Source organism: Lolium rigidum, chromosome 6, assembly GCF_022539505.1.
Source record: "Lolium rigidum isolate FL_2022 chromosome 6, APGP_CSIRO_Lrig_0.1, whole genome shotgun sequence".
NCBI lineage: Eukaryota > Viridiplantae > Streptophyta > Magnoliopsida > Poales > Poaceae > Lolium > Lolium rigidum.
In genome coordinates this window covers 297,446,497-297,497,562 of record NC_061513.1, presented here as the reverse complement: position 1 = coordinate 297,497,562, position 51,066 = coordinate 297,446,497, and the positions used below count along the sequence as shown (strand labels likewise).

At 47.4% G+C, this 51,066-nt stretch overlaps 2 protein-coding genes across 2 annotated transcripts; both read left to right on the top strand.

The window, feature by feature from the left end:
- Positions 1–6,008: 6,008 nt before the first annotated feature.
- Positions 6,009–8,226, top strand: LOC124661585 (the record flags this gene model as incomplete). The annotated part of the gene is given in 4 exon segments (XM_047199460.1): positions 6,009–6,442; positions 6,964–7,204; positions 7,441–7,558; positions 7,688–8,226. Coding segments are annotated over 4 exon segments (885 nt in total), but the record flags the coding sequence as incomplete, so codon positions are not given.
- Positions 8,227–27,681: 19,455 nt separating this feature from the next.
- Positions 27,682–31,269, top strand: LOC124666045 (sucrose:sucrose 1-fructosyltransferase-like). Its single transcript, XM_047203391.1, has 4 exons — positions 27,682–28,057; positions 28,214–28,222; positions 28,592–29,457; positions 30,095–31,269. Exons 1-4 carry the CDS (start codon positions 27,682–27,684, stop codon positions 30,779–30,781), a joined length of 1,938 nt encoding a protein of 645 aa, XP_047059347.1. The 3' UTR covers positions 30,782–31,269.
- The last annotated feature ends 19,797 nt before the right edge of the window (positions 31,270–51,066 follow it).

The window sequence follows — 51,066 nt, the reverse complement described above, 5'->3', positions numbered from 1 at the left end:
ACCAAAAGGGGGAGATTGAAAGAACATTTCCCGCCCTTTTGGATTTTGTGTGTTTGATGTCAACACTAGTATATTTTTATGTGTGTTGATGTAGACAGGTACAAGTGTTCGCGATATATTTTTGTTCAGCAAGATGGTCTGCCGACTCCGATGATCTCGCGGTTTTTCTCCCCGGCGGAAGTTCCGGCCCGACCGGCGGAACTTCCGCCCGGTATGTTCCTCGAAGCCCCGTCGATACAGTTTTTGTTTGCTGTTTTGTTCCCCGGCCGGAAGTTCCGCGCGAGTGGCCGGAAGTTCCGGTCGCGGAACTTCCGCCCAACTTCCGGCAAGTTCCGTAAATGCGGAATTGTGGCTCAGCATAGTCCAAGTAAGGTTTTCGGGCAATTCCGGAACTTGGCCGAACTTCCGGCCACCGGAAGTTCCGCCCTAGTTCCGCCCTATCTTTTGTTGACCAGGTCATCCGACGAAGATTCTTCCTCGGCGGAAGTTCCGGCTCGCCCGACCGGTACTTGCAGAGCGCTGAACTTCCGCCATCCTGGCCGGAACTTCCGGTGTTAGTGGATTTCGCCACAACGGTCAGATCTGAGAGCTCCAATCATATAAATAGCTCTCTTCTTCAACGGGACAAGTTGCTCAATCATTGCAAGAAAAATCTGCCAAGCTTCACCACCATTAGAGCCACCTCAAGAACACAACATTTGCAAGATCTCCTTCCTCCCCCAACCAAAGCTCTTGATCTTTGGAGATTCGAAGGAGAAGACACCGATCTACATCCTCACCGAAGCGTTCTTCATTTCCTCCTCATTTGTTTGAGGGATCTCATGCTAGTGTTCCTATTTGGTTTCCTAGTTGATTTGTTGTTGATGTGTTGTATTGTTACAGATTTGGGAGCCTCCAATTCAGTTGTGGATGTGTGCCCCAAGATCCTTGTAAAGGCCCGGTTTCCGCCTCGAGGAAAACCCTTAGTGGACGTGGGCTAGGCCTTTGTGGCGTTGCTCACCGGAGATCTGAGTGAAGCCTGCGTGGCTGTTGGTTTGGCTTTCGTAGCAACCACACTCCTCCAAACGTAGACGTACCTTCTTGCAAAGGAAGGGAACTACGGGAATCATCTCCGTGTCATCGCGTGCTCCACTCTCGGTTACCTCTATCCTATTCTATCTCTCATATTGCGTAGCTATATCTTGCTTAGTTGCTTGCCTTGTCATATAGGTAAATTCACTTAGTTGCATATCTAGAGAATTTACTTTTGTGTCAAGCCTAAATTGAAAAAGAACTAAAAATTGGTTAGCACCTATTCACCCCCCTCTAGGTGCGGCATACGATCCTTTCACCGACGTGCACCTGCACAAATGGATCATGGTAGATCACGCCTTCCACGCGCCGCTGAGTTCACCTTCCTGCACCTTCGCACATTCCGCTACGTCACCATCGATCTAACGGAAGTTCATGCAAGGTTCAAATTCCTCCATATATATAGAGTTAATCTATTTTTATTTTCAATCGTAAACATCTTAGTGCTGAATGTTATCTTCATCAATATATTTTAGATACTACTTCGTCAGCTTTTGCCGTGGCGTAATCGTGCTTGCCCACAAGAACCAGCCGCACAAGATACGGCTTCTGAACCCACTCACAAGGACATTGAACACTATGTTTGAGACGCAGATGCCATCTGTTTTTCTGGAGTCAATCACTGTAATGAAGTCCCCGACTATGGTCTTTGTTTCCACAGGTTACCCAGTGAAAATTGCTTGGGTTGATGAGAGCACTCCAACTAAGGGTATATATGAAGATTGGGGAGAAGGAAGATTTTCGACCATGCTCTATGTTGCATTACCCCGTTCAATGGTGAATTGTATGCAATAGTTGTGGACAATTTTGAGTTCGGAAAATTAGTGTGCACCAACAATGTCCAGTTGGAGCAGCGCGCGAGCACTGTCAACATGGAGACACTATTTTTATTTCCAGAACTTGGAAATGACAAGTTCTACCTTGTGAAGTCGGATGGTGATCTCGTCGCTTGTGTTGTTGGACAACATGCATTTGGAGGAAGGTCAACCAATGGTGTACCGTGTGGACACTGGGAGCCACTCTCTCCATGTTGTCAGTAACATTGGAAGTCATTGATAACGCGTGAAGCACACGTCCGTTGGGAACCCCAAGAGGAAGGTGTGATGCGTACAACAACAAGTTTTCTCTCAGTAAGAAACCAAGGTTATCGAACCAGTAGGAGATGAAGGCCACATGAAGGTTGTTGGTGGAGGAGTGTAGTGCGGCGCAACACCAGGGATTCCGGCGCCAACGTGGAACCTGCACAACACAACCAAAATACTTTGCCCCAACTTAACAGTGAGGTTGTCAATCTCACCGGCTTGCTGTAAACAAAGAATTAAACGTATGGTGTGGAGAATGATGTTTGTTTGTGAAGAACAACAGAGAACAGAGTTTGCAGTAGATTGTATTTCAGATGTAAAAGAATGGACCGGGGTCCACAGTTCACTAGTGGTGTCTCTCCAATAAGATAAATAGCATGTTGGGTGAACAAATTATAGTTGGGCAATTGACAAATAGAGAGGGCATAACAATGCACATACATATCATGATGACTACTATGAGATTTACTTAGAGCATTACGACAAATAACATAGACCGCTATCGAGCATGCATCTATGCCTAAAAAGTCCACCTTCGGGTTAGCATCCGCACCCCTTCTACTATTAAGTTGCAAACAACAGACAATTGCATTAAGTATGGTGCGTAATGTAATCAACACAAATATCCTTAGACAAAGCATTGATGTTTTATCCCTAGTGGCAACATCACATCCACAACCTTAGAACTTTCTATCACTGTCCCAGATTCAATGGAGGCATGAACCCACTATCGAGCATAAATACTCCCTCTTGGAGTCACAAGTATCAACTTGGCCGTAGCCTCTACTAGCAACGGAGAGCATGCAAGATCATAAACAACACATATATGATAGATCAATTAATCAACTTGACATAGTATTCCATATTCATCGGATCCCAACAAACACAACATGTAGCATTACAAATAGACGATCTTGATCATGATAGGCAGCTCACAAGATCTAAACATGATAGCACAAGAGGAGAAGACAACCATCTAGCTATCGCTATGGACCCATAGTCCAAGGATGAACTACTCACGCATCAATCCGGAGGCGGGCATGATGATGTAGAGTCCTCCGGTGATGATTCCCCTCTCCGGCAGGGTGCCGGAGGCGATCTCCTAAATCCCCCGAGATGGGATTGGCGGCGGCGGCGTCTTTGGAACTTGTCTCGTATCGTGGCTCTCGGTACTAGGGCTTTCGCGACGGAGAGAATAAATAGGCGAAGAGGCGTAGTCGGGAGGCGCTCAAGGGGCCCACCCCATAGGGTGGCGCGCCTAGAGGTGGGGCCACGCCGCCCTAGGGTGTGGCTGCCTCGTCGCCCCTCTTCGTATCCTCTTCGGACTTCTGGAAGGCTCTGTGGAAAATAAGACCGTGGGCTTTTGTTTCGTCTAATTCCGAGAATATTTCTCGTGTAGGATTTCGAAACCAAAAACAACGAAAACGAGGAACCGGCGCTTCGGCATCTTGTTAATAGGTTAGTGCCGAAAAATGCATCAAAATGATGTAAAGTGTATATAAAACATGTGAGTATTGTCATATAACTAGCATGGAACATAAGAAATTATAGATACGTTTGAGACGTATTAGTCATGCCTTCTTTGTCCATTATATCCGGTGTATCTCCGTCGACACCAGAGTGCACCCGATACTTCGACCTGGCTGCATCTACTACGCGTATTTGGGTTATATCAGAGAGTACTTTGATGATATAAAGGCCTAGGATGAGTGGCCACTACGTGTGGATAGATTAGGAAACTACGGTCCGAGAAATGAACAAAGCTCATACCGTTTGGAGGATGTATTGCCTGCACACTGCAGACGGAAGGAGTTCAATGAATATTTCCTTCAGATACATGAATGGAGCAACGAAGAAGTATATGTTGAATGAAGAACAGATTCATTCATCCTGGGGTATCCTAATCTTCATGTTGGCCATACATTGCGTCTTGTATTATTTTCAGCTTAGTTTGTCGTGAATATTAACATCGTTATCGGCTGCTTTTGGATGCTGTATGTAGTTTATGTATTATACTTAGTTTTCGTGATTTATTATACTGCTGTGAATTTATCCTATACTAGCTTCTAGATTTGCTACTAGATTTGTTACTAGATTTGTTACCATATTGGGCAAAAAACGAGGGCCAAAAGGCAACAATCATTGAAGAAAGACAGAAATAGAAACTTCTCTAGACTTGATACTAATTTGGTGAAAAGAGAGAGAACTGTTACAGAGAGAGAGAGAGAGGGAAAAAAGTGCTCTTAAAAAGGGATGCCAATTTGGGTCGAGAGAGACAGAACCTAGCTCCTGCTCACGTACAACCAAACGCGGTCTCGTCCTGTCCCACGCGGTCCCTTTCTACCAGCTCCACGCGACGCGGCCCACACGACGCGGCCCGACACGTCAGCACGGAATGGTCAACTAAACGGGAATCCTCCCGTCGGAGCTCCTTCTGCGGGTTTCAGACTAGGGCTTGGGGAAAATTGAGGAAAAACTAAGGAGCTGGAGAAAACTGAGTACAACTAAGGACCCGAGGGCACGAAAATAGAAATCCCTTTTATTAAACATATGTACGATGGAGATTTTAGTCGACTCTATGATTTAAGCAAAATCTCGGGGGCTACTGACATAGGTATGCCGGCTAGGCATGTCGAATAAGTACCCTGGGTCTACAGTGAAGCATGAAGTCTATGGACTCGAAGCTTGGGAGGCATAAGGTTGAAGGCTTTCGGGTTATGAAAGTAGAGATGTAATAGAAAACTTGTATCAATATAGGAAAAGCCCAATGCGGCCCGACAGTTTACAACTTGTATGACACGGAAAAGTCTCGGCTTCGCCTCCTATATAAAAGGGAAGCCGAGGAAGAAGAAGGGATCAAAATCATTGTAACCCTAGTTACCATAATTTTGAGTTGAGCACCTTTGTACGACTGAACCTTCGAGATCTACTTGCTCTCTACTTCTTACGAAACCTTAAATCTACAATGCATAGGCATTGATGAGTTAATCTCTCGTCACCAAGAAATGAGGATACCCTAGAGTTTCAGCCTACACAATGTTACGTATCATCGAATAATACTACAAAAGGTTCACACAACTAAGACCTTCATGTTATATGTTGGGATCGTTGTGGTTATCAACTGCTCGACAACGATCATTGACCGAAAGGTTGTTCCGGGCATGCCCACATATATCTGAACCCATATATGGAAGGCACCAAAAGGATGTAGATTTATTCCGGAACGTTTTGGAAAGATCTGAAGTATTTCGGAAGGTAGAATATGATTCGGGAAGGGGTAGGCCTGGAGGGGCACCATGGGCCTTGGCCGCATGGGCCCTAGCATGGCCGGCGAACAAGAGAGGGGAAGAGTCCTCCCGGGCAACTACAATCTGTAATTGGCATGTTTCCCATTTTATCCTTGACCTGGCGCAGACGCGCAGTCCAGCTAGCGGGAAGCAACGGTAAGTTTGCGCCGGCGCCACCTACCTACCCCCAACCCAACGGCTTTGTATTGTACTAGCCGCGTCGTCTCGAGCTCCACCACTCCACACCGCACAAAAAAAAAAGGAAAGCAGTTTTTATATGAAAGAAGAAAAGGTACAAGCGGCCAGCCAGCCAGCAGCCAGCCAGCGCGCGTGCGACCGAGACGAGGCAGGCGACCCAACCAAGTACCAACCCTAGCCTAGCCAACGCGGCGGCAAAGAAAGAACCATGGGCAAGCTCCTCTGCGACGCCTCCTCCACCGCCGTTGCCCCCGCCGCCGACCCGCTCCCTCCGCCCTCATCCCCCGCGCCACCATCTCCATCCCCCTCGACCCACCTCCTCACCTGGCCATCCCCATCCCCATCCCCATCCCCATCCCCATCCGCATCCACCTGGTCCGCCGTCTGGTCCCTCGACGACCAGCAGCGCCGCCGCCTGCTCCAAATCCACGACCGCGGCGTCGCCTGGAAACCCCCCACCTCCCTTTCACCCGAACCCGTCCTCATCCTCCGCCTCGACCACGGCGGCGAGGTCGACTCCGACGGCAACTGCCTCTTCACGGCCGCGCGGACGGCCGCCAGTGCCAAGGCCACGCCACGCGAGCTACGCCACCGCTCCGTGCGCAGATTCCAGAGCGTCTACGCGGAGGCCCAGGCCGCAGACAGGGACGCGGTGGACGCGGCCGTGCGGCACCTCTACGCGCCGGATCTGGGGACCGGGTGGGGCGTCCACGTGGTGCAGGAGGTCAAGCTGCTCGCCAGAAAGGACCAGCGACAGGGGATGGACGGAGCTATCAAGGAGCTCGTCGACATCGGGATCCAGAGGTAATAACCACCCTTGCCTGCAACAACGGATCTGCTTGCCCCCGTGCATTCATGCATGCCTGCCTGCCTACCACCGGATCCTTGAAAGATCCTTCCTTGCGCTTATTGAAATGATAATATGGGAACTGCCTGGAATGAAATCTCGATTCTTTAGACTCAACTTTCTTGACTGATTCCTTTCTGTTCCTCAATTTGAAATCCTGAAATCATATCAAAACTGCCTGAAATGATACGGTCTTGAATTCTTCCTGAAATGATATCAGTTACGGAAATCTCAATTTGATTTATAGTACCAATCAGTTAAGGCTGGAAGCACTTTGTACAGTTGAGGTTGTCAACTGATTCTCCAAGTTGTATGTGCTCATTATCTTTATGTTCTTCACTGCCTTACAAAGAAAAAGTTTAGGCTTTTGCTTCTCAATTTTTTTTCCTGTTTATAGGCGTAGATGCGCAGAAACACCAATGTTTTGTGTGTGTGTGTGTGTGTGTGTGTGCTCATCATCCTCTTCACTGCCCTGCAGGGAAACGGCTGCCGAGACCATCTACAAGGAGAGGTGCATCGCCGTGAATGATGGGGACAGCTGGGCCAAGTACATGTCCATCTCCGGTTCCGCGGAGGACGAGCATGACATCATCACCCTGCAGTACACGGAGGAGGGCCTGCTGACTGTCGACGAGAACCGGGATGGCCGCGCGGCTGCGTTTGGTGATGACATCGCCATCGAGTGCCTTGCCACCGACTTCAAGAGAGAAGTTTTTGTGGTAAAGTCTACTATAAACGTGCTTCTGTGATAATAATAATATATGTGTGCTGTCTTGCAGTCCAACTGGCCACTGTTTCATGCCTGAATTTTCTGTCATAGTTTAACTACCATTTTACATTGTGATCTGATCTATAGAATTGACAACTGTTTTGTGCCTGCACCTGTGGTAGTTTATATAGCATTTTACATTGTGATATGATCTGATTGCCGTTTCTGATTTTGTGGCATTGGCAGGTGCAAGCACATGGTGCGGATGCAATGGTTGATGAGGAAAACTGTGTATTCTTCCTCCCGCACCGTCCTCGAGGAGAAATCTGCGACACCCCAATTTTCCTTTTCATGAAGGGAACAGGTGTGTTGCCTGTTCACTGTCTCTCTGTGGTTTCTCTTCTGCAAGTCAATACGTAGTATAGCTGATATGCGTGCCGTGTCAGTAAACAATATTTCTTCCCTGAGACCCTAACACATCTTTTGCTTGCAGCGTGGTGTGGCGCTGGTGCGGACCACTACGAGCCCCTGGTCGCCACCGTCCTCGAGGGCATCACTGCAGACAAGGCGGCCGTCGTGCTTTGATCCTGTCCCGACATATCGCTGTTGTAGTAGTTTTAGTTGTCGGCGAGTGCAGTCGAGCCAATTTTGTCACAGGAGGGAGGAGCTAGAGTGCCGGATTGTGGAGCAACGTATATGGCCAGGAGAGAGTGAGATGGTCTGTCTAACTGCGTATTTGCTGGGTGAAGAACATCCTGAAGGCTGAAGCTGTGTGTACCTTTTTGTAATTTGCTGCTGTTGTTGACTTGTTGTATGTGTTTTTTTGGTAGGTTCTGACTGCTGCTAGAGATTGAGAGGTATTGAGAGGGTGGTAGAACACCGATGATAGATTGCTGCTGTTGTATTGCCATTGTTGGCTGTCATTTTTTCCCCTATTTCCTCCTCGCTTGAGGAGAGCCCTTCAATTTTTTTTGGGAGCTTGGAGGAGCATGATAATGGTTCAACAGTCTGAATGGATCTGGTTCAGTTGAATTTCTTCTTGGTGCTGGGGTGAAGTACATTTTTTTCTAGCCTGTTCCCTGTGTAGCCTCTGTTCTTGTACTACCTCTTTTGTAAGTTGCTGCTGTTGTTGTATGTGTTTTTTTTGGTATGTTCTGGCTGCTGCTAGAGATTGAGAGATGTACTGACAGGGTGGTAGAATACCGACGGTAGATTGCTGTTGTTGTATTTGCCATTGTTGGCCGGCATTTTCCCCCTATCGCCTCCTTCGTGAGGAGAGCTCTTCCATCTTTTGGGTGCTTGTAGGAGCATGATCATGGCTTTACAGTCCGAATGGAACAGATTCAGTTAAATTTCTTGGTGGTGGGGTTGTTGGAGTTTGCATCTCGCAGTTCCCTTCTTCTACTATACAAGATTTACATGTGCGCCTTGGTCCACGATCTTGTGGAGCTCATGCCAATATTTATTTTATATAATGACAATAAAATTTAGGGCGTGTTTGGATGTTTTCTCGCTTCCAAAAATCTGTTGATCCTGCTTCGTAGGGACGATTCCAGCTTCCGTGAGGAGTAGGGAACCTTCAGCACAGCTTCTCGTGTTGGTTGGGCTCAAAGCCCATGTCTAGTGGGCCAGCCTGCTGGGAGGCAGCGGTCTAGCCTGAAAGCCCACAATCGAGCCAGCTTTGGAACGCAGTTCTTTATCGCGATTTTGGCCGCCGATGCGGGTTGACTACCGGCTGCTGCTCAGGGAGGTCGAAACAACGGGGCAGAGGAGCGACCCGGCCGATTGGGACCTGGCAGCGCGCGAGGTCAAAATCTGCGTCGTCAGTTGGTGTCGCGAGATTAGTACCTAGTATAGCGTCAGCTCAATACGCGATGAAATTTCATATCCGCACCTCGCATACGCAGCTGTATACAAGGGCCGCCGCGTACGATACTGAGCGAGGAGTTAATGACATTTACTGCCATGGTGCAGGATAGTTACGCGTATGCTGTACCATGTCACTTAATTGCGAGTAATTATGATTTTAATTGGTCAAACTAAGACCAATTAGTGCTATCAAAAATATAGCAAGAGGAAATTAAGCGTTGACTACTAACAATTAGCATGACATGAAGTTGATTTTCGAGTTCCTCCCTAGAGAAATACCAAAGACTCGGATTTGCGCATTGAGATTAGAACCCTCTATTTACAAATCATATTTGTGCGTCTTTCACATTGTTGCAAAAACTCATCAACAATTTTTAAAACATCATGATAAAATGTTGACTGTAATAAGATGCCATTTTGTACTAATGGTTTTGTGTTATAAAAATATTTTTGAAACATTCTTTTTAAAATATGGAAATATGTATTAGCAGTTCTTCCAATTAATCAATGATGGAAAACATGACGTTTGTTAACGCAGGATCATTTGGATCCGAAGAAAATATACACATTCTTTTGTTACCGCATGACCATTTGGATTAGAAGAAAAAATGAGAAAATTACTAAATTGGAATGGATCAAAGGAAATCAGGATCATTTGGATCGGAAGAAAAGATAGACATTCTCTTGTAACCGCATGACCATTTGGATCAGAAGAAAAAATAAATAAAAAAATACTAAATTGGAATATGAGATCAAAGGAAATCTGTACAAATTCAACCCGGCCGAGAGAACACCAAAAAGAAACACAATAGTGCTTAGAGAAACGAGAGACGAGACGACTCCGCATACAGATTGACTGCAATAAAAGTCTATCGCATTTAAAATTATTAAGTTCAAAGTCAATTTCGTACATGTTGAGTAATTCTCTTTCTGATTTATCCATGTGATAAATATATTTAGTTCACCAATTATTCGACTGAGTTCTAGACAAATTCATGAACAAAAGTAACATTCTCTTAACACTGACCCATTCGGATCTGAAGAAAAAATATACAGGTTCTTTTTACCAAATAGGAATGAGATCAAGAAAAATCTGTACAAATCAAGGGTACAAGAAGACTGAGAGAAAACAAAACAAAAAAAAAAACTACAGTACGTCAAGAGAATCAGACGAAGACGACTAGGCGGCTTAGAGGGAGACGAAGGACGCGACGACCGTGATCGTGCCAGTCGCGAGCACGTCCACGAGGAAGCAGAGCGCGAAGAAGAGGAAGCAGAGCTCACGCACGAACCTGCGCAGCTTCACGACAGCTCCGCCGCGTGACCCGGCAGCGACCGTGACGACCTCGGCCACCCCTGGTGGACACGAAGAGCGTGCCTCCGAGCACGCTGGTTCCGGCGAAGGAGACGACGCTGGCGAAGACATTCGGTGCACCGTTGCCGAGTGAGAGGAGCGCGTGACGCCGGCCACGGCGGGCGGGAGGCGCAGCGCAGCGAAGAGTCCCTCGAGCGAGGCGCAGAAGTACTCGGACGCGGTGTCCCCGAGGAGGTAGAAGAGCACCACCATCCAGAGCAAGAACGCGACGTACCCTAAGTGGCGACCCTCGCGGTCCACGCCGTCGTCGTCTCCGTCGACTACCACCTCGCCCCGAAGCACCCCATCTCGGCGGCCTACGACGACGCCTTCGCAGCCCTCAAGGCGGCCGTCCTCGCATGCCGACCGGACAGCATCGAGCCCTTGGTCGCCGCGTCCTCATCACTTGTGAGCATGAGAAGGAGGCGCCGCCTCGACTCGCTGTCGGCCTGGACGAAGGTGGGCGCCGCCCCGACTCACCGTTGATGGCCACTGCGCCTCGCCAAGAAGCCCTCCTCAGCCGCCCGAGTTAGCTCGCAGCGCCGCACTGCCGCCGTGGTGAGGCATGATGGCCGGCCAGGAGGTGCGCTGGAGCTCGATGGCGCGCATGCCAGTGAGCATCTAGTACAACAGCCGTAGTGCGCTGGACTCCTCTATCGAATGAGAACCTACACATAAAAACTCGGATTTGAAGAACCAGGTATGGATCGACTGAATAATTAGGACTGAACCAAAACCAAAAAACTTACATTGCAGTTCATTGGAGCGGAATCCGTCCGGCCTGGTGCTTGCGGCGGCCGTCGTTCTTATTCAGGTACAGAGTTCGGATTCAACGATGAGGATGAAGAAATAGACATAGTGCCTGGTTTCGCTGAAGAAGAACTAGAGAGCATGGGGAGGTTGGACTGATGAACAGCTGCAGATCTTTGAATTGCTAAAGAGTTGGGGTTCTTGATGAGTTGGGGAAGAGGATGAGGCGTGTGCTTGGTTAAATATGGCAGGAGTCGTCGCCAACCGGCTTTGGTACAGGCCGCGGCCGGAGTTAAAGCCATGCCAACCCTACTGCCCATGATTTATTGGCGTAGGACATAACTCTGAACAAACTGATAATACTCCCTCCGTCCCAGTTCGCAAGGCAAAGTTTTCAAATATCTTGGTCCAAGGTGAATTCTCATTGGCTCTAAATTTGCACGTTAAAACATGCAAAAACTTTGCCTTTCACATGCATGGAGTACTAGTGCGCGATGGTTTCACATGCATGGAGTACTAGTGTGTGGTGGGAGATGAAAAGAGGAGTGTTTGCATGCAAAAATGAATTAGTTTACTCCCATATTAAATGCAAAATGTGCCTAGGAGGTGAGGGATTTTGGGACAAATATTTTTTGGGAATTTGCTTTGCGAACTGGGACGGAGGGAGTACATGCTTTGGCGTTAATACAGTGCTAATCTCTAACAACGGGACGGGCACGATATCATCCTCGCCCATTGCCAGGTTCCGTTGAGCATTTCCGGGCAGAGGACCTACTACTATTGGTGCGGTTCGAGGCACTGGGGCGGAGGCGGCCGGAAGAGACTCGATCAGGGTAGCCTGAGCTCGTGCGCCTTGGCGCATGATCCCGTAAAATTTACGCTGATATACTATTTGTTTAACAACAATGATAAAAGGTGAATAAATGATAAAGTGTAATTTAGATTTTACAAAACAATGTCAATAGTATGAAATTAGGATCACATCAAACAACAAACAGTTAGGAAAATATGGAAATATATTACGAAAACTAAACACCTTATGTGATACGGGGCGACTTTTGGTCTTCACCGCATCATGTGCTTCTTCGCCAAGACGGCACGCAAAGGTGCATCCTCTCCTTTATGCGTGCCTACAATCGCCTATGTGGAACGATATACTACTTCATATTCCGTTACATCTTGATGATAGGAACTTAACGACAAGTACGGAGGGAAGGAAGGATGGCACGGAGACCCGAGGACGCAAGGACGATGTCACGGAGGCATGAAAGAGAAGAAGGAAGCGGAAGGGATGGACGCTCCAGGCCGGTACTGCCGCTGCACCATGGCCGGCATTGCCGCCCCCGCCGGCACTGCCGCTGCACCAAGGCCGGCACTGCCACCCGACGCACCCTGGCACTGCCGGCCTCCCCACACCGGCACTGCCGCCGAGGCCGCGGCCACTTATAATATGAACCCTAGTTGCCACATGTATGGTTGTGTGCTTGTATCTTTGTTTCCCAAAATACCCCTCCTTAGTGGTTCCCTATAAATAGACACCCACCTCCACCTTCATTAAGTTTGACATAACTTGAGTGAGAACTTGGCTTATGCCTCCACCATCCCTTTGGGATTAGGGAAACCCCCTCCTCTCTTAGACACAAATCTATGAGTTGTATCAAGGCACTTCTTATATGATTTATCTTTCGCACTTGTGATTCTACCGCGGTCTCTCACACGTGTGACTCCATAGATCGTATATCGGTCTTTCTCTCGGGAATTCTACCTCGTGTCTCTCCTTGAGGGATTCTATCGTGATAGTGGTTCGGGCTATCGGGAGTAAACCAGAATTGTATCGGGTTGTGTTGCGTGCGTTCGTCGTGTTCTTCGTGTTCATCCCTCACCCCCTCTTGTTCTTTGTCAATTCGTGAGATCGGGCAACCCACGTGGCCTTAGGCCTCATCATATGGTATCAGAGCAAAAGTTGCCACGAATTTGACCCCCAATTCCACCGATTTTCGTCCAAAAAAATTTCCCAAAAAATTACCCCAAAAAATAGCTCGAAATTTGATCCACGGATCTGATGTTATTGGTGTTGATCTACTACTTCCCATATTTTCCCCCTTCGAATTCGTTCAATTTCATGCAAATCTGGTGAGTTTTGGTGCTCCCGTGTTCAAGTTCGTGAAGAACTGGGAAGAACAACACGAGCGTGCTGCCCTCCATCCCCTCCCTGTCCCACTGCGCCGCCGCCTGGCCTTCCCGCCGCTATCCCTGGCCCACCCCGCCATCTGCCGCTCGATCCGCCCTGCTCCCGCTCACCGGCGGCCGACGCACACACGCGCAACCCCATCCACCGCGTGGCCGCCCCATCCGCTCGCTCCAGGCCCCACTGATGACGCGTTAAGCACACGCCCGTTGGGAACCCCAAGTGGAAGGTGTGATGCGTACAGCAGCAAGTTTCCCTCAGTAAGAAAACAAGGTTTATCGAACCAGTAGGAGCCAAGAAACACGTTGAAGGTTGATGGCGGCGGGATGTAGTCACTACAAGAGAACCCCTCCTAAAGCAACAGATACTTAGCACCGAATTACATACGTGTTGCAAAAGAAAATCGTAGATACACATGTATGCGTTGCAGTCTACATTCGCGTCCAATACATATGAACCTATAAAAAATAATTATGGGCCTAGCCCACTAAGGATCACTCCCTTATATCTCAACCCCACCATCGCACACAACGCCCACGCCCCCACGAACACACGCTCCTCGTCTCCCTAGACCTAGCCGCCTCCCTCCTCTAGTCCTCTTCCCCAGGGTGCCGGTTGGTCGTGGCGAGATTGGCATCGCTCGCTGGTGAAGTGCCTCACGGTGATACGTCTTACTGTTTGGAAGAGGAACGACGACGTCTCGAGCTGCTGATGTGATCGGGATTTGATCATGGCTTGCAGTCGTGTCCCACAAGATCCCAGTGCAGCTAAGATGGATTTGGTACTACTTCGATCTGAAATTCCTTTGTATGTTTTTCCTCTCCAACCTCCTAACCCATGTTTTTTTTCCATTGGCTGACGTTGGCAGGAAGCACGGTGGTTTCTTCATGCAGGAACTTGGGTGAGGCACCGTGGAGTCATCAAAGCCACCAGCCACCTATGAGCCTCCGTTCTCCCTCCTATAGGTGATTCATTTTTTATTGTGCATCTTGTAGGATAACGTAGCATAGAAAACAAAAATTTTCCTACCGCGAACACGCAATCCAAGCCAAGATGCAATCTAGAAGACGGTAGCAACGAGGGGGTATCGAGTCTCACCCTTGAAGAGATTCCAAAGCCTACAAGATGAGGCTCTTGTTGCTGCGGTAGACGTTCACTTGCCGCTTGCAAAAGCGCGTAGAAGATCTTGATCACGATCGGTTCCGGCGCCACGAACGGGCAGCACCTCCGTACTCGGTCACACGTTCGGTTGTTGATGAAGACGACGTCCACCTCCCCGTTCCGGCGGGCAGCGGAAGTAGTAGCTCCTCTTGAATCCGACAGCACGACGGCGTGGTGTCGGTGGTGGTGGAGAAGTCCGGCGGAGCTTCGCTAAGCGTGCGGGAAGTGGAGGAGCGAGGCGGCTAGGGTTTGGGGAGAGGGGGCGCCGGCCACTATAGGGGTGCGGCCACCTTGGTGGTGTTTGAGGTGGCCGGCCCCCTCCCCTTGTCCCTCATTATATAGGTGGAACCCCAAGAGGTGGTGTCCAAGTCTTCGAATAAGACCCGAACCAAATCCTTCCATAGGAGGGGGTAATCCTAGCCCAACTAGGACTCCCACCCAAAGGTGGGATTCCCACCTCCCATGTGGGGGGTGGCCGGCCCCTAAGGGGAGTCCACTTGGGACTCCTCCCCACTAGGGTTGGCCGGCCATGGGGGGTGGAGTCCCTTGTGGACTCCACCTTCCTTGGTGGTTTCTTCCGGACTTTTCTAGAACCTTCTAGAACCTTCCATAGAACCTTCCGCGACATTTTATTCACATAAAATGACATCCTATATATGAATCTTATTCTCCGGACCATTCCGGGACTCCTCGTGATGTCCGGGATCACATCCGGGACTCCGAACAAATATTCCAACTTCATTCCATATTCAAGAACTACCATTTCAACATCCAACTTTAAGTGTGTCACCCTACGGTTCGAGAACTATGCGGACATGGTTGAGTACTCACTCCGACCAATAACCAATAGCGGGATCCGGAGATCCATAATGGCTCCCACATATTCAACGATGACTTTAGTGATCGAATGAACCATTCACATACATTACCAATTCCCTTTGTCTCGCGATATTTTACTTGTCCGAGGTTTGATCTTCGGTATCACTCTATACCTTGTTCAACCTCGTCTCTCGACAAGTACTCTTTTACTCGTACCGTGGTATGTGGTCTCTTATGAACTCATTCATATGCTTGCAAGACATTAGACGACATTCCACCGAGAGGGCCCAGAGTATATCTATCCGTCATCGGGATGGACAAATCCCACTATTGATCCATATGCCTCAACTCATACTTTCCGGATACTTAATCCCACCTTTATAGCCACCCATTTACGCAGTGGTGTTTGGTGTAATCAAAGTACCTTTCCGGTATAAGTGATTTACATGATCTCATGGTCATAAGGACTAGGTAACTATGTATCGAAAGCTTATAGCAAATAACTTAATGACGAGATCTTATGCTACGCTTAATTGGGTGTGTCCATTACATCATTCATATAATGATATAACCTTGTTATTAATAACATCCAATGTTCATGATTATGAAACTAATCATCCATTAATCAACAAGCTAGTTTAAGAGGCATACTAGGGACTTCTTGTTGTCTACATATCACACATGTACTAATGTTTCGGTTAATACAATTCTAGCATGATATATAAACATTTATCATAAACATAAAGATATAAATAATAACCACTTTATTATTGCCTCTAGGGCATATCTCCTTCGATCTCCCACTTGCACTAGAGTCAATAATCTAGATTACATAGTAATATACCTAACACCCATGGCATTCCGGTGTTGGTCATGCTTTGCCCTAGGGAGAGCTTTAGTCAACGGATCTGCTACATTCGGATCGGTGTGTACTTTGCAAATCTTTACTTCTCCATCTTCGATGTACTCGCGAATCGAGTGGTAACGCAGCTTGATATGCTTCGGCCTCTTGTGTGACCTTGGTTCTTGTGCATTGGCGATGGCACCCATGTTATCACGGTAAATGATTAATGGGTCCAATGCACTAGGAACCACACCGAGCTCTACAATGAACCTCTTCATCCATACCGCTTCGATGAAGCCTCCGAAGCCGCTATGTACTCGATTCTGTTGAAGACTTCGCCACCGTGCACCGCTTCGAGCTTGCCCGGCCTCACTGCAGCACCATTCAATATAAACACGTACCCGCATTGTGACTTAGAGTCATCGGGATCAGTGTTCCAACTTGCATCGGTGTAACCGTTTACAACGAGCTCTTGGTCACCTCCATAACAAAGAAACATATCCTTAGTTCTTTTCAAGTACTTCGGGATATTCTTGACCGCTGTCCGATGTTCCATTCCTGGATCACTTTGATATCTCGCTAGTCAAACTAACAGCATGTGCTATATCCGGTCTAGTACATAGCATGGCATACATGATAGATCCTACTCGCCGAGGCATAGGGGATATTATTCATCCTTTCTCTTTCTTCTGCAGTAGCCGGTCCTTGAGTCTTACTCAATACCTTGCCCGGTAACATAGGTAAGAACCCTTTCTTACTTTCGTCCATTCTAAATTTCTTTAGAATCTTGTCCGGATATGTACTCCGTGATAGCCCTATTAGGCGTCTTGATCTATCTCTATAAATCTTGATGCCTAATATATATGATGCTTCACCAAGGTCTTTCATTGAAAAACTATTATTCAAATAACCCTTAACACTGCTTAATAGTTCTATATCATTCCCGATCAATAATATGTCATCTACATATAATATCAGGAATGCTACGAGCTCCCACTCACTTTCTTGTAAATACAGGCCTCTCCATGACACTCGTATAAACCCGAAGTCTTTGATCACCTTATCAAAGCGTCGGTTCCAACTTCTTGATGCTTGCTTCGATCCATAGATTGAACGCTGAAGTTTGCATACTTTGTCAGCATTTTTAGGATCGACAAAACCTTTGGGTTGTACCATATACAACTCTTCCTCAATGTCTCCATTAAGGAACGCCGTTTTGACATCCATCCGCCAAATCTCATAATCGAAAAATGCAGCTATTGCTAACAAAATCCTCACAGATTTTAGCTTCGCTACCGGTGAGAAAGTCTCATCGTAGTCAACTCCTTGAATTTGTCGGAAACCCTTTGCGACAAGTCGAGCTTTATAGACAGTAATATTACCATCGGCATCCGTTTTTCTCTTGAAGATCCATTTATTCTCGACGACCTTTCGGCTCTCGGGTAAGTCTACCAAAGTCCATACTTTGTTATCATACATGGATCCCATTTCGGATTTCATGGCTTCTTGCCATTTGTTGGAATACGGGCTCATCATCGCTTCTTCATACGTCGCGGGGTCCTCATCATTGTTATCCACAATCATGACATTTAGACAAGGATCAAACCAATCAGGAGTGGTACGTTCCCTTGTCGATCTGCGAGGTTCGATAGTTTCCTCGTTCGAAGTTTCATGATCATTATCATTTGCTTCCTCTCGTTGCCGGTGTAGGCGGTACAGGTACAACTTCCGGTACTCGCGCTACTCGATCAACGAGTATAGATTCATCAATCTCATCGAGTTCTACTTTTCTTCCAGTCACTTCTTTAGTGAGAAATTCTTTCTCAAGAAAGGTTCCGTTCTTAGCAACAAAGATTTTGCCTTCGGATCTGTGATAGAAAGTGTACCCTATAGTTTCCTTAGGGTATCCTATGAAGACGCATTTCTCCGCTTTGGGTTCTAGCTTGTCCGGTTGTAACCTTTTTACATAGGCTTCGCAACCCCAAACTTTCAGGAACGACGACTTAGGTTTCTTATTAAACCATAATTCATACGGTGTCGTTTCTACGGATTTTGATGGTGCTCTATTTAAAGTGAATGCGGCTGTCTCTAATGCATAACTCCAAAAAGATAACGGCAAATCAGTAAGAGACATCATAGAACGAACCATATCTAAGAGAGTTCGATTACGACGTTCGGACACACCGTTTCGTTGTGGTGTTCCGGCGGTGTCAATTGTGAAAGTATTCCGCATTTCTTTAAATGCATGCCAAACTCATAACTCGGATATTCACCTCCACGATCGGATCGTAGAAATTTAATCTTCTTGTTACGTTGATTTTCTACTTCACTTTGGAATTCCTTAAACTTCTCGAAAGTTTCGGATTTATGTTTCATGAAATAGATATACCCATATCTACTCGGATCATCTGTGAAGGTTAGAACATAACGATAACCATCGCGCGATGCTACGCTCATTGGTCCGCACACATCGGTATGTATGATTTCCAATAAGTCGGTAGCTCGCTCCATCATACCGGAAAATGGAGTCTTAGTCATTTTTCCCATCGGACATGCTTCGCATCTATCAAGTGACTCAAAGTCAAGTGATTCTAGTAATCCATCGGTATGGAGTTTCTTCATGCGTTTCACTCCAATATGACCAAGACGACGAGTGCCACATATAAGTAGAATTATCATTCAATTTAATTCGCTTAGCATCAATGTTATGTATATGCGTATCACTACTATCGAGATCTAACGAAATAAGCCATTCTTTTGTGGTGCTCGACCATAAAAGATATTATTCATAAAAATAGAACAACCATTATTCTCGAGACTTGAATGAATAACCGTCTTGCATTAAACAAGATCCGAGATATAATGTTCATGCTCAACGCAGGTACATAATAACAATTATTTAGGCTTAAAACTAATCCCGAAGGTAGATGTAGAGGAAGTGTGCCGACTGCGATCACATTGACCTTGGATCCGTTTCCAACGCGCATCGTCACTTCATCCTTCAGCGAGTTGTCGTTTATTCTTTAGTTCCTGTTTCGAGTTACAAATATGAGCAACCGAACCGAGTATCAAATACCCAGGTACTAGAACGAGAACCGATGAAATGAACATCTATAACATGTATATCATATATACCTTCTTTCTTCTTCTTGACAAGGCCGCTCTTCGGATCAGCCGGATACTTGGAGCAATTACGCTTCCGGTGTCCCTTCTCCTTGCGGTAATAGCACTCAGCATCGGGCTTAGGGCCGTTCTTAGGTTTCACGGGAGGCGTGGCAGCTTTCTTGCCACCCTTCTTGAATTTTCCCTTAGACTTGCCCTGTTTCTTGAAGCTGGTGGTCTTGTTGACCATCAACACTTGGTGCTCTTTCTTGATCTCAATCTCGGCAGCTTTTAGCATGCCAAAGAGTTCGAGTAACTCCTTGTTCATGTTACGCATATTGTAGTTCATCACAAAGTTCTTGTAACTTGGTGGCGATGATTGAAGGACACGATTAATCCCCGGTCCGTTAGGAATCACTATTCCCAAGTCACCGAGTTTCTTCGCATGCCCGGTCATGGCGAGCATGTGCTCACTAACGGAGCTGCCTTCTTCCATCATACAGCTTGAAAAATTGTTTCGATGCTTCATAGCATTCCACGGCCGCATGAGTCTCAAAAATAGTCTTCAACTCTTTCATCAACTCATGAGGATCGTGGTGCTCAAAACGTTTTTGAAGATCGGATTCCGGATCGCATAAGATGGCACACTCGAACTTGAGAGTACCGAGTTTTCCGAGTCGCGTAAACAGCTTTTACTTCATCGGTTTCGGTTTACTGGGAGGGTCACCTAGCGGTGCATCAAGCACATATTGCAGATTTCCGCCGAGAGGAAGATCCTCACATGACGGAACCGGTCGGTGAAGTTGCTACCGTTGCTCTTAAGCTTTTCTTTCTCTAGGAACTGGTTAAAATTGATTGGGGACGCCATCTCTACAACATATATTTGCAATAGTTTAGACTAAGTTTATGACAAATTGAGTTCAAATTTTAATTCTACATAATTAAAAATCTAGATGAACTCCCACTCAAAACAATATCCCTCGCATTGTCTTAGTGATCACACGAACCAAATCCACCGCACCAAAACCCGATCATCACGAGAAAAGGTGTGATTTCTTTGGCGAACACTCAAAGTGTTCATCATATCAACCATATGATTCATGCTCTACCTTTCGGTATCATGTGTTCCGAGACCATGTCTGTACATGCTAGGCTCGTCAAGGCCACCTTAGTATCTGCATGTGCAAAACTGTCTTGCACCCGTTTGTATGTACTTATTGAATCTATCACACCCGATCATCACGAGATGCTTCGAAACGACAAGACTTGATAACGGTGCTACTAAGGATGAACACTTTATTATCTTGAGATTTTAGTGAGGGATCATCTTATAATGCTACCGTCGCGATCTAAGCAAAATAAGATGCATAAAAGGATTAACATCACATGCGGTTCATATGTGATATGATATGGCCCTTTTGTCTTTGCGCCTTTGATCTTCATCTCCAAAGCACGGACATGATCTCCATCATCTTCGGGCATGATCTCCATCATCGTCGGCGAAGCACCAAGGTCAATGGCGCCGTCTTCATGATTGTCCTCCATGTAGCAACTATTACAACTACTTTGAAATACTACTCAACATGAAATTTAAAGACAACCATAAGGCTCCTGCCTGGTTGCCACAATACAATAATGATCATCTCATACATATTCATCATCACATTATGGCCATATCACATCACCAAACCACTGCAAAAACAAGTTAGACGCTCTCTAATTTGGTTTGCATATTTTACGTGGTTTAGGGTTTTTCGATATAGATCTAATCTACCTACGAACATGAACCACAACGTTGATACTAATGTTGTCTATAGAAGAGTAAATTGAATCTTTACTATAGTAGGAGAGACGAGACACCCGCAAAGCCTCTTATGCAATACAAGTTGCATGTCGAACGAGGAACAAGTCTCATGAACGCGGTCATGTAAAGTTAGTCCGAGCCGCTTCATCCCACTATGCCATAAAGATGCAAAGTACTCAACTAAAGATAACAAGAGCATCAACGCCCACAAACCATTGTGTTCTACTCGTGCAACCATCTATGCATAGACACGGCTCGATACCACTTGTAGGATAACGTAGCATAGAAAACAAAAATTTTCCTACCGCGAACACGCAATCCAAGCCAAGATGCAATCTAGAAGACGGTAGCAACGAGGAGGTATCGAGTCTCACCCTTGAAGAGATTCCAAAGCCTACAAGATGAGGCTCTTGTTGCTGCGGTAGACGTTCACTTGCCGCTTGCAAAAGCGCGTAGAAGATCTTGATCACGATCGGTTCCGGCGCCACGAACGGGCAGCACTTCCGTACTCGGTCACACGTTCGGTTGTTGATGAAGACGACGTCCACCTCCCCGTTCCGGCGGGCAGCGGAAGTAGTAGCTCCTCTTGAATCCGACGGCACGACGGCGTGGTGTCGGTGGTGGTGGAGAAGTCCGGCGGAGCTTCGCTAAGCGTGCGGGAAGTGGAGGAGCGAGGCGGCTAGGGTTTGGGGAGAGGGGGCGCCGGCCACTATAGGGGTGCGGCCACCTTGGTGGTGTTTGAGGTGGCCGGCCCCCTCCCCTTGTCCCTCATTATATAGGTGGAACCCCAAGAGGTGGTGTCCAAGTCTTCGAATAAGACCCGAACCAAATCCTTCCATAGGAGGGGGTAATCCTAGCCCAACTAGGACTCCCACCCAAAGGTGGGATTCCCACCTCCCATGTGGGGGGGTGGCCGGCCCCTAAGGGGGAGTCCACTTGGGACTCCTCCCCACTAGGGTTGGCCGGCCATGGGGGGTGGAGTCCCTTGTGGACTCCACCTTCCTTGGTGGTTTCTTCCGGACTTTTCTAGAACCTTCTAGAACCTTCCATAGAACCTTCCGCGACATTTTATTCACATAAAATGACATCCTATATATGAATCTTATTCTCCAGACCATTCCGGAACTCCTCGTGATGTCCGGGATCACATCCGGGACTCCGAACAAATATTCCAACTTCATTCCATATTCAAGAACTACCATTTCAACATCCAACTTTAAGTGTGTCACCCTACGGTTCGAGAACTATGCGGACATGGTTGAGTACTCACTCCGACCAATAACCAATAGCGGGATCCGGAGATCCATAATGGCTCCCACATATTCAACGATGACTTTAGTGATCGAATGAACCATTCACATACATTACCAATTCCCTTTGTCTCGCGATATTTTACTTGTCCGAGGTTTGATCTTCGGTATCACTCTATACCTTGTTCAACCTCGTCTCTGACAAGTACTCTTTTACTACGTACCGTGGTATGTGGTCTCTTATGAACTCATTCATATGCTTGCAAGACATTAGACGACATTCCACCGAGAGGGCCCAGAGTATATCTATCCGTCATCGGGATGGACAAATCCCACTATTGATCCATATGCCTCAACTCATACTTTCCGGATACTTAATCCCACCTTTATAGCCACCCATTTACGCAGTGGTGTTTGGTGTAATCAAAGTACCTTTCCGGTATAAGTGATTTACATGATCTCATGGTCATAAGGACTAGGTAACTATGTATCGAAAGCTTATAGCAAATAACTTAATGACGAGATCTTATGCTACGCTTAATTGGGTGTGTCCATTACATCATTCATATAATGATATAACCTTGTTATTAATAACATCCAATGTTCATGATTATGAAACTAATCATCCATTAATCAACAAGCTAGTTTAAGAGGCATACTAGGGACTTCTTGTTGTCTACATATCACACATGTACTAATGTTTCGGTTAATACAATTCTAGCATGATATATAAACATTTATCATAAACATAAAGATATAAATAATAACCACTTTATTATTGCCTCTAGGGCATATCTCCTTCACATCTTTCGTAGTATCTGATGATTATCCCCAATTAGCCTGCTATAATTAAATTTTCTTACTACATCTGCGAGTGTGTCACTGTAATCTGCTTAGGTCTTTCATTCGTTTTCCCCCATTCATGTTTGTACTGGTTGTTTGTTTACTCTCGTCCGTTCCTCCATGATAGCGATGGTTTATTGGAAGCGACACACGGGTGCGAGTTGGGTAGACAGGGGTGTTCTGAGCAAGGCCTGTTACAGGTTCGGATTATGCAATTTCACCTTTTCCTCTGTTAGGCCTCCTTTGATCTACAAGATTTTACAGAAAAAAGCACGATTGTTAATCATTTAGTATTTTGTTCTGTAGCATCGTTTCATTCACAACCAAGGGAGACCCTGGTGTGCAGGAGGATGGTGAGGTCAAGAATGACGGAAGAGGCGACATGAATAATTAGCACGGAGACTGTTCTGATGAGCAACATGTCATTAGCAGGTAGCACACAAGGCTATTTTTAGTCATTAGCATGTACTCCCTCCGTTCTCTTTTAATTGACTCAGATTTAGTACAACTTTGTACTAAATTTGAGTCAATTAAAAAAGAACGGAGGGAGTACACTCTATTGTTATTGTTGCCGTACAAATCTTGGCATTTGTATAGATAGCAATGACTTGTACTCCCTCCGTTGCTATTTAATCAACACATGGAGACAAGACCAATGAACAAATTTTTTTTTTGATAGAAATCAATTAAATCCGAACAGAGGTAGTAGGTCTGATGAGCAATAGACTAGGCGAGTTTATTCTGATTTCTTCTCTAGCGGACTAGGCGAGTTTATTAGCTATGCTTATAAAGTTGCTTAAGATAGCATGTTTAACTCAACCAGTTTTATTTCCCTATATTTCAAGCGACCACTAAAGAAAGTCTACTCATGACTATTAGATAAAATGTTCAGCTGTGTGATGCCATAATTGCTCATTTTATCTATCTGTTTGTTAATTAAGAATTTTGATATTATGTTAGATGTACACAACCTAGTTAATCAAAGGAGTTTTGATATTCTATTTGTTGGATTTATTTATTCAGGTATCGTGCTTGTTTCTTATCAAGATTTCCGTTAGCATATCAATCAGTTTGGTAGCACAATGACTTGTAAGTCTGATGAGCTATATTTCAAATGCACAAGCAAAAATTTCTTGGCTACAGACTTAGCTTGGGCATGACACTACTGTGATCAAAACCCCGTTTACATATTGTTAAGCAGGTACGTAATACAATTTAGTATACGCTTCATCCTACCTTTTGCCACTATGATATTGAAAGCGATTTTTTTGCAGGCTCAATAGATCATCAAGACTTGCTATACACAGATGTCTAAACATGCTAGGCAAAAAAGTAGAAGGAATATATACAAGAGTTGGCAGAATATTATATTTTGATGCAACATTGTAAAGTGTCTACTTTTCAGACAATTTTTATGTATGAATTGATCGTTCCAGTAATAATATTGAATTCCTTGTCAAGCAATACATTACTCTTCTACAAGTTTCATCTGTTTTGAATGTCATAAAAACGTTCCCTCAATCTGAGAAAAAGAATACACCATCTTCCACAATGATCAAACCATCCAAGCCACAAAATAAAAAAAATTCGAAATAAAAATTTCAATAGCGGTGAGATGTGGAGACAAAATAAAAATATTTCGAAATAAAAATTTCAATAGCTGCCAGATCTCTCTTCCAAGTTCCAACGCATACAGCCGTTGCTTGACCTCCGTAGCTATTTTGCAACGCCTATCCCCTTGGTTACCAACGCACGTATATGCGTTGCATTGTGCCTTAGCAACACCCAAAAACACAACGCACTTTTATCCGTTGGTATGGGTCCTAGCAACGCCTAAATGGCCATTTAGATACGCATGAATGCGTTGCTGTAGAGGGGGTCTTCTTGTAGTGAGTGCGGCGCAACACCAGGGATTCCGGCGCCAACGTGGAACCTGCACAACACAACCAAACTACTTTGCCCCAACGAAACAGTGAGGTTGTCAATCTCACCGGCTTGCTGTAACAAAGGATTAACCGTATTGTGTGGAAGATAATTGTTTGCAGAGAAAATAGTAAAAACAAGTATTGCAGCAGATTTGTATTTCAGTATTAAAGAATGGACCGGGGTCCACAGTTCACTAGAGGTGTCTCTCCCATAAGATAAAAGCATGTTGGGTGAACAAATTACAGTCGGGCAATTGACAAATAGAGAGGGCATAACAATGCACATACATGTCATGATAAGTACGGTGAGATTTAATTGGGCATTACGACAAAGTACATAGACCGCCATCCAACTGCATCTATGCCTAAAAAGTCCACCTTCGAGGTTATCATCCGAACCCCTTCCGGTATTAAGTTGCAAAGCAACGAGACAATTGCATTAAGTATGGTGCGTAATGTAATCAACAACTACATCCTCGGACATAGCGCCAACGTTTTATCCCTAGTGGCAACAACACAACACAACCTTAGAACTTTACATCACTTTGTCCCGGTGTCAATGCGGGCATGAACCCACTATCGAGCATAAATACTCCCTCTTGGAGTTAAAAGCAAAAACTTGGCCAGAGCCTCTACTAGTAACGGAGAGCATACAAGATCATAAACAACACATATGTAATAACTTGATAATTAACATAACATGGTATTCTCTATCCATCGGATCCCGACAAACACAACATAGAGTATTACGGATAGATGATCTTGATCATGTTAGGCAGCTCACAAGATCCAACAATGAAGCACAATGAGGAGAAGACAACCATCTAGCTACTGCTATGGACCCATAGTCCAGGGGTGAACTACTCACTCATCACTCCGGAGGCGACCATGGCGGTGTAGAGTCCTCCGGGAGATGAATCCCCTCTCCGGCAGGGTGCCGGAGGAGATCTCCAGAATCCCTCGAGATGGGATCGGCGGCGGCGGCGTCTCTGGAAGGTTTTCCGTATCGTGGTTTTTCGCATCAGGGGTTTCGCGACGAAGGCTTTAAGTAGGCGGAAGGGCGACGTGGGGGGCCACACGGGGGCCCCACACCACAGGTCGGCGCGGCCAAGGGCTGGGCCGCGCCGCCCTATGGTGGCAGCCCCTCGTGGCCCCACTTCGTATCCTTTTCGGTCTTCTGGAAGGTTCGTGGCAAAATAGGACCACGGGACTTGATTTCGTCCAATTCCGAGAATATTTCGTTACTAGGATTTACGAAACCAAAAACGACGAAAACGACAGCGGCACTTCGGCATCTTGTTAATAGGTTAGTTCCAGAAAATGCACGAATATGACATAAAGTGTGCATAAAACATGTAGGTATCATCAATAATATGGCATAGAACATAAGAAATTATCGATACGTCGGAGACGTATCACCCACCTCCTTGAAGCGCGCGCCACCGCCCAGCACCCTGCTGCTCCCTTCCGCTCGAGCACCACCTTCACTGCATCCCTCCACGCGCACGCTCGCGCCGCAGCTGCCGCCACGACCGAGCCGCTGCCCGCTCCGCTGCCCGCTCTGCTCCATCAGCCGCCGTCCTGCCCTGCTCGCACCTCCAGCCACCAACCACCGCGCCCGCCCGCCATCAACCACCGCGCCCGCCCGCGCCATCCGGCCGCCCTGCTCCTCTACTTGGCCCGCATCAAGCGCCTCCACCAGCAGCCGACCAAGGCCACCATCTCCCACAGCTCGCGCGGGTCCCGTCATATGGTCCATCTTGAGTCTTCGACGAGCACAACTTAGCTCCTTAGGAGCAGCAAGTGTGGAAGCAGAAAACAAACATAGAAGAGGTGGTTCCCGGTTAAGCAGTGTGCCGGAGGGAGAACGATAGACCTTGATAAAAGATCTCGAGTTGTCCTTCGTGCCAGCGGACTCAAGCGGAAACATAAAACTGAAGACGCCACACGCAGCAATAGTCGTATGCCAAACTTATCGGTGGTTTGATCAGTGTGCAGCTATCGTCAGAGCAACCGGCATTGTTTTCCCAAGCACAATGAACGCACTTTCTCTGGTATTGGCAAATTTATCAAAATACCACCTAGCAACTTAGCCCTATAGAGGCATAGATTGGAATAGTTGGGTTACTCTTGTATACGTGATATTACACGTATGTTTGGGTGATTCAGATCTGCTTGGAGATCGATGCTCGTGAGGTGAGGTGTCAATCAAACATATAAATATAAATATATATATAAGGAGGGGCCTCCCAGAATTCTTTTTTCTCTCCACATGCTATCTCACATGCCCCGTGGGCCCCGTGAGGCCGACGCGCGCGATCTCAACGGACGGGAGCGCTCGACATAGCTACATGCTGTCAACGGACAGGAGCGATCGACAAATGTAGTACAGGCTGTCAAAACAATAATTGTATAAAAGAAAAAAAAATAAGTGTACGACGGCACGTGCCAAAAACCCCTCCCCTGCATTTGCACCCGCCCGTGCAGGCTATAAATCGGGCCCGCTCGCTCCTCCGTTGATCCATCCACCGCCCGCCCAGAATCCCACCCACCCTTTCTCGCCGCCGCCGCCGACGCGATGGAGTCCCGCGCCGTCGTCGTCCAAGGCACCACGGCGCCGCTGCTCCCGTACGCCTACGCGCCGCTGCCGTCCTCTGCCGACGACGCCCGTGAAAACCAGAGTAGCGGCGGCGGTGTGAGGTGGCGCGCGTGCGCGGCCTCGGCCCTGGTGGTGCTGCTGGTCGTCGTCGGCTTCTTCGCGGGTGGCAGGGTGGATCTGGGTCAGGACGGCGAGGTGTCTGCGACTTCTTCGGTTCCTGGGAGCAGCAGGGGCAAGGATTCCGGCGTGTCGGAGAAGGAGTCGCCCGCCGACGGCGGCTTCCCGTGGAGCAACGCCATGCTGCAGTGGCAGCACACCGGGTTCCATTTCCAGCCACTCAAGCACTACATGAACGGTACGTTAATTCGCGGTTCGATCTCCAGATTCAGATCTTCATCTTCTCTGACCGTACGTGGAATCTTTCTCCTCGGCTGACGACGTAATTTGCTTCTTACTCTGTCTGCTGGCGGCGTACCGGCCTACTCTCCTCGGCCGACATACACGTACGCAGATCCCAACGGTCAGTATACTACAGAATATCCTTGTTCCTTCTGAATATTCTTTGGGCTTTCAGAGGAGTCGTTCCATCACATTCACATGCCTAAACAATACTGTAGCATACCCACTTCGTATATATAGGGATTCTTTGTGTAGTACAAAAATATTATAATATATACACACTACAGTACCAAAGGTATAATGTTCTGCAAAGTTCGAGTTTAGTGTGTGTGTTGCGCTATTTTGAGAGAAACACACAATAGTATAATCTTATACCTTTTTAGATTTCTCAGTTGTAAATTATTAGCACTATCAAGAAAGAAATCAAAAATTGTGGGCAATGCAGGCCTCATGGTGCTCAATCTCTTAACTCAAACGCGTTGCCTCGCAGGTCCGGTCTACTATGGCGGATGGTACCACCTCTTCTACCAGCACAACCCCTATGGCGACTCGTGGGGAAACGTATCTTGGGGACATGCCGTGTCCAAGGACCTGGTGAACTGGCGCCACCTCCCGGTCGCCTTGGTGCCCGACCAGTGGTACGACATCAACGGCGTCCTGACGGGCTCTATCACAGTGCTCCCAGACGGGCGTGTCATCCTGCTATACACGGGGAACACCGACACCTTTTCGCAGGTCCAGTGCCTTGCAGTGCCCGCCGACCCATCTGACCCGCTCCTTCGTAGCTGGATCAAGCACCCCGCCAACCCCATCCTCTTCCCGCCACCTGGGATCGGGCTCAAGGACTTTCGTGACCCGCTCACGGCCTGGTTCGAACATTCCGACAACACGTGGCGCACCATCATCGGATCCAAGGATGATGACGGCCACGCTGGCATCGTCCTTAGCTACAAGACCACCGACTTTGTGAATTATGAGCTCATGCCAGGGAACATGCATCGTGGCCCTGACGGCACCGGCATGTACGAGTGCCTTGACATCTACCCTGTGGGCGGCAACTCATCCGAGATGTTGGGTGGCGACTCCTCGCCGGAGGTGTTGTTCGTGCTCAAGGAGAGCGCCAACGACGAGTGGCACGACTACTACGCGCTTGGGTGGTTCGACGCCGCCGCCAACACGTGGACGCCACAGGACCCCGAGGCGGACCTTGGGATCGGCCTCAGATACGACTGGGGCAAGTACTACGCGTCCAAGTCCTTCTACGACCCGATCAAGAACCGGCGCGTCGTTTGGGCGTTCGTCGGCGAGACCGACTCTGAGCAGGCCGACAAAGCCAAGGGATGGGCGTCCCTCATGGTAACTATCTACACCCCGACCTTAATTATTCTCGTACCTGAATTTTCGCATCATCATCATTGATTGGTTCATGGGTGTATCACCGGACGTTGTCACGATCATGGATTATGACCTCTTGTACTACGTCTTGTTGTTTCTTTCTTTCTGTCTTGTTCACCTCTAGCTTTGTAGGTTGCTATCATAGTTAGTAGCTGCGTGCCTGTTGACACACATGGCCAGTCCCTTGGCCGCATATAATTCTCAGTTCTAATATGTATATACCCCAGCATATAATTTAGTTCTATTTTTACTAATCATCATGGTAGATGCATGATGCTGATTTGATCATTATTTACTTACCGATTCGTAGGCCTAGTTGTAGTTTTCCTTTGGGTTACTTTCATCATTGATCTCACTGCATCTCCGAGACAACATGACCTGCAGTTTTTAAAGTTTTTTATGTGGAGTCTAAGATATCATTTGTGCTCTTGCCCGGGTCTCGTGTCTCCAATGGAGAAGTCACTGGATGGCACGGGCCCCTTTATTGACAAAACAATTGTCATTTGCAGTCAAAGTTTTCCTTCATGCATGGTGTTTGTACCTGCCTAGTGTTTAATTATTGGACTAATTAATGGTGTATGTATGGTCGTGTGTGCAGTCGATTCCGAGGACGGTGGAGCTTGACAAGAAGACCCGGACGAACCTCATCCAATGGCCAGTGGAGGAGATCGAGACCCTTCGCAGGAACGCCACAGACCTCGGTGGCATCACCGTTGAAGCCGGCTCTGTCATTCACCTTCCCCTCCAACAAGGCGCGCAGCTTGACATCGAGGCCTCCTTCCGCCTCAACTCTTCGGACATGGATGCACTCAACGAGGCCGACGTCGGCTTCAACTGCAGTAGCAGCGCTGGGGCAGCCGTGCGTGGCGCGCTCGGCCCCTTTGGCCTCCTCGTCTTCGCCGACGGTCGCCACGAACAGACGGCGGCGTACTTCTACGTGTCCAAGGGCCTCGACGGCAGCCTCCTGACGCACTACTGCCACGACGAGTCGCGGTCGACGCGAGCAAAGGACGTCGTGAGCCGGGTGGTTGGCGGCACTGTGCCAGTGCTTGACGGTGAAACCTTTTCAGTGAGGGTGCTAGTGGACCACTCCATCGTGCAGAGCTTCGTGATGGGTGGGAGGACCACAGTGACATCGCGGGCATACCCGACGGAGGCCATCTACGCCGCGGCAGGGGTGTACCTGTTCAACAACGCAACGAGCGCCACCATCACCACCGAGGGGCTCGTCGTGTACGAGATGGCCTCGGCCGAGAGTCGGGCCTTCTTGGCTGACGACATGTAGATGAAAACTAGTGAAGAACATGTCAATGGCGATCGTCAAGCTTGCTGGATGGGGATCGTCAGGTAAGGAGAGCAGGTCACAGAGATCTTCATTCGCAAGTTCGCGGGCATGTTGTAGCTAGGGTGGTGCCATTGCATGTTGTGGAGGGGCTGACGGTTCTCTTTGGACTGGATTGCGATCTGGCCAAGACGGTAGATCGAGGAAGCCCTCGTCGCCCATGGCTGGGCAAAGCAGTCTGGACCAGAAGGTGTTGGTTCATGTCGTTGCACCTGATGACACGATGGTGCCCAACGAGGCATCCTGACTTCCACATCGTCTCTGCGCATGTCATGCTCCTTACTATCTACCTCTCCCCTTCTGTTAGTTTTGTTGGTCTCGTTCGCTGTCGTCCTACCTGATGTAGCTCCAATCTTTGTTGCCGGTGCTTTTTTGTCCCAGTTGTTCATCCGTATCTCGCCAAGGTACGGTTAGCTATATTGTTTCAAACATGCTTCGAGCTTGTAATGTTTATATTTTTTGCTGGAACCGGCCGGAGAGGCCTCAACGATACAGATATACAGTCTATTCGTGAAACCAACGCTGATTCCAAGTGACACATCGCATGTTTGCAGGAAATCAAACTGGATCATATTGACCAGTTTTTTTAGACAAAAGGCAACGATTTTGTCCAGCTTTAAATTAACTACGTAGTAGTAGCGATGGCACGTGCAACACACGTTTCCACCATGAAAAAAATAGTTAAATAAAATTAAAGTGAATCAGCCACCCTCTACCAGAAACATATATTATCCCAATATAAAACCACAAAGTAATCACCACCAGAAAGGAAAGGAGCTGCAAACCTGTCTCGAAACATGGAGAAAGAATTCATGTACAACACCAACATCACCTCTCTATTCCACGCCATGAAACAAATGACAAATGGTATACTGATTTCAGTTCGACATGCAAAAATACAAGAGTAATTAAAATAGTATACTAATCATGACAGCGTACCAATCTAGCTTACATCAAAATCCAATATTTGTACTTTGATTTGAACTGAAACAAGGAACATATTCTTTATACCTGATGAGGACATCTCTACCAAACTACTGCCTCCGTCATTACAAGATGAAGACGAGAAGGCCAAAGGGGCCGAGCGCAAGTGTGTGGAGTTGCGAATATCATCGTGTCAATATGATCCAGTGTGTGGAGTTACTCCTAGATGGTACTTTGATCGATGAGAACTTTATACTGTCTAAGTCCTTTTACTTATGTATGACCAGGTATGAAGATAGAGCAAGCGTCGCACGAGGAGAAGAGAAGCAACTGGACATGGAGCTGGACATGAAGACTTCCCATAGACACGCGGGGGAGGAGAGAGAGGCATGCGCGGAGGAGGAAGAGGAAGTCCAAGCCGGCGCCACGCTCGGCGCAACCGGCCGCCACGCCGGCCGGCCCGGCCCCACGCCCGGCCATACCGGCCCCTACGCCGGATGAGCTCGGCGCCCGCCGGCTCCTGCACCGGTGCCAACCGGACGCAGTCCAGGAACCCTGGCGATCCCGTCCGATTCCAGCCCGGTGCCTAGCCTGTCTAAACCGGACCGTCCAGCCCCTGGCCTGGTCGTCCGCCCCCCAGGCCGGCCGTGTCCGAGTCAGTCTCGACCAGATCCCGATCTGGGTCGGTTATTATTGTTATTTTTTGACTTCTGGTCGTCCTGAACTCCTATATAAGTGCCCAGGACGCCCCCATAATAGGTTTAGACCACGTTTAAGATAAACCCTAGTTCATACTTGATTGCGTTGCAACTCTACTGAATATATACACCAATTTGCATTGATCTGGTGTTTTGCTACTGAAAGTTTGTGTGATCTGCTGTTCCAACATTCTTCACACTCTATTATTTAATGATGCACAGAGTTTTGGACGTATTTACATAAAAACATGGTATTAACCTATATTTCAAAGAAGGAATCGCATCTCTCACTTATAGGACACGTATTTGTTTTCTTGTTCACGAAGAATTTTCCATGTGCACACGGTCAGTCAACGTATATATAATCTTAATCCGGACATTGATCGTGGGCCCCAAGCAATTTAAGTTGAGTACAAAGTTTCTTGCCCGACAAGACGAAAAAAATCCGTAGAGATATATATCCATGCCTCGAAAACAAAGAGTCCATATGTGTCACTAATGAGTCATACGCACGCATACGTTCCGCCGTTCTGGCAATATATACCGACCGTACGTGCCACAACTATGCACCCACGTACGTGAAGCAACAAAAAAAAAACTCCGACTCGATCAATGGCGGCAGCGATCCAGCACGCGGCCGGCGGCGCGGTCCTCGGTGCCGCGTCATCTCCAGCGGCGGCGGATTTCACCTGGCGGGCGATGGCAGCCGCGGCACCTCGCCTCCTTCGCCTGATGCAGCAGCGCCATGCCTCGTCTGCACCGCGAGCGCTCCACACCCTCCTGCACCGGCCATCGCTACGTTCATCTGCAAGTGCCTCCACCGGATCGTCCCGGCGGCTGTTCCACCGGCCTGCGGGCGCCATCGCCGGCGCCAAGAGGCAGATGCCGGCCATGATGGGCGCGTCACGCAGCTTCTCGTCCCACGACAATTTCAACAACCAGCTTCAGGTTTGATTTTCACCAATCTACGTATTGATTAATCTAACTACTTTATGGATGACTAGATAACTCAACCTGCTTTAGCATATAGGAGTAAGTATTTATAATTACAGTAACATGATCTGTTCGATCTCCCTGCTAATCTACTCCGATCAGCTTAGTTTGTTTCTCCAAGGCTAGCTAGCCAGCAGATCGATCGCAATTGGATCAACTAATCCTATTTTCGTTTTCTCTTTACGTCGATCTCATGCCAGATTATTGAGAATTACAATGCATGCATGGTCACAATTACCCAACCAATTAATTACATTAATCAACTGCAACGAATGCAGGAGGAGGATCCGGCGAGGACGAAGAGGAAGAAGGACCTAGCGATGGCCCTTATGAACGACCTCCCGACGGCCCCCAAGGGCGCCGCCGACCACGGCGAGGAGATCAAGGGCATCAACTACCTCTTCGGCCTCCTCGACGTGCCCGACGCCACCCCCAGCAGCGCCGTCAGCGACGCCGAGCAGGCCGCGCGGCTGCACGCGGAGCTCCGGAGCGCGGTGGAGAAGAGCAAGAACGCGTTTCTGATCGAGATGCTCAAGGACGGTGACGCCCGGGTGGAGCGGAAGGCCGAGCTCGTGGAGGCCGGCCGCCGGTACCGCGATGCGCTCGTCGGGCACGACGAGCGCCGAGCCTTCCAGAACCTCCACACGTACGTCCTTCAGATATATACATGATAGAGCGAGCAGTACATATACAGTATATTCTTGCATGCATTGCGAAAAAAATTCCAACGTGCGTGGCTTTGACGGCCGGTGCAGGGAGCTGAAGAGCTTGCACGAGAGGGTGACGTCGGCGGAGAAGAACTGCAAGGTGCTGAAGGAGGCGGTGGATGTCGGCAGGATGGAGTTGCAGTCTGCCAGTGCCAACGCCAAGTCCATACACGCGTACGTAGCATCGTCTCCTCCTCGTCATAATGCTAGGCTAAACCTTGTTTTTCATGGAATGGTGTACTCCTACATCGAATTATATGATGATGTATCGGCGATGCAGGGACGTGAGACGGCTCGGAATTGAAGTGAAAACCGACATCAGGGAACAGCTCCAGGCAGAGGCCGAAGCCGAAGCCGAGTACGTATATATTATCGTCGTATCCATCCAGAATATACATCGACAACGATTGCTGTATGAATAATAATTGGATTTATTGAATGAATTGCAGGGAGACGATTAAGAGGGTGGCGGTGGTCAGGAAGGAGGCGGAGGCGGCGTACAACCTGGCGCTTTTCGTCGGCTGGACCACCGCCGCCGCCGGTGTGTTAGCAGCGCTGCACATCTTCTGATGCACCAATCCTTCCGTCGATTATGCACTTTTACTACGGTGCCAGTTTATATTTGATTTCTCCGTTTTGTGTCCCGAGGATTACGGGGAACTATATTAATTGATTGCTCCGATGACAGACATATTTTGAGGTCGCCAGTGGCATACATATATTTGCATAGAAGAAAGTCTATTATCCTTAAACTCTTGGAAACGTTCACTTTTGGTACTAGAAATTAGTTTTAGTTTACTACTTTCAAAATAGTTCACTTTTCATCCCTTTTTAGTTGAGTTAAGTGAATCACGGACGTGGCAAAAACAAAATAGTGAACCAACGGAATTGGTTTAGAACCAGACCAAACCCATACTAATTGATGTTGAACCCAACATCTTAATGCAAAAAAAACGAAACCCTTGGGTCCCTGAATTAGTCTATTACTTGATTTATCATCTTTCCAATTCACTTGAAGCATTGCGCCACAAAGGCATGCTTGCTTTCCTATCAGCGTCGCCCCGCCTCTTTACCCTTCACAGTTTGCTTTGAGTTTTTGGCCACCCATGACTGATATTTGCATAGCTCAACCGGGATAAGGACTAAAAGTGAATGATTCTAAGAGTTTAAGATCCATTTTGAACCAAACGAAAGTTCTAAGAACAAAAGTGAACTTTCAGTAAAATTCAAGGACCAGAAATAAACTTTCTTCATTTGCATATCAAGTCGAAATCTGGTGGTGCATATTATTAATTCGATCGCCTTCTCAATGATCTAGTGTGCATGTCCGCATGGGTGCTTGTATGTACAATCCAATTTCTCGATTCAATAGAAGCCCAAAGAGGTGCATATGGTACCCAACTAAGAATACGATAGATATGTCAAAATCAGATTACACATATTCCTAATCCTAAATAGAATGTAAGGACGTAGGGATTTCTATGTAAATGGAATGAACATATAATCTGATGATTGAGTTGATTCCATGATTATAAGTTCATAACCCTAGCGCCCATTCCCATTTTGGGCGGAACAGATCTACTAATTCTTTTATTCCAGTTAGTAGGAGGGATCTTGAACTAAGAAAGAAATAGACCTAGCAGCTAAAAGAGGGTATCGTGAGCAATTGCAAGAGTGGGGTTCATTGATATTCCTGGTAAAGTAGATGCTATCACACATACAGTCATACTCAATTCTAGTATTCTGTTGTATATATTAATTTGATCGTGTTCGGTGTTGCCCCTACGGTCTTGGCCTTGCCACAATATTATGTTTAGTTTTTTGCACCCATATAAGGGGAAGTTTCGGATGAGTATGACCTTTCTTTGCCTCGGCTAGAGTCTTTAATCCCTTGGTAATCTCAGCCAACCCAATCACACACCCCCGCCCCACCACCACCAGAACCCTAGATTGACTACACCTCCCTCCATGGTTGGATCCACCATCGACCGTCTCCTCCACCATTTTGATTGCCAAACCATGGCTGCTCCCGCTATGGCGCGTCTTCCTCCAGCTGATCTTCCTCCAAGTCCCATGGCGCATCCTCCCTTCCGCCGTCGCCGACCCGTAAGTACCTCGAAGTGTCACATCGCTCGTGCGGGACGTGGGTGGCGGAAATCACTAACCGCACCACCCACGAGGGTATTTGGATCGGCAGCTTTCCCTTCTTCAGGTTAGTCTAGCCCTATAAAAGAATAGAAATTCAGATGGTGAATTTGTGTCCCCGGTGAACTTATGAAAAAAAATCCTAACAACTGCAACATCTTTCACCAACAAAATACAATTAAAAATCCGGGATCTGATTGACATATTTTCAGAATTTTTCAGAACATGCATAAGTCACCTATGAGCAGCCAATACTACCAAGAAATTGGCAGTAGTATCGACGAGGTAAACATCTGCATTTATTAGTCATTCACATAATAGAAAAGAAAAAATATAAATGAAATCAATTTTCTATGGAGCCTAAAATTTGATCTCACGCACCCAATGACAAGAATAGTAATTCCTCTCGAAAAATCCTCGTAAGGTTTTTAGAGACGTCAGGTTAGATTCCTCTCGAAAAATCCTCACTTAGAACATGAAACGAAAAGAAAGAAATGTGAATCTTCTAGAATTTAAGTAATAAAGACGTCAGGTTAGATTCTCTGTGCTGATTTGAAAAATAATTAGATCATCAACAACCTATATCTGCAAGTGCAGGCAATTGCAATGTAGTGCTATATGCCTACATCACGAGGTTGCTGTAAGGTTATAGTGGAAAATCAATAAAAATTCAGGTCGAGCGCATGGCATCAAATAAATCTCCACTAATTAGATGAGGCTAGAGTAAATCGTACATCGTTAACCTCTGACGTTAGGCCAAGTTCTTGCTCTGCAGCTCTCTAGTTGAGATCTAATACACACCGTGTGTTGGGTCCCTGTGTTCTTGTGCTTTCCACCTTCATCTTCCCCTCATTCGGATCCTCTTGCGTACATTTGGTTCTAAGATAAGTCTACCCATGGCATCTGTTATATCACCACGATGACACAGGTCCTGCACCTGTACTTAGGGCATGTGCAATGGTTAATAACGATCAACACTGTTTTATCTTAATCCTGCCACGTAATTTAGATATAACAATAAAATATAATATACAATGGTTATTTTTAGTTTTATCTTTAGTAACGAGACATCCTAAATATGCAGTGAGAGAAAATGTGCTAAGAGATGATCTCTTAGCTAAGAGAAGGTAATTTTTTTTAATCTTTCTCTTTCTTCCACCTCAGATTTTATTCTACGTGACACAGCTAAGATATCACCATTGCACATGCCCTTAGTGGCAAAGGACGGAAATATGTACTATACTAAAAGGTAACTAACATCTTTTTTCTTAGAATTTTGAATTTTTTTAGAATTAATTAATGACAGCTTGACACGTACATGATTCTGTGGTTAATTCCTGCTGTAATTTTCTTGTGTACACTTTGGGCATCCTCTTGCACTTCTCGTTTCTTTCTTTTCTTTGGTCTGTGCTGGACTCCTTTTATTATGAGTTGATGTAGCATTTTTATTAAACCGCTTTGCCTTTGACTGTTTCTGGAAAGATCGGTCTTCCATACCTCCTCTTAATTTTCTCCCCACGCACTTTCTCTCTCTTATCTCCACCGCCCCATCGTCTCCAGCTCAGGGCTGGAGCCCTCCGCCCCGTCCTCTTCTTCTCCCTTCGGTGCAATACACGGCAGTCCTCCAGCAAGGCATGGCCACGTCGCCTTCCTCCTGTTCCTCTAATATCCCTATACCTCGACCCTCTTCCATCAAGAAAATCAGCGGTCGCATGCTCCAGCGCTGACGTTGTGCGTATGGAGGTCGTGTCGGCCGTCATCGACTGGCGCGACATACTGGGGGCGCTGGGTGCGAGAACATACGCGCCGATCGAGGAGGAGCACGGGTACGGCTCGTCGCTGATCACGGCGGCGGCTGTTGGCGGGCGCCGCGACACGCTCTACTCGCTGGCCGTCATCCAGTTCAATGGCAGCGGTGGCTCCAAGAACGAGCCGCGCGGCCTCGCTCGGCCACTCGGACGCGCTCTGCGAGCTGGGTTGTGCCTGCAAGATGGCTACGACGTGCGCCACTTGCTGCTCGACGGGCGCCGCCTCCTGATACGTCTCCAACGTATCTATAATTTCTTATATTCCATGCTAGTTTTATGACAATACCAACATGTTTTAGTCATAGTTTATGATGTTTTTATGCATTTTCTGGAACTAAAATATTAACAAGATGCCGCAGTGCCAGTTCCTGTTTTCTGCTGTTTTTGATTTCAGAAAAGTTAGTTTACGAATATTCTCAGAATTGGACGAAACAAAAGCCAACGGTCTTATTTTCCACGGAGTCTTCCAGAACACCGAAAAGGAGACGAAGAGGGGCCACGAGCGGCCACACCATAGGGGGACACGGCCCCACCTCCTGGCGCGCCGCCCTATGGGGTGGGCCCCTCGGGCGCCCCCCGACGCTGCCCCTTCGCCTATATATTCCTTCCGTCGCGAAAACCCTAGTACCGAGAGCCACGATACGAGAAAAGTTCCAGAGATGCCGCCGCCGTCAACCCCATCTCGGGGGGTTCAGAAGATGGCCTTCGGCACCCTGCCGGAGAGGGGAATCATCACCAGAGGGCTCTACATCACCATGCCCGCCTCCGGACTGATGCGTGAGTAGTTCATCCTTGGACTACTGGTCCATAGCAGTAGCTAGATGGTTGTCTTCTCCTCTTGTGCTATCATGTTTAGATCTTGTGAGCTGCCTATCATGATCAAGATCATCTATTTGTAATGCTACATGTTGTGTTTGTTGGGATCCGATGAATATGGAATACTATGTCAAGTTGATTATTGATCTATCATATATGTTAATTATGTTCATGCATGCTCTCCGTTGCTAGTAGAGGCTCTGGCCAAGTTGATACTTGTGACTCCAAGAGGGAGTATTTATGCTAGATAGTAGGTTCATGTCTCCATTGAATCTGGGGGAGTGACAACAACCCCTAAGGTTGTGGATGTGCTGTTGCCACTAGGGATAAAACATCAATGCTTTGTCTAAGGATATTTGTATTGTTTACATTACGCACAATACTTAATGCAATTGTCTGTTGTTTGCAACTTAATACTGGAAGGGGTGCGGATGCTAACCTGAAGGTGAACTTTTTTAGGCATAAATGCATGCTGGATGGCGGTCTATGCTCTTTGTCGTAATGCCCTAAGTAAATCTCATAGTAGTCATCATGATATGTATATGCATCTCTATTTGTCAATTGCCCAACGGTAATTTATTCACCCAACATGCTATTTATCTTATTGGAGAGACACCACTAGTGAACTGTGGACCCCGGTCCATTCTTTACATCTGAAATACAACCTACTGCAATCATTGTTCTCTTTTGTTTTCTACAAGCAAACATAATTCTCCACACCATACGTTTAATCCTTTGTTTTCAGCAATCCGGTGAGATTGACAACCTCACTGTTAAGTTGGGACAAAGTAGTTTGATTGTGTTGTGCAGGTTCCACGTTGGCGCCGGAATCACTGGTGTTGCGCCGCACTACACTCCTTCACCAACAACCTTCACGTGGCCTTCATCTCCTACTAGTTCGATAAACCTTGGTTTCTTACTGAGGGAAAACTCGCTGCTGTACTCATCATACCTTCCTCTTAGGGTTCCCAACGGACGTGTGCTTTACCGTTACAAGGAGCTGCCTCTCTACACGCCAGCACCTCCTCATCCAGGACAACACCAGGGAGCTCGCGGCCGTGTCGACCTTGCTCTTCAAGGCCTCCGCGGGTGCCACTCATGCCTGCTCAGCCACTTCTAGTGTCGCGCTGCCGGCACGGTCGGGGAGGTGCACGCCGCCAACAGGTTCCTGTCCGAGCGGTTCGCGTCGCGGAAGCTGGGCGTGGAGAGCGGCCTCGACCCCGTGCCGATGGAGGAGGAGGACGGCGTCTCCGGCGGGGGCCTAAGCCGCGCGCCGCTGCAGCACGGAAGGCCGCCGGCGGTGTTGGATTTGGACAGCAGACGTCAGGTCCCTGCGGTCCCCGATCTGGGGCTTGCTGTCGGTGCCTGCTCCGGCTCCTCCAGGCGGCGGTTCCGCGGAGACGGCAATAGCCGCAGGTTGCGTGTCGACCTTGTGGCTGCAAGTGGCACAACTGCTGGTGGATGTTCCCTCCCGCTTGGCGGCGGTGCTGCTGCCCCTGGCCCTATTGTGCCCTTCCTTCCCTTGAGGCCTCGTGTCTGGGACCACAGTGAGACGACAAGGATGGCTTCTATATCGTGGTGGCGCATGCTGGTTGGTGGCAGTTGGGTGGAGCACTTCGAGTTGTCTGGGGTGATGGCGGTTTAGGGATCGGGAGAAATCCCTGTCGGCTTGTTCGATGCGACGCGGCGACGCCTGCGGGTGTCGTCTTTCCTTCCTGAAGGGCGTTGGGGGTACCCCTACCCTATCCTCTCCACATACGGGGGAAACCCTAGGATGAGCCGGGCAGCAGAGGTGATCTACATGTTTGGGGAAAGCCAGTGCTTACTGCCAAACTGATCTACATGTTATGCCAACCATTTTGTTGCAGAATTTTACTATTTCAATGCTGGTACGCAGTATGATCGAGATTGGGGGAAAAACCGCTTCGCTCCTGTCTCTCCCCGCGCGAGCGACGGGGCGAACCCTAGCCCCTCCCGCCCAGGCCCTCTACTCCTCCCCCCCGCTGCCGGCGGCGTGCGCCACCAGGCAAACCCCGCGCGATGCCGGCGGCGGCGGTCCTGCTTCTACCCGTGCGCTTGGAGGGACGGCGCGGGGCGGTCCCTGATGGCGGCGGTGCTCCTCGGTCAGCGACGGCTCCGGTGGCGGCGCACGGTCCAGGACGGCGGGGCTCCAGGTGGGTGGCGGCATCGACGCAGCAGCTTGGCTGCGGGGTGGTGCAGCCTGGCGCCAACGCCCTCCATGCTCAGATTTGGGCCTTCTTGGGCCCCATCTGGGTATGGGCGAGCCTGCGCCATCTCCGACGGGCGGAAGGGGCGGCTTGAGCTGGCGACGACGGTGACGGTAGCCCGTGTACTGCAGCGCGGCGACGGGAGCTTTACGAGCCCTGGGCTCGACCGGGCCAGATGGGCCTGGTGTTATCCTATTGCTGCGTCCGGACGATAATCGCAGGTGGCGGTGGAGGCGGGTCCCTCCAGCGTGGCGGCTGTTCTGATGTCTATCGCTCTTGGCTAGTTCTCTTCCTGCCTGCTGGTCTCGTTTTGTCAGCCACGGTGAGGCGACGCTGGTGATCGCAAGGCCGTGGTGGCGCATGTTGGTGGGTGGCGAAGTTGGCGGAGCACGATGAAGTGTCCGGGGTCGTGGTTCTTTGGGGGACGGGAGAAATCCTTGTCGGATGGCTGACACCGACGCGGTGATGCTCATGGGCGCCGTCATTCCTTCTTGAGGAGCGTCGGGGTTCCTCCTCCCCACAACCCTCCCGCATACCGGGGGAAATCCTAGGCTTTGTCCGGGCAGCAGCGTCATCATCGTCGCATCCCTTCTTGAAGGTGTTGCTTTGGTATGCGGCGCTTCACAGAGCTAAGTTCGTGGTGGGAATTCTCCGGAGGGCGCAGCGGTTGCGGATCATCAGCATTTTCGTCGATCCAGCTTTGTCGACATTGTTTTCTTTTTTCTTCTTCTTTTGTTTCTTTTGAGCGTTGGTGTGCTGTTTGCCCCAGCGATGCTCTCCATCTTGTATCGGTTGGTTGCTATATTAATATAGCGGGGCGAAAGCCTATTTCAAGGTATGCAGTATGATCTGTGAGTAGACCTTAGTAGGTAGCCTCTTCATATTTGTGATAGCACAACCTTTTTATTATAGATTTTGGTAATAGTGTATTTCAGAAAGCCTTTCTGTAGAAAGATAGAACTGATATCTAAGCAAAACATATGTTTTTAGAGTACAGTGGAGAGTGCTTCTGTTCCACACTTGTTGGTTCCTGTAGACTTTCCAGTCGGGCAATGGTCGTTATTTCACCACAAAGCTGAGCTTCTAGGCGTCATAAGTTACTGCCCTAGGATGGCTACAAGTCTGGTTTTAATCCTCTGAAGTCACAACTGCAATAATTTGTAGCTTTTCAGTTTATCCATCTCCAAAATTAAATTTCGAGTCAAGATTTGGATGAAACTTTCAGACCATTCAGGTTGACAGCGGTTGGAGAAACAATTGTGCTACAGTTTCTTATTTTCAAGATAGAATATGAAACCTTAGATATGATGCAATCATATACCCATAATATTTTAAACTGAAGTGAGGTGTGCATTCTTCAAAAAATTCTGTGATACAGTCTAGATTCTGATATTCCTTCCTCATTTCAGGGGTTACAAACGGGTCATTCAGTGAACTGCTCTTGAGACATCTGACTTTCTTAAAGATGATTGCTTGAAGATATAATGCACTCTAGGTATTTTTGTGTAAACTATTGATTACTCCAGACCACACTCCATTCAGGTCCCAGACTTCAACATTGCCTACCGATAAGGCATCATATTTTAGCGTTGGCAGGAAGCATCATGAATGTTTAAGTGTAGTTGCTGTAAAATAATCCATATATGTTTAAGTGCAGTTACTCTCATAAAAACCAGTAGGTATATATAGTGCCTTATGTTATTCTAAGGTTTTAGTCTAGGCATATATGTGGATCCACAATTAGAGCACCCTGTATCTATGTGTGGTTTATCATTTGTGTACCTCTGGATGTTTGTAGTTCATAGCCGTGATCAGATTTGACAATTAGTTACTCTTACATTGTATGAGATTTGAGATTTGAAATCTAACTGTGTTATAGCAAATCCAAGAATCAATGCGGTATGCGGAAGAAAAGAATCATGCATCAGTTTCAGAGCTTGTTGCTAAGCACCAAGAGGTAGAGAAAGGAAAACATGCGTTTGCAAAAGTATAAAGGAAACACATAAAGTAAATTTTATACATGCCAGTTTGCAAAATTATTAATACTGATGGTAACCAAATCTGGCTTCTTTTGTTCTCTTAAGTAATTAGAGAGCTTGGAAGCACAGCTAGCTAGCTAGCTAGCTAGCTGAGCTTTCCACGGAGAGGACAAAGGCATCCGAAATGATTCAGTCACCACGGGTATTAATTCAAGTGGAGGGTTCCCTTTGTGCATCATTATATCACATATAAGTTATGTTGTGTCTAAGGTATGCCACTGAAATGTTTTCAAGCATTATCATTTTCTATTATGATTTGGCCTGGTACACGACACTTCTTTCCCTAATGGTAAAACAATAGTGTGATTGTCATTGTTTCAGTTGTAGGTAATGCATTGCACGACTTGATCCTTTACCACCTCAGTTATGTATATTTTTTGTTTTGTTTCTCCTTCTTCATACTTTTCTTCTTCTCTATTTATTTATCGAATCAAGTTGTTTTAGTTATTGTCTTTCATTTAGATTAAGCAAGATACATCTTCTCACCACATGGTCTAGCTTGTGATTTATTTATGACTATCGATGATATAACTAAAGATTTTCTCCTCCAGGATACCAATGTGCTGCTTGCATCTAGGAATACAGGGTTCAAACAACTCAACAACAGCCATACGAGGTAGACATTATTGTCGACGACCAAGAGGTATCTTCTGAAAACTTGACACTTGGCTTGCTTAGTGTCAAAAACAATATGTAACCATTTACAGCTACACTTAGTTATTTACCACAATTCAGCTTCATGCATCCTATTTTCTGTACCATGCTATCATAATAAAATATGCTAACTTTGTCCTCATTTTCTTATAGGCATGCAACCCTCTATCCATGTCCAAACATAGGCCAAGTTATTAACAGCATCTGCATTAGCACTGCACTTCCGAATAGTATTTGTACATTGTTTCTAGATACCCTACTTCCATGAAAGGGTTGCAGCCTTGATTTTAATAGACGAGCTCAGACCAAAGACCAAAGCAAAAAAACAAATACGAGGCATACCACAGAGGAGTTGGTCCAGTTGAAACTTAGATATCGAAACCATACAAGCCATCTACGCTGCCTATCAGAAGGAAGGAGACACAAAAGGAAGGAGATCGTCTTCACGAATAGATAGATGTCAGCTTCCCAAACGTCGTCCTATCCCCTGATTGAAAGGACAACTTCGACAAGTACTAATGGTTTTACAAGTGGAAAGAATCAAATAATTGTACTGGCATGGTGTTCTAATGTGTTTTTAGGCTCTGGTTATTATCAAGTGTGTGTCCTATTTTATATTTAATTATTTTGTTCCATTTATGTTCAATGGTGTAATGAAAATTTTGACGAGATACAAACATTATGTGCGGCATGCACCTACATGTCTGCTCTATGGATGGTTTATCTCTTGGCCCGTTTGAATGTTAGTGAAAGTGATGGACTAGCATTTTTTTAGAACTATGCAATGCACTTTTTAAAAGGACCATCTTAAGAAAGGCCATCGTTTATTCTTCAACTTGAAGTCATATTTTGGGCGCGGTGTGCCACCGCGCCGGTCATTGCTAGTAATTAATATAAGGTAGGGCAACAAATTCTTAGAAAATGATGTGAATACCAAAAATAGTCATGATACATTAATGTTATATATGATTCTAACACATTCCATTAGAATAATAAAAATATAAACATATTTGATTATAAGTAGAACCTACCAACATACCAAATTGTCATCTCAATGGTTTTCTGTAATCCTAAATAATCCAATCGATCAAGAATTCTGAATATTTCTTGATCGATGTGTAACTCGGTCTTGATGATTTTTGTCGCTGAAAAATACATTTTAGTTCTTATCATCAGCACTGGTAAAAACAAATCTAATTCAATGAGCTGATAAAGTCGCCCGAGGAAACATGATGTGGCATTCAAATATTAATATTTCTTTAAAACCGTGAATTCTCCTTGTATGAATAACAAATAACTCAATGTTATCTTGTACTAGTATATAGTAAGGTTCATGGTAAATCTATGTAAGTCAAGCAATCTTATTCACATTCAACCTAGAAAATGAGTCTATATTTGTTATAGCTAGTTTCTTTTTCGGTTCAAAATCAGCTTTGCGCGATGTTCACTAAAACAAATATAACTTTTTCATACCATCACTCAAAATGACCACTCAATTCTCCTTCTATTTTTGATATATGACCACTCAAAATTGTTATACATCTAAATACATTCACCAAAAATTAAAAATAATGATAAGACGACTGCCCTGCCTTTTCCAAAGGGGAGCTTCTCCCCTTAGGAATCAACGATAGTGCATAGAACATGTGGTGATGAGATCTGGTGCTAAGAGCATGTCTAGCAGGCCCCTCAAAACGCGCCCACCCCGTATAATTCTGGCGGTATAGGGGGTGAGGGAATTTTGGGCCGTCTAGCAGGCCTCGTATTCGGGTCGGCCCGTATCGACGGAATACGGCCCCGTCAAACCCACCCCTCCGCCCCCTATAAATACAGGGTGTAGGTGCGAGTGGGGGTCCAACCCTCACTCGCAACCCTAGCACCGCCAAGCGCCGCCGCCTCCCCGCACACACTCCGGCGAGCAATTCGCAACCACACGCCGCAACATTTGCACCGCCGCCGGCCATGTCCGCACGATGGAGGAGTAGCGCGTCGCCCGCCTCCGGATCGAAGCGATCCCGCTCGCCGGACACGCTCGAGGAGGCGCGGCAGCGCCACTGCAAGCTCTCCATCGCCGGGAGTCGGCGTGCGGCGTGCAAGTACGCCAGCGCCCTCTACGTGCCGTGGAAGCTCCGCGAGTTCGCGGCGGGCGGGCGCTACTACAAGGCTGATCCGCCGCTCAAGCCGATGAGCGGCGGCGATTTCGACAAATGGCGGAGGGATTGGAAGCAGCAGCGCGCATGGAAGGTGGCATGGGAGGAGAGCACCAGCGGCGGAGGAGCGCCGTGAGCCAGCGAGGAGGAAGAGGAGGCGGAGGAGGGGGAGAACCCCCTCTACTTGCAGGCGGTGGCCACGTCCACGAAGGATGCCGTCGACAAGGCTCGGGCGGAGAAAGACGAGGCGGCACAGGCTATCGCCGCCGTGGAGGAGATGGAGGCGCGGGAGGCCGTCGGCAATGCGACAATCGTCACCTCGACGACTCGCTTCGTAGAAGTCGCGATCCAGTAGGATTGCACAATTTTGTAAAATCCCTATCTATGCTCTATCTATGAGCGTGATGAACTATCGAAGAATTTTCCCGGGGTTTGCAATTTTAAAAAATACGGGATCTGTTAGACGGAGTGGTTGTTGCGTGAGCATTTTTTTAATACACGACCCTCTACTCACGTTTTACGGGGCAGAAAAATAGAGGACCTGATAGACATGCTCGAAGTGGGCACCCGGCGGTAACAACCGATCGATTGGGACACGCCGTCGCAAGTAAAAAAAATCCCAGCGCATGTCCACATGTCGTGGCCTAAAAATATCTCAAGCGGGTCAATCTAAATGGTCTGAGTGAACAGACGGACATCCCACACACGTTCTAGTGGAGCGACGCAAACGAACCAACACATCGGTGTCTTAAATTTGAGAAACCGATGCATCGGCACGAACGATGCACGGACAGGGCGCATGTCCGGCCCTGCGTGCCGTGGGCCCACTTGGAAGTGACCTGATGGTAGAAGGCTGATCAGCGGTAGCGTTTGCGCGTTTGCCATCAAGGTCGTCGCTGATCACTGCGCCCGCTGCTCAACTCCTCCGCCGGTATTGATGCCGATGACGCTGGAAGCTGCGTGTGCGCGTGCGGTATTGATGGCCATCGGTACTTAAACCGCGGATGCGCCCGCCTCTTCTCACCAACTCACACGGCTGCCATCATTGCCACTCCTCCACGATCTCGCCCATGATGAAGCTGCCGAAGTGGATGAAGAAAACCGCCAACGACCACGAGGCTAGATCCCCGTCCGACCGGTGGCACCGCCAGGATTCTTCACATCGACGGAACCCTGCACGCTCCTGCCTCCTTCCTCCACCCCCACAGTCGCACCTATTTGGCGGTCCACTGGCGGCGATGGTACATGCTCCTCCTCCGCACCGACGGGGCCGCAACAGGCGGCACGTCCCGCTGTAGGAGGCGCAGGGGTGGTGGGCGCATGGCGACCCTTCCGCCACTGTGACGTGATGAGGCCTAAGGGCTAGGGAGTGCCCAGATCTCACGAATTTGACCAAGTGTGTGGATGGGGAAAGATGGGAAAGGGGAAGAACACACACAAACTCAAATCAAAACACACACAACCCAACACAAACCAAATTTACTCCCTTGGTAGGTTACACCAAGCCAATAGAACCACTTCTTAGAGAGATCCTTGGGTAGAATCTAAGAAGTGAGAGATTGGTGATGGAGATCCAAACTATAACTTGGATGAAAGAGGGGGGAGCCTTGAATCATCCATGAAGAGTAGAATCCCTCAAGAGTGCCATGATACAAAGAACATAGTTCTAGGGAGACAAAGCTCAAGTAGTTTAAGCTTCAAATCTTGTCTAACCCTCATTCGTGGCTAGAGGAGCCCTATATATAGTCCAGATCTGGAGAGGGGCAACTTAGTCATTTGTGAAATAAATACAGCCACAGGATTCAAATGAACGGTTCGGATATAGTTGACTTTGGGGTGGCCGGCAGTGCCGTTGGTATTGGGGCGGCAGTGCCGGACCTGTTCGACACTTGGCTTCAGAGGCTTCAGGCGGCAGTGCCGGGGCATCCTGGCCGGCAGTGCCGGGGTGCTCCGGCCGGCAGTGCCGGGGCGCCTTGGCCGGCAGTGCCGGGGTGCACTCAACGGTAGTGCCGGCCTGCAGGGGGCAGTGCCGGTCCTGGGAGGTGTTCTCCAGCTGAAGTGATCCTTCCTCCTTCTCCGATGCTGGGTTAACCTTGACGCATTCCTCTCGAGGCTTGTACCTGATGACACATAGAACATCGTCTTGAGGTAGCATTCCATCCAAAGTATTATCGAGGTTGAGTGTCGAGAGGATTGAGTTCACCTTTCCATGTAGAGCTTTTACTCGGGCTCGAGTCATCGGTCCACTTGGGGGACTAGTTGGTATTGGTGTAGTGTCGTCCTTAGGCGGGGCTACATCATGACGTCTCCGTCCCGCACGGGTGGCACCTGAACAGGGGAGGCTTATTGCTCCGCCTCTGACGATGGACCGTCACGCGCTGCGCCCGGAGATGCGCCAATGAATCGAGCGGATGCCACCGACGATACAACACGAGGAGGTGTACCGGCGTGCCTTCCTTGCTTGGGAGCACTAGGCACGCCGAATTATACGCGACCGCCGGGATTTCATGCCTAGCAACTCCGCGCCCGACATCAAAGACAAGGTCGTGTACGACGACGTGGAGGAGGACGATGACGAGATGGAGGACATCGTGCCTCTAGCCACTGTGAAGCTGGAGGCGCACTTCCCCGATGAATACAATGAGGACGCGGTCACGGCCGCCGCCTTGCATGCATCAAAGGCATGTGAGGAGTCCAAGTGGTCCTGACCAGGCCTGGAGGATGTCGTCTAGCTCTCAGTAATGGTGGCGCAGCATGTTCCCTCCCTGCCACCGCCGTCACCATTTCCACCACTTGTGCCATGATGCCCCATGGCCTCCACCAATCTCACCCTTCCGCCTATTTATTCACGATCTCGGGAAAAACCTAAACAGCCGAGCCTCCATCCACGAAAAGTTCCGTCGTGGCCGCCATCGCTGACCCTAGCTCGGGAGGGTTCTGAAGCTCTTCCCAGCACCCTGCCGGAGGGGAGATCATTACCGGAGGCCTCTACATCGCCATGCCCGCCTCCGAAGTGAGTATTTCATCCCTGGACTACGGGTCCATAGCAGTAGCTAGATGGATGTCTTCTCCAATTTGTGCATCATGTTTAGATCTTGTGAGGTGCCTATCATGATCAAGATCATCTTTATGTAATGCTACATGTTGTATTTGCTGGGATCATATGAATATTGAATACTATGATGAGATCGATTATATACTTGTGATATGTTATTTGTGATCTTGCATGCTCTCCATTGCTAGTAGATACTCTGACCAAGTAAATGTTTGTGACTCCAAGAGGGAGTATTTATGCTTGATAGTGCGTTCATGCCTCTAATTTTTTGGAAGAGTGACAATAACTTCTAAGATTGTAGATGTGATGTTGCTACTAGGGAGAAAACAACAATGTTTTGTCTAAGGATAATTCTATTGTTTACTTTGCACACATTGCTTAATGCGATAATCTGTTGCTTGCAACTTAATACTGGAAGGGGTTCAGACGATAACCTGAAGGTGGATTATTGATTACGGTCTATGTATTATGTTGTAATTCCCAAATGAATCTCATAGTAATCATCTTGTCATGTATGGTCTTTATTCTGTAAATTGCCCAACTGTAATTTGTTCACCCAGCATGTTATTTATCTTTATGGAGAGACACCTCTAGTGAACTATGGACCCGGTCCTTTCTTTTACACTGATACAATCATCGTGTTCTGCTTACTTACTGCAAACACTGCTCTATTTAATTCCTCTACAAACAAACATCATCTTTCCACACTATACGGTTAATCCTTTTATTTTCAGCAAAACCGGTGAGATTGACAACCTCACTGTAAGTTGGGGCAAAGTATTTTGATTTTGTTGTGTGCAGTTTCCACATTGTTGCTAACGCCTGCGTCCTGCCAATAGTCAGCTAGCAACACGTTCAGAAGTCACGCCTTTCTCCTACTGGTTAAACCTTGATTTCTTACTGAGGGAAAAATTGTTACTGTGCTCATCATCCTTCCTCTTGGGGTTCTTCAACGGTGTGCAATCTGCGCTCATCAAACTACTTTTCTGGCGCCATTGCCGGGGATAAAGAGGATCTCTGCAAGGAGAGTCTCTCATCTCCAATCTCTTTACTTTTTTATTATTTTGCTTACTTTATTCCATGCTCACCTACCATGTTGATGTTTTTTGTTTTTCACTATTTAGGCTTAATGGAAAACAACAATAAAATTAGAGAGCTTTATAGTATTTAGCTTGAGCTAGGACATGAAGTGTTTGAAGAGAAAATTAAAAAACATATGGAACTTTATTTGCATGCTAATAGCAATGTTATTAGCATGAATTCTTTGAACACCATTATTGCTAATGCTATGGAAAAGTCTAAGCTTGGGAAAAAATGATCTTTTTAGTTCCCCAACTTTAGAGGAGAAAATTTTCTATGATGATGTTGACTGCCAAAACCCACCGGCGGGCAGCGGCCTTGTCAACACTGTAGAGCCGGGAAGAGCCTAGAGCTGCGGCTGGCTGAGACCCCTCCGAGCAACGGCCCGCAATGCTCTTCGGTCACACGCGGCGTTGCAAAGTGCAAGGGCGTGCTATGATGATTACAATGATGAATATGATATTTTAAGTCCACCTACTATTGAGGAGAAAACTATTTATGATTACAACATTTCTCCTACATCTGATGATTATGGTGATGAGAATAATAATGATAGGCGAATTCTTGTTGAATTTTTCTCCCACTGCTGTAATTTTCACGACTATGCTTATGTGGAGAGTAATAAATATTTTATTAATGTGGCTCATGATAAGAATGTTTTATGTGATAGTTATATTGTTTAGTTTATTCATGATGCTAGTAAAATTGTTGGTGAGAGAGTAAAGCAGTTTTCGTCAGTACCAAACACCTCTCTATATGCCGAAAGTTTTGAAGTTACTCTTGTTTTATCTTCTTATGCTTGTCACTTTGTTCTTTGTGAATTTATTTGTGTACAAGATTCCTAAGCATAATAAAGGGTTAATTTTCAAGCGCTCTGAATCTGATTCTTGATGCTTCTTCACTTGATAACATTTCTGATGCTAGCTCTTTT

Excerpts from the sequence above, each read along its gene's own strand:
- LOC124666045 (XM_047203391.1), top strand. The coding sequence starts at position 27,682 with ATGGAGTCCCGCGCCGTCGTCGTCCAAGGCACCACGGCGCCGCTGCTC. Across the intron at positions 29,458-30,094 it reads AGGGATGGGCGTCCCTCATG|TCGATTCCGAGGACGGTGGA; the intron begins GTAACTATCTAC and ends TCGTGTGTGCAG.